Source organism: Schistocerca americana, chromosome 3 (assembly GCF_021461395.2).
Source record: "Schistocerca americana isolate TAMUIC-IGC-003095 chromosome 3, iqSchAmer2.1, whole genome shotgun sequence".
NCBI classification, from domain to species: Eukaryota; Metazoa; Arthropoda; class Insecta; order Orthoptera; family Acrididae; genus Schistocerca; species Schistocerca americana.
The window spans coordinates 916,732,019-916,804,107 of NC_060121.1; the positions used below are offsets into that span (position 1 = coordinate 916,732,019).

General features: G+C 37.9%; 2 protein-coding genes across 2 annotated transcripts; both read left to right on the top strand.

Annotated features, from left to right (window-relative positions):
- The first annotated feature begins 6,700 nt into the window (after positions 1-6,700).
- LOC124607428 (longitudinals lacking protein, isoforms N/O/W/X/Y-like) lies at positions 6,701-24,676 on the top strand. Its single transcript, XM_047139754.1, has 2 exons — positions 6,701-7,016; positions 23,844-24,676. The coding sequence occupies exons 1-2, from the start codon at positions 6,968-6,970 to the stop codon at positions 24,131-24,133; spliced, it is 339 nt and encodes a 112-aa protein (XP_046995710.1). The 5' UTR covers positions 6,701-6,967; the 3' UTR covers positions 24,134-24,676.
- Positions 24,677-31,505: 6,829 nt separating this feature from the next.
- Positions 31,506-47,305, top strand: LOC124606526 (zinc finger protein 64-like). The gene is made up of 4 exons (XM_047138511.1): positions 31,506-31,922; positions 34,192-34,460; positions 40,053-40,333; positions 46,867-47,305. The coding sequence occupies exons 3-4, from the start codon at positions 40,076-40,078 to the stop codon at positions 47,206-47,208; spliced, it is 600 nt and encodes a 199-aa protein (XP_046994467.1). The 5' UTR covers positions 31,506-31,922; positions 34,192-34,460; positions 40,053-40,075; the 3' UTR covers positions 47,209-47,305.
- Positions 47,306-72,089: the final 24,784 nt, after the last annotated feature.

A 72,089-nucleotide genomic window follows, 5' to 3' on the forward strand; every position in this document is an offset into this window, starting at 1 on the left:
GAATCCAGCTTCTATGTGTGTAGTTAAGCTGAGCACTTGGTCTGTGCAGCTTCTGTTAGGTCTGAATCCTGCCTGTTCAATGGGAATAACTTCATGGATCTTTGGACCGCTTTGGATGAGGACAACTCTTTCCAAAAGCTTGTAGGAGCAGCTCGGGAGGGCTATTGACCAATAGCTAGCAGCTTTGTTCTCTGGTTTACCTGGCTTCAACATAACTATGATTTTTGTTCTTTTGAAGGCTTTTGGAATATTCCCTGATAGCAGAATATTGGTGAAAAAACTTGCAAGCCATTTACGAGTCCTGTTTCCACACTTGATGAGGAACTCTGGGTGTATCCCATCAAATCCTGTAGCTTTGCCTTTTTTTCATTTCTTTGATTGCTGCAGTGATCTCCTCTACAATGAAGTCTCTGGAGTACTCTGATTTGTTGGGTGCCTTCTGCTTCCGGTTTCTAAGCTTTTTCTTAACCATTCTTGTGTGTGGCTTATGTGGGGGTACTTTTATTCTATTTTAAATCTGGTCTGGTGTTACTTCAGAATCTTTTTGGGTGGGTGGTCGACTTCCTCCCAGTTTTCTCAAGAGGCTCAACGCCTCTCTGCTTGACCTCTTAAAATCCAGACTTTCTGTTTTTTGCTCCCAGCACCATTTAGGAGCTTTATCAAGTTATTTTAGGAGTTCCATAGCAGTTCCACTGTCGTTGGTTGTTAAATAGGACTGATACAGTTCTTTGCAGTCATTACTCAAGCCTGGGATATATTCTCTCCAGAATCCTCTAGGCATGCTTTTTGTTAAAACTGCTCCAACGAATCTTTCATAATTTTCACTTAATGGGGGATCCATCTGATCACTTTATCAAGTTCTTTGGAAAATTTAGTCCAGTCTGCTTTTCTGAAGTTCCATCTTGCCCTAGGCATTGATCTGATCACAGGAATTTGAATTCCTACATCTAGAATTACTGGCCAGTGTTGGCTTTTTGGGAAACCTCCAAGGACTGTCCTCACTGTATGTAAAGGATGTCCCTGGGAGTCCTGTGTTACAAAACATAAGTCAGCATTGGAATCCTTGTTCCAGGCTGCAGATTTAAATGTTCCCTTGTCCTTTGAGTCAAAAACTAAGCTAAGATTGTTATGTTCAGCCTAGTTTGCAAGGTCCTCACTATTTTCATCTGTTATGTTCAGCCTAGTTTGCAAGGTCCTCGCTATTTTCATCAGTATCGCTGTATTTCCAGTTGCTGTGATGGCTGTTGAAGTCACCAGTTTATGTACTTGAATGCAAGGAAATAGGAAGAACATGAGCTGGCCAGTTATCTGCTGGAGGCTTGTAGACTTTTGTTAAAGCAACATCTTCAATTTTAACAGTGACAGTCTCAATATTTTGCATGAGTTTGCAGATATCAGATGTGCATTTTCATTGCTACTGCATATAGGTAGCACAGCAGCAGATCTGGTGGTATGTAGCTCCCAGGACTTCATAGCTACACGTCCTCTTGAATACAGTCTTTGCTCGTTATCTCTATGAGTTTTTTGAATGACTGCCACAGCTACATTGTTTTCAAGTAGCATACAAGAGAAATGATGTGATTTAGATCAGCTGAGCCCTTCAACACTGAGCTGTATAATTCGAATGTTATGGCTCAGATGTCTGGTTGGTTCGTTCTGAGATGAACCATTGTGAAGTAGTTTCACGTTCATGTTTAAGCCAGGAGATCTGTCGTAGATAAGTCTGGCTGCCAGCTCTGATACTCATTTAGCAGCACCCAGGGCATATGTGCAGTTTAGATTACAAAAGATGAACAATTGCTAATAGCTCTTAAGGTATGCACTTTAGAGCCCATTTTCACTAGACCTTTTTGCTTCTGATAATCTGTCCTATCATATCCATGAATAATGTCTATCCCTCCTGGAATACCTTGTATTGAACTAATATAAATATTTGAAATCAGTACAATGAAAGACCAGTCAAAGCTACAAATTTCACTTTCTTTATTCACTCAGTGACTAGTTTCAGGCCAAGACCTATTTTCAAACCATCATAATCAAAATGGTATTTAAAAAATGGAAAAACCATGTCACAAATGTGCAGACAAACAGTTACAGCACATGCAGATAAGCTGCAGGAAGTTCATGATAATGGAAATGAGGGGAAGACAACCACTTACCTGTTGAGGACTCATGTGTGGCACTCAGAAACACAACTGAAAACAGTTAACACTTACTTTTGAGCTCTTGCTCTATTTCTAGGAAGAGCACACACATTCAGTCACACAGTTTCTGGTAAGTTTTTCTGTGCACCAAGGTAAGTGGTTGCCTTTCTCTTATCTTACATAATTTGAAATTATGGTCACTGTTGAAATTTTATTACATTCAATTGATTATAATATTCATTTTCATTAAAATTACACAAATTATGAAAAGTCAAAGATATAGTCTGTGATTGCACTATAGCAATGTATCAGCAAAATTATTGATTTTTGTGCATATAATAGAAAAGAATAAATTTGCTGTTTCCCTAAAAAACCTGGCACACATTTATATTTTAAAAGCTCTTACAGTGTTTCACATGTCCAGCATTAAATTATATACCTGCAAGGTTAATTGCTCGCTGAATATAGTTTGTATTGTCTTGTGACAGATATTTGTCACTCACATGAGCATGACATTTACTGCAGTACACGTATCCAGATTCTCTGTCACAAGCAGATCTGACTGCAGCACTTGACATATTTTCTTTTAGAATCAGAGTTATATTTGTAAACAATTGGAATGGTCACATTGTGTTTTAATGCAATAAAAATATTTTACTCCCTTGTTCTTTGTCATTAGGTACCTATGGTTCAGAAACTTACTTAGATCAACCAATTAGCATTAGCATTCTGCCAGGTATAGATACTTTTGAGAAGTGACTGTTTTGTACTTAGTGTTGTTCATAATTCCTGATTTTTGTGTTGTCTTCATATTTATGCAGCGTTATATGATGATTTTCTCACAGTATTTCGTGAATGGAACAGGGAAGGGGGGATCAGATAGTGGTACAATAAGTACCCTCCGCCACACACCGTAAGGTGGCTCGCGGAGTATAGATGTAGATAAAATGGGATCCAAATTTTTTCAACTTTGTCTGTTGTTAAGGAACATCCATATAATCTCAGAATGGGGTGGTGTGTTATGTTACATGCCTAGCAGCAACAAATGATTATATTCAAGAGACCATTTAAGAAATAAACTATTAGATGGAACCAAACACTATAAACTGTTGTAATACACTGTGCGAAGTGTTCACTAACCGGAATAACATTCATTGTAGCATTGTTGAAATTACAGAGAGATTGAAGGAATCTCAGTATTTACCTTCAGAAGTTGAAATTGCTAGCATCATTGATAAAAATACTAAAGTAGTAAATAGTAATCCTAGCTTTGGGAACTATATGTCCCCAGTCATCCCTGAAGAACGAACCTATATTGCAGAAACAAGGATTACTACTTTTCACTTAAGCTGTTTATGTCTGCAGTACTAGGAGCTGTACATCCTGAAGGTAAGAATGGCCAGCCTTTTTGGTTCTATGTAATTTTAACAATTTGCTCAGTTGAACTGTCCATTTGGTAAATTGCTTATATCATATGAGCGAAATACTTTTCTGAATGTGCATTCCAATTTGATAGTGGTTTAATGTCTTAATTTTCACCACTTTTTCAAACAGATTACTTAGGTGGTGTTCATTTTATATAAGAGCATGTAAATTTCAGAAGAAAATAAGTATATATGTGTACTGATCCTTGATGTGTACATAGCTGTCAGTCACTAACAAGCATGGAAACCTGGTTAAAAAAAATAAAAAAAATGTGAACTTGTTTTGGAATATGTGTGTGTGTATTATTTTTTGGTATCTGATTGCTCCAGGTTTTATCAATATTTCTAGAGCAGAACAAAGATCTTTTGTTATTTTACACAGAAATTTAAATAAATAAATAAATAAATGTATTGTCTTGTAAGAGAGAAAATATCAGTGGTGCCCTTGTATTCACTTATTGTTTTTGCACTGTCTTCTTGCTGTTCTTCTGTAAAATACACTTAACCTAGTTTAGCTGTGAAAACGTTTCTCCAGGAATAATACGGAGTGAAATGTACCAGCATTTTTGTGTTCTTATTCATATATCAAGCAACTGTTCCTCAAGTCAAGAAACTAAACAGAATTTTTTAATACTTTATCAATATGGTAGCCTTTATTATTACCTGAAGGTTAATGTAGCAAGTTATTAATGGTACCTTTTATCAGTTATCAATCTTGTAGTGTACACAGTCATATGTATGTTCATAAGAATGATTGTTACTATATTTGTATTCATAAGAATGATTTTCACCAACTACTCAACCTGTGACACCTATTTATTTAATAGCTTTAATAAGCCATTATTAATTTTCACTTTATACTTGTGTGAACATTACTAGCTGTTACTGAGGTAAAACTGGCAAGGGGAGATCCCCAGAGGTGACACTGAATTCTCAAAACTACCATATATTACTGTAGGTGGACCCTCATTTAAGAGTTATCAGTGGGAAAAAATCATAATTTTGCATGATGTTCTAGGAACTTAAAATTGACCTCATTAAATTTATAAGCACATTAGCATAGTGGTTAGCATATGAGCTTGATGCGCAGACATTTGTGGGTTCGAATCTCATTAGGTGCTGAAAAATTCTTTATTTTTAAATAATTTAAAAATGACTTTGATCATTTTTTTATTCAATTAATTGGTTTAAATGTAATTTTTTTCAAAATTTCTAATCCTTTATCAAATAATTTTAATCATTGTATTGACTTTTTCATTTGGTCTTACTTTTTTCTAGTTACCATTCTCTTTTCATTTGGAATAATTGTGCATGTGATTTTAACTATTTTTATTATATCTAAAAACAAAGATGATGTGACTTACCAAACGAAAGCGTTGGCACGTCGATAGACACACAAACAAACACAAACATACACACAAAATTCAAGCTTTCGCAACAAACTGTTGCCTCATCAGGAAAGAGGGAAGGAGAGGGAAAGACGAAAGGATGTGGGTTTTAAGGGAGAGGGTAAGGAGTCATTCCAATCCCGGGAGCGGAAAGACTTACCTTAGGGGGAAAAAAGGACGGGTATACACTCGCACACACACACACACATATCCATCCACACATATACAGACACAAGCAGACATATTTAAAGACAAAGAGTTTGGGCAGAGATGTCAGTCGAGGCGGACGTGCAGAGGCAAAGATGTTGTTGAATGACAGGTGAGGTGTGAGTGGCGGCAACTTGAAATTAGCGGAGATTGAGGCCTGGTTGATAACGGGAAGAGAGGATATATTGAAGAGCAAGTTCCCATCGCCAGAGTTCGGATAGGTTGGTGTTAGTGGGAAGTATCCAGATAACCCGGACAGTGTAACACTGTGCCAAGATGTGCTGGCCGTGCACCAAGGCATGTTTAGCCACAGGGTGATCCTCATTACCAACAAACACTGTCTGCCTGTGTCCATTCATGCGAGTGGACAGTTTGTTGCTGGTCATTTCCACATAGAATGCGTCACAGTGTAGGCAGGTCAGTTGGTAAATCACGTGGGTGCTTTCACACGTGGCTCTGCCTTTGATCGTGTACACCTTCCGGGTTACAGGACTGGAGTAGGTGGTGGTGGGAGGGTGCATGGGACAGGTTTTACACCGGGGGCGGTTGCAAGGGTAGGAGCCAGAGGATAGGGAAGGTGGTTTGGGGATTTCATAGGGATGAACTAAGAGGTTACGAAGGTTAGGTGGATGGCGGAAAGACACTCTTGGTGGAGTGGGGAGGATTTCATGAAGGATGGATCTCATTTCAGGGCAGGATTTGAGGAAGTTGTATCCCTGCTGGAGAGCCACATTCAGAGTCTGATCCAGTCCCGGAAAGTATCCTGTCACAAGTGGGGCACTTTTGTGTTTCTTCTGTGGGGGGTTCTGGGTTTGAGGGGATGAGGAAGTGGCTCTGGTTATTTGCTTCTGTACCAGGAAGGGAGGGTAGTTGCGGGATGCGAAAGCTGTTGTCAGGTTGTTGGTGTAATGGTTCAGGGATTCCGGACTGGAGCAGATTCGTTTGCCACGAAGACCTAGGCTGTAGGGAAGGGACCGTTTGATGTGGAATGGTCTTCATGATCTGGACTCACAGTGAAGAAGAACTCCAGAATTTCCTCTCCAACCTCAACTCCTTTGGTTCCATCAGATTCACCTGGTCCTACTCCAAATCCCATGCCACTTTCCTTGATGTTGACCTCCACCTGTCCAATGGCCAGCTTCACACGTCCGTCCACATCAAACCCACCAACAAGCAACTGTACCTCCATTATGACAGCTGCCACCCATTCCACATCAAACGGTCTCTTCCCTTTCTGTTTTAACTCCACCTGCAGGCACCTGTGAAGGACACCCTGACTATAATCTGGAAATCTGTAATTTTAAACTCACTTAGGAAATCAGAAAGGAGGAAAACCTATATAGATTTTGAAATAATAAGTGGCCCATACCACTACCACCCCCAGATTCGGTAACTAAGAGCCAGCTAGATCCAATTTCATAGTGGAATCTGTGACTGCATAGCTCATTTGGAAAAGGTTTATATCACGAAAGACAAGGAACTGGGATGGAGCTCTGTTACTGTGCACTGTTTTAATTTGTCAAGAGCCCACATTCCTGCAAACTGAAAAATTAGCTATGGGCACTCCATCCTGCACTATTGTAAATTTGTTTGGCTTAAGAAGCAAATACTTTCTCACAACTCACCAAACAGTTGCATGTGGAACATCTAGTTCAAAGTATGGATTGTGGCTCAATTTTGCAAGAGTGTTAATAAATGTTCTCTCTGTCTTTCACTCACAGGCAGCTTGAAGATTAGTTAAGAACTACTGAATAGCCAATCTGAACATACATTGACCACAGTAGCATGTTATTTTACCTTTGGAATGCAATACAGCAGTGATTATGGCAAGGCATGGATTCAACAAGTCCTTGGTAGGTTTCCAGACATATGCGGCATGTGATATCTATGCACATCACATGCAATTCCTATAAATTAGGGGCTGGTAGTTTGTGGGTGCTCAATAGTGTCTCACTTGTATTCCACTGGGTTCAGATCAGGTGGATTTGATGGAACTTGATTTCGTTATCATGTCCTTCAAACCACCGTAGCACAATTCTAACGTTGCGTTATGGACAGTTACCTTATCGGTTGATGCTATCATTCTGAATTACATGTTACCATATGCTGAGCCATAACAATCTGCATTTTGATAAGAGCCTAGCTGCCCATGTTTCTCAGACACATTTGTCATTGAAATTCCAAGAGTAGATGTTTCAGTAATGGGCAGGCATCATATTACTTCTTCCCACACAATCTCACAGAATTTCAAGACAAGACAGAGGTTTACCAGCAGTCGTTCTTCTTGTGCACCATTCATGAATCAAACAGGGACAAGGGAAATTATAATGGTACCAAAACTAACCTCAACTACACAGTGTGAGGTGGATTGTGTAGCATAGATGGTATATTTGGTAAATAAGCAGGAAAAACCAGACAGACTCACAGGTCAGGGAAAGGCCCATTATTTTACAAGACATATTTACAGTTGAGCAATCACAGTGATCACATTCATTTGCTTCTTCTGTGGTTCTTTATATAAAAATATTTATTTATCTGTTGTTCACTTTATGAATGAAATGCAGAATGGAAGTAATAGTATATATGGAAACAAATAAATTTTAAGCATGTATAAATTCAGTGAAAATCATACATTCTAATCCTTCTACTCATCTCATCACTTGTATCCACATTCATTTAAAAGCAATGACATCACCTTTCTCACACCACTTCACACACTAAAGTCCACTTATACAGTGATTACTCTTTTTCACCAGGGTCACTTCAACAAGTTGCTGAGCTCCCAACTATACAGAAAAATTAAAGCAGCAACACAGCAGCATAAATCTTCTGTATATGAAGGACATAGTAAATACAGCACACACATTCTTGAACTAAATGTCAGAATTACCTCAATATGATCAGTTTATACATTACTCAATACTGTAAAAACTATTAGCTATTAGGATTTTTAATTAATTTTTGCACCATATTAATATACTTTCATGAACTATTTTAGCAGTCTGGGTGACTTCATTTTGTTACTTTCCTGTTTAATTACTGAGTCACTTACAGCCATTCTTTTTTTCATTGCTACTATAACTTTCCTTTATACATTTCTGCAGTTCATTGATATGGTTTCAAAGCTTCATTTTGGTTTTTGCTTTATTAAGTGCACAAAAATGATTAGATAATTTCCTTGTGCCCTTGTTTATCTATGTCTTTGAATTTAAAGTAATTTTTATTTTCTGGGAATGCAGCATCAGAGGGGTGTTTATGATGAAGTGTCAAAATTTTGTTCACCTTATCTTGGGACTGTTTCCCAAGCCACTTTTTTAGCATGCATTTGAAGATCCTGATGATGTCTTCATTAACTACTCATCTTGGTCTGGTTGTCATTTATCCTCCAAGTAATATTAAGAATTCTTCAAGTGTAAATGTGATTACTTTAGGATCTAAAAAATCTCTGTCATACTCATATATTTGTTTGCAATAAACATCTGGTCAGTTGCACAGAGGAATGGTATGATGAACCAAGTCTTATATCCTGAAATGTATTTATTGTGATTTATGATTGGGAATATCAGAAATCACATAAGTTGAAAATAGTCATAAACAATGACTGTGATTTTTATTTTCCTGCACTGATTGTACATTTAACTCTTCAGAAGTTTCTTCTATTGTTGTGAGTACATATAAGAACAAAGTGTTGTTCATCACAGAAGAATGGTTATTACAATTCTAAAGCTATGGTAATAAATTACCACAGTTTTTATTTATTTGTTTATTTTTTCCAGCCATCACATCAGCTGGTATGTGTATGCATCAATTGATCTTCACTGACTGATCCATTATGGGGGAAAGTAAACTGTCACCCATTAATTGCTCAATTTACCCCCCCCCCCCCCCCCCCCAACAATCCCTCCATAAACATTCTTTTCAGGCCACCTTGCAATACCCTGTTTTATGCACATGTCCAGTTGTCTGATTCTTGAATTGCTCTCAAAAATACATTGTGTCAGTTTCTTGTATCCATTGTGTTGTAAAAATCATTTCTCATTAATGTGCTAAATGATTAATGATGTTGATGCTTCATTTTGCTACTCCATTCTTCTTCTTCAGTTTTATTTATGTATTTATATCACTGTGTAGTTGTGAATAATGGAAGGAGTATAGACATGTTACTCAAAGTACAATTAATGTTCTGTGAAAATGTAACTTAGCTTTCTTTAGCACTAAGAGAAACACACAAATACACAAGCTGAGCTATACTGTTTTGGCAGTGCAACCTTCATTGTAAGTCACTGGAAACTTCATGGCAGGGTCACTGCCGTCACATTCCTATGCTATTGCCTTGCTGCCTCTCCCTCCAAATGCCAGCCTCCTTTCTGTCTGCACGAGTGTGTGTGTGTGTGTGTGTGTGTGTGTGTGTGTGTGTGTTAGCTCCAAAGAATAACATTGCCCAAATGTCAGCAACATTTAGAGTCTTGCTTACTTGCATTTTGACTATTCAACTCTGTAACTATACAGTGTGTAATTACCTTTACTCCTTGTATTATTTGTATTCTACCTGTGACTTTTCTATCATTTTTTGAATTATGTGTTTATAAACGACTGGAATCACCGATTATAATTGTCTTGCTCCTGATTCATTGGTGTGAATAGTTACCACCCCCATACCCATAGGCGTCTGCAAGGGGTTCAAGAGGTGGCACTTGTCCCCCACTTTACCCAGGAATCAGAGTATAGAGTTTTTATTGATTGCAGTACTCTCATAGATGCGTAGGAGTGACTGGATATGATCATTTCTCTGGTGTAATAAGTTTTTTGTGCTGCTATAAAATTGAGAGCTTGTAGAATTAAACATCTTGAAACTGATCAACTCATTTATATAAAAACTGGCAATTTTGAGGACATGTGTGTGTATTTGTTTTGGTCTAAATCTGATGAAGGACTTAGCCTGATAGCTAACAACTCCTAGCAGTATTTTTACAATGCACTGTCTACCACTCTATGTCTCCTCTATCTGGTGAGTACCAATCTATATTTTTATACACTGAAGAGCAAAGAAATTGCTACATCTGCCTAGTATCGTGTAGGGACCCCGCAACCACGCAGAAGTGCCTCAACATGACGTGACATGGACTCGACTAATGTCCGAAATAGTGCTGGAGGGAACCGACACCATGAATCTTGCAGAGGTGTCCATAAATCTGTAAGAGTACAAGGAAGTGGAGATCTCTTCTGAACAGCATGTTGCAAGGCATCCCAGATATGCTCAGTAATGTTCATGTCTGTAAAGTTTGGTGGCCAGTGGAAGTGTTTAAACTCAGAAGACCCACTGTAGCAATTCTGGACGTGTGGGGGTGTCACATTGTCCTGCTGGAATTGCCCAAGTCCATCGAAATCCGCGATGGACATGAATGGGTTCAGGCGATGAGACAGGATGCTTACATATGTGTCATCTGTCAGTGTCATATGTAGATTATAAGAGTTCACATATCACTCCAACTGCACCCCCCCCCCCCCCCCCCCCACACACACACACACACACACACACACCATTACAGAGCCTCCACCAGCTTGAACAGTCCCCTGCTGACATGCAGGGTCCATGATTTGATGAGATTGTCTCCATACTCGTACTCATCCATCCACTCGATGTAATTTTAAAAGAGAGTCTTCTGACCAGGCAACATTTTTCCAGTCACCAACAGTCCATTGTCAGTGTTGATGGGCTTAGGGGAGGCATAAAGCTTTGTGTCATACAGTCATGAAGGCAACACAAGTGAGCCTTTGGCTTAGAAAGCCCATATTGATGATGTTTTATTGAATGGTTCACGTGTTGACACTTGTTGATGGTGCAGCATTGAAATCTGCAGCAATTTTCAAAAGGGTTACACTTCTGTCAGTGAACGATTCTCTTCAGTTGTCATTGGTCCCATTCTTTCAGGATCCCTTTCTGGCCACAGCAATGTCAGAGATTTGATGTTTTACTGGATTCCTGATATTCACAGTTCCCTCGTAAAATGACCATGTGGGAAAATCGTCACTTCATGCTACCTTAGAGATTTTTCATAAAATTATGTGAAAATTAGTGGCTTGCTATATTGAGACACTACTGTCACTCAAGTATGCTGTCCCAAAGCATATTTGTTAGACTAACATTATTTAATGTGTTTTTTAAGGTAGAAAGAATGGCGTGAGTTTAGGTTTTCACAATGTGTGATGAATTTGAATTATTTTTGGGTATTCAGCCAGCATTATCTAGGTTGTACAGTATTTCAACAAGCTGACTTGTTGCCCTTTTCAGGGGATCGTGATGATGGACTGTTTTCTTCTGGCTACTCTCTGCTGGTGAGATGGAGGGGGGAAGTGTGCTATCTGGAAGCAAGCCATGATCTGCAGTATCCGTGCCACCACCACTTGGTTCAGGACCCTACTGATATGGAGAATAAGTGGTGTGGTCTTCTGCTCTTCAGTTGGAAGGCATGAGCAGATCTTCCCCAGACAGCCAATGTGCTGGAGCATGCTGAGGGCTAGGTCACAAGTCTTATTTTATTGGGAACCACTCTCTTTATTTAAGACATCCATTGCTTAGCTGGATCTCTGCATGCTCTATTGAGATTCTGTTCCAGAGTGTGTCAGCTTGTTGTAGCAACTTGGTGCCATCATAATTATTATATCCTTTATGAATTAGGTGCCCTTCAACACTTGACTTCATTGATTGATTTTATCTGTTTGCTAAATATGCATCATGCATTTTTCATTGACTGTCCAGGTAGTCTGGCCTATGTACATTTTGCCTCCCAAGGTGTGGTACACCCTTGGTTTTGGAAGGCCTGGTTTTCCTTAACATACCCTAACAAGACTTTTGTGTCTTGATGTGAGGGATCAACAGTTTCTCTTCCTTCTCTGCATGCTGTGATCAAGACATCGTTGGCTTTATGGTGTACTGGATCAGTTGATTGTTGTATGTGGTCAGATGGAAAACTTAACTGTCTCTACTAATGCTGCTGAACTCTCTTGGTCCGATATGTCACAATATCTGTATAGTAGTGACTTTAGGACTACCCTCACTGTGAGGGAGCATGAAAACTGGAGACATGCAAGTGTAAATCTATTTGTCGGTTTACAGTAAATACTGTGTCCTAATGTATCATCTGGCCTTCACTTGACATGCAGAAAAGGAGAATAGATAGTGATCCAACCATCCAAGTGAAAAGAAATATTATTGTATTTATCTGGAGCATGTTATCAGGGTGGGAAAGGGGGATGGGGGAGTACAATGTAATGACCATGTTCATGAGCAGATTTATTCGCTAGATTTTACGGATTATCTAAAGCCCATAAAGAAAGAATGGCATTCCATCAAATTGTAAGCAATATTAGCACATAACATCAGTGTACTTGCATATTAGCTAGCAAAACTGCTGAAAGTGATGCTCAGCCCCATTGTTGGAAAATGCGAGGATCACATAAAACATTTGGCATATTTCGCTAAGCACCTTCAAAACTTCTGGCTACACCATAAACACCTCACAGTGAGCTTTACCATGTTTTCCTCCTTTATTAGGATACCTCAAAGAGACACTCTAAATCTCATAACAGACAAGCTGACACTGTTGCTAACAAGACTCATTTAATACATGTTCGTGTTTGCATGACCCTGTCCCATTTGACAGAAATTACTACGAATACACTGAGTGAGTAACAATGGGCTGCCCACTGTCACCACTGGTGGCCAACACATTTGTTGAGACACTTGAACTCCTCGCGTTTCCTCCAATACATAGGTGATACATTTGTAATCTGGCCCCATGTATGACAGTTATCAATACTCTTTAGAACATCTGAATTTGCTGCAAAAAAAGATCTGATTCACAATGGAAACAGATGAAAATAACCAACTTACATTTCTGAATGTGCTTGTCAAACGAAAGCCAGACAATACTTTAGGACACAGAATTTACCGTTATCCAAGGCATACAGATTTACACTCACATGCTTCCAGCTTTCATGCCCTGTTACAATGAGGTGTGCTATGAACACTAGTGCACAGGTCTCATGAAATCTCTGACCAAGAGATTTTAGCAGTGAAATTTATAACATCCCTACTGTTATACTCCTGTTGCTTGGCATCTTGTAGATCTCTTCTTTCTCTCTTGTCCTGTTGTGGGATATTGTATGAATTAGAAAATTGAATTTAATTGTCATACATTAAGTTTGTGACTGATAATAAGAATTTATTATTACTGTTCTATCTGATTACTAAATTCATTAAACCTCGAACATTTGTGTGACCAACTTTCTTATCATCCTCAGACAAATCGCCTGACCCATACAGTTATTCATACAAAAGCTCCCCAGTGACTCTGTCAGCCAACTCCTCCATCCCATCCCATTGCATGAAACATGGGGCAAACCAGCTTGCCATTGTGGGCAGAGGTGCAGTTTTACTTATTCTAACAATCACCGATGCTGTTGCTCACTAGGCTCATACCGTGTACATTGATATTCGGACGAGCTGTGAGGACAGTAAACTTACAAGTTGCAGCAGCACCTTCAGACTGTTACCATAAAAACTGTTAGAACAACAGCCAGACCCAGTGAGCAATAAAGACAAAGAAGCCTTGGGCATAGCATGGAGAAGGGGGAAGAGAAACTGTTGTAACGCATCAGTTAAATTTGGAGGAATACTCCAGAAATATGACATGAAGTGCATATTTTGCACACCACCCAAGACAAATACCTTGTTGAAGTCTGCTAAATTAATTTTATTGATCCATATTAATTTAATGTCCAAAATTATAAAAATAAAGTATGTCATTGGTGCACATTTCACCAAGTTACCTTCCATTACAAATGCACGACTGAGATATGATTTTCAAACGACAGAGCACAGCAATCAGCCTTCTTTTTCTTTCAGGTTTTATTAGGCAAATCTAGATTGTGGCTAGTGCTGAGCCATTATCAATACTTTTTCACAGTATCAATGCATGTCCTAGTACATCAGTCCCCTGTTGTTCGGGCTTCTGTCACAGTTCGTTCAAGACTGTTGAAATCGTGAACAAACTGTGACAGAAGCACGAACAACAGGGGACTTATGTAGTAGAACATGCATTAATACTATAAAATATTGCATTGATAATGGCTAGGCACTAACCAAAATCTAGATTTGCCTAATAAAACCTGAAAGAAAAGGGTGATTGATTGCTGTGCATTATCATTTGAAAGGACTACATTTGTTTAATTAGGACACTTGTAGCATTACGAAAATGATTTATTGATGCTATGAATTACATCATGAAATCAGTTTCTGAACATCAGTCACTTCTTTTAAATGAATTGTCATGAAGGCGAGCCCATTCAGATGTTGCTCTCTAGTTGTTGTATTCCTTAGGTATGTCTTGATGCTCTTAAGAGTGGAGAAACTGCGCTCATTTGTGGCTGTAGAAACTTAAACACATTGAGATATATCTGACAGTTGCAGGCAGAAAAAGTTTCCTTTGCATTCCCTGAAACAACTACTTCAGTCACCTCACATGTTGATGAAAGTGTGTCAACTCAGCCATTGCCATTGTTAAATCGGTGACTAATGGACCTGAAGCATAAAATGAATGTGGTTTTGTAACTCCATCAATGATCCCTGTATCTTTAGTTTTTCATGGTAAAAGACTATTAAAATTGTTAAAAAGCTCAAAATGTGTCAAGAACCAATCCTGCAGTGAACTAATGAAGGCATCCAGACAGGGTATGAACACACACACATCGTATTAACCCACATCATCATCACTGGTATCCTGATTTGCACTGTGTGCTTGATTGGCAGAATTGTATGGTTGCTTGATTTTAACTGCATTGTCTGAAGCTGATCCATGGTAATGTTGATTAACTCTGTGAACTCTATATCTTGGCACTGAAGTTGATGACAGATGGACTCACTGAGTGCAACCAGTTTAGAAAGTATAACTGTGCAGATGACAAAATCTCCCTTGGTGATGGCTGTCAACAAAATAATGGCATTGTGGGATGTGGTCTTCCCCAGAGCTGAAACAACACAGCCATACATTTCCTTGAAGTCTTGTGTGATGCAAAGATGCTCAATCCAGCTAGTGAGCATGGTATGTTTCAGACTCCTGACTTGAACATTGATTAATGATTCAAGGGCATCATTTAATACTTGCTTATGATTTGACTCTCCAAAGAAATTATGTACCATTTCCAGCATTCCTAGTGAGTTCCCCATAATCAGAATCTTGCATGTATTGATGACTACCAAATTGAAACTATGAGCTGCACAATGAGAACATGCACCTAAAGGGCAGCCCTGTTGTATGAATCCATGAGCTCCGTGAGCTTTTCCCAACATGGCTGCAGTACTGACAATAGCCGTTGTAAAAATCACATGTCAAAACAAAATTTTACCGAGTTTTCAGGTACAGATCCAGCCAACTCTTTGCCAGTCACATGAAACACTGGACCAAATTGCAAGAAATATTAATGAATCTTGAGATTGGGTAAATATTATGATGATGAGCACAAAGAGAGAGTTGCTCTATTCCTGCAACATCAGCAGGTTCATCCACAAGAACCATGAAACCTTTGACATTATTAAAATGCTGAACAATCCTTTGCAGGAGTTGGTTATTGATGCAACTGGTGGTCTGATTTTGGATTGGGGTGCTAATGTACTAGTTACATTTACCAGTTTTTTCCAAACTTGCTCAAAGGCTTTTGTCAGGCACAAAGTTACCATGTTTTTATCATCTTATTTGTCAACTTAAAGAGGCCCAATCCTGACTATGCATTTTCTATTTTTTTCCCTGCTGCTCCATCAAGCCTTGGTCCAGACAATGTTTTATATCTTGTGTCTAGTTCGTCAGTATATGAACAAAATTATCACCATCGATTGTAGTACCCTTATGGTAAAAGTTGCTTGCATGGATGCTGAAGCATTCAAAACCTTGCTTCCACTTCAAAAACCTGAGGGTTACCAGGTGTCCAACATTTTGATGACTACCTTTACCCGAACTTGTCTTAGTGAAAAATGCACAGTACCTACACGAGGCACCATCATCTTTGGGTGAATATACTAACGAAAAATATTTCCGCATAACCTAGGTTGAACTTACAATATTGGCCACTTTGCAAAGTGAGGGGGAATTTGTAAGTTGCATTGGGCAAAAAAGGGTTTTAGAAATGTTTTAGCTTCATGCCATGACTAACTTTTTCGTTATTTGACAGCAAATAAACACTTACGCCATACTTACCGCCTGGTGATGAAATGTCAGAGCCTAATGTGTCAATGAAAGATGTTGATTTTGCTTCAGGACCTGACAGATGTGATTATGAACTAGCAGTAATGCTTCCATTGTTTGAAAACAGCAGTGACGGTAGTTTTGGTCAATCATTCATTTTCCCAACCTAAGAGAGCAGAGTTACTTCTAGTTGTGGTGTTTTGCAGAAGTAGTTCAAAATGTTTCCACATTTTGTTTTGCAATGCATTGTGTTAACTCTCAAAATTTAGATTTCACTATACATGCTTCAGTAACACTGGTTTTTGCAACACTAACATAACAACAATTTATCAGCTGCTAATGCAGAGAATCATGTACAAAACAAACTAGAACATTTCCTAGTCAGCACATGGTCTGACAGTATGTCCACCACATCTGTACTGTGCTTTGTTTCTATATTCATTAAGATTCATTTACAGATACTGTAACATACTGAGACTGATCTCATAAACTTTGTATTTAATTCACCTTTGATATGAAATTGATATGTTTTTAAAACAAAACTGAAAACACATAATGTTACTATAGAATGGAGAAATACTGAAAGCAGAGGTGTTGTTAACCCTGTTAATAGCATTATGATATTGAGTGCATGTGTGTAAGAAAAACATGTGTCTAATATCACATTTTGAGGGGTGGGGGGTTAAGCCTAGAAGCTCCCCCATGCCACCAAATAAATATGCCACTGCTGATAAGGATGACAAGGGATGCAGAAATCTGGAGTCTACAGCATCTTGTACCAGTGCAGAAAGTGTATGTGGGTTAGTCTCACTAGACAGTACAGGGAAGGTGTGTGGAGTATAAGCATCCCATGGCTGAAGGACAATGAACAAATGACCGAGCGAGGTGGCGAAGTGGTTAGACACTGGACTCGCATTCGGGAGGACGACGGTTCAATCCCGCGTCCGGCCATCCTGATTTAGGTTTTCCGTGATTTCCCTAAATCACTCCAGGCAAATGCCGGGATGGTTCCTCTGAAAGGGCACGGCCGACTTCCTTCTCCATCCTTCCCTAATCCGATGAGACCGATGACCATGCTGTCTGGTCTCCTTCCCCAAAACCAACCAACCAACCAACAATGAACAAATAAACCATTGTGAAGAACTGCATCTCTGAAGGACATGTCATGAACTATGAAGACACCTAGCTGTTACAAAAGGCAACACATTTTGAGTTTGCGTATTAAAAAGAATCTATAGAGATCCAGCTACACAAAGAACTTTTAATTAAAGGCAGTGGTTTCTAACTTAAGCAAATAAGTCTTGGGGCCCTACCGTCTCAAAACACAACAGTAGTCTCTGGGACAACAAGTTCATGCTACCATAAGTGGAGAGCTTGGATTACACCATGTAGGTGCACATTCTCCACTTCAGCAGTTTCTCTAGGGCAGTGGCAGTGTCATAGACACTGAGGACCATGGTTTGTGTTGGGGCCATGCTCTTCCTCACCATCTCATCAGCAGAGGCACTGTGAACCTTTGGTTGAAAGTGATGAGGGAAGGGGTGAAGTAGAAATAAAGACAGCACCTAGTAGGGGACAATAATCATATGAACTTATAATATCAGTAAGTCACATTGACAAATATGACACGAACTGGATGTTGCCTCCCAAGTTAATACCTGGCAACAAAATTCAAGAAAAAATTACTGTTCAAGTTATTTGTATTCATTGCACTGGTGTATATAGCAAGTGTTTAATGTGCAGCTGACGAGTAAATCCCTGGAATTATTCAGTAAAATTTTGCACTTGCACTGTACCAGCTCTAGCTAAATTTTATGGCTATTATTTGTTTAAATTGAGCAACAGTGTTTTTAAAAATGAAATGACTGCTTCACTGCCATAACAGATGCTATTTCACTGCATAAAAGATGCTTTTGGTCACTATTTAATGACGTGGTAAATGGAAGAAATAGATTTTCGTGCCTTCTCTTTACTGCTATCTTTATTCTGTTAGAGATGTGCTTTTCGTTTTTCTTCCTCATACTTTTTGAGCTGTTTGCCTAAATACTATTGTTCAATAAGAGTGTATTTCATCTGCCCCTATATTACATCCATTTTCTAAAATGGTGAACTTGTTTCTCAATTTAACCTGGTATACCTCCAATTTTTAAATACATTTTCTTAATCTAGATTTCCTTTACTGCCTGGTAAATTTCTTTCTAGCTTCATATATATTCTTTTCTTGTACATCATATGGGTATATGACCACTTGGAATTCTGAAGTAGTCCAGGATTGCCATAACATATAGAATATCCTTTGCTGGATAAAATAAAGTCAGTTCTATTTTTATAAGGTTTGTAATTTGTAATGGCAACCAGCCACAAGCATAAGTTACAAACCTTATAATTATAACACAGCAATGTGGTTCTCATAAGGTCTAACCTGGTTTTTAGTTTCATTTGGTCCTTGCCAAGACCATTAGTTTTCTCTTGAGAGCATGTGTTGAGGACAAACATATTGTTGTTGGTAATTCTACTAACATATGACCTCTTGTCATTTCTTGCATCACACCCTAGTTTCCCAGTGAAAAATCATTCTTTAGGTTTTGTCTGCACTTATGTTACAATCACCTCTTACAACCTTGTCGTAAAAGTTGCTGTCATTTGTCAGTTTTAAAAATTCTTCATAGAGATCTTTCCCTTTTTCACAAAAACATAAGCACATTGAAGCATAGATTTGGTTGATTTTCATGAAATATCTTTAGTTCATTTTTAAAAGATTCCACAATTTTTTGTCCAAAATGTAGAACATAATTGTTCAGTATCCACAACTATAAAAATTACTTGGGAAAAAACAGTACTCACAGCAATTTTATTTTTAAAAAACCACGACTTCTTTCAGCCGTGAAGGCCATTTTTTGGTGGTTATCTTAGCACTAAATCAGACCTATGTCACTATTGGTTCATCTTTGTCATACCGTTGATGGACACAGAACACTGTGATTAACAATGCAGATAACTAAACAATGGAAAATCCAGGATGGAATGTAACCATATTATGAAAAGCATTGTTGCTACCCACCATATAGTGGAAATACTGACTCACAGATGGACATCACAAAAAGGCTGTCAGAAAGTGTGCATTTCACCAACAAGGTCTTTGTGTAAAACAGACAACATATACAACACACTCAAGCAAACGAATTCACACTCACATGTCCACAGTCTCAGGCTGCGGCTTTGACAGCCAGAGACTGTGGTCATATGTGTGTGTGTGTGTGTGTGTGTGTGTGTGTGTGTGTTTTTTTGACGAAGACCTTGTTGGTCAAAAGCTCACTTTCTGACAGTCCTTTCGTTGTGCCTGACTGCGACTCAGTGTCTCTGCTATATGGTAAGTAGCAACTATCCTTTTCCTAATATTGTTACAATGCAGATTAACTTTCATATAATTTACAAGTAGATAGTTATACATAATTTTTGCCATGCCCCAGCATTTACTTCATGTGGACTGATAATCTGGTTTTCTGTCCTTTCATAAATTTTGTACTCTTTGTGGTTCTACAATCCTGTAATCAGTATTAGTCTCAATTTCCACATGTTGTTGTTGTGGTGGTCTTCAGTCCTGAGAGTGGTTTGATGCAGCTCTCCATGCTACTCTATCCTGTGCAAGCTTCTTCATCTCCCAGTACCTACTGCAACCTACATCCTTCTGAATCTGCTTAGTGTATTCATCTTTTGGTCTCCCTCTACAATTTTTACCCTCCACGCTGCCCTCCATTGCTAAATTTGTGATCCCTTGATGCCTCAGAACATGTTCTACCAACCGGTCCCTTCTTCTTGTCAAGTTGTGCCACAAACTCCTCTTCTCCCCAATTCTATTCAGTACCTCCTCATTAGTTATGTGCTCTACCCATCTAATCTTCAGCATTCTTCTGTAGCACCACATTTTGAAAGCTTCTATTCTCTTCTTGTCCAAACTATTTATCGTCCATGTTTCACTTCCATACATGGCTACACTCCATACAAATACTTTCAGAAACGTCTTCCTGACACTTAAATCTATACTTGATGTTAACAAATTTCTCTTCTCCAGAAACGCTTTCCTTACCATTGCCAGTCTACATTTTATATCCCCTCTACTTCAACCATCATCAGTTATTTTGCTCCCCAAATAGCACTTCTCCTTTACTACTTGAAGTGTCTCTTTTCCTAATCTAATTCCCTCAGCATCGCCCGATTTAATTTGACTACATTCCATTATCCTCGTTTTGCTTTTGTTGATATTCATCTTATCTCCTCCTTTCAAGACACTGTCCATTCCGTTCAACTGCTCTTCCAAGTCCTTTGCTGTCTCTGACAGAATTACAATGTTATCGGCGAACCTCAAAGTTTTTATTTCTTCTCCATGGATTTTAATACCTACTCCGAATTTTTCTTTTGTTTCCTTTACTGCTTGCTCAATATACAGATTGAATAACATCGGGGAGAGGTTGCAACCCTGTTTCACTCCCTTCCCAACCACTGCTTTCCTTTCATGCCCCTCTACTGCCATCTGGTTTCTGTACAAATTGTAAATAGCCTTTCGCTCCCTGTATTTTACCCCTGCCACCTTTTGAATTTGAAAGAGAGTATTCCAGTCAACATTGTCAAAAGCTTTCTCTAAGTCTACGGATGCTAGAAACATAGGTTTGCTTTCCTTAACCTATTTTCTAAGATAAGTTGTAGGGTCAGTATTGCCTAATGTGTTTCAACATTTCTACAGAATCTAAACTGATCTTCCTGGAGGTCAGCTTCTACCAGTTTTTCCATTCGTCTGTAAAGAACTCGTGGTAGTAATTTGCAGACTTGACTTATTAAACTGATAGTTCGGTAATTTTAACATCTGTCAACACCTGCTTTCTTTGGGATTGGAATTATTATACTCTTCTTGAAGTCTGAGGGTATTTTGCCTGTCTCATACATCTTGCTCACCAGATGGTAGAATGTTGCTCTCCCAAGGCCGTCAGTAGTTCTAAAGGAATGTTGTCTACTCCCGGGGCCTTGTTTTGACTCAGGTCTTTCAGTGCTCTGTCAAACTCTTCACGCAGTATCGTATCTCCCATTTCATCTTCATTTACATCCTCTTCCATTTCCATAATATTGTCCTCAAGTACATTGCCCTTATATAGACCCTCTCTATACTCCTTCCACCTTTCTGCTTTCCCTTCTTTGCTTAGAACTAGGTTTCCATCTGAGCGCTTGATATTCATACAAGTGGTTCTCTTTTCTCCAAAGGTCTCTTTAATTTTCCTGTAGGCAGTATCTATCTTACCCTTCATGAGATAAGCCTCTACATCCTTACATTTGTCCTCTAGCCATCTCTGCTTATCCATTTTGCACTTCCTGACGATCTCATTTTTGAGACATTTTTATTTCTTTTTGCCTGCTTCATTTACTGCATTTTTATATTTTCTCCTTTCATCAATTAAATTCAATATTTCTTCTGTTACCCAAGGATTTCTACTATCCCTCGTCTTTTTACCTACTTGATCCTCTGCTGCCTTCACTACTTCATCCCTCAAAGCTACCCATTCTTCTTCTACTGTATTTCTTTCCCCCATTCCTGTCAATTGTTCCCTTATGCTCTCCCTGAAACTCTGTACAACCTCTGGTTTAGTCAGTTTCCACATATATTTAGTCAGTTTCCACATATATTAAGGATTTTACATTTAATGGCATACATTCTCTCTAATAGATGAAATTCTGAAATTGAAGTTAATGTTGCCTACAAGAATGTATAATCAGAAATTTGCTAATGAACAGAGCTGTGAATTACTGGCAGTTGCAGAACAAGCAAAAACTGTGTGTGACTGTGTATTTATAACAGCAAGAAATTTCAACTACGGTACATCATTAATGGCAGTGCTCTGTGTCCAACGACGGAAGGACAAAGTGGAACCAATAGCTATGTGTAGCTAAAGAAGTGTGAAGATAACGACTTTAAAATGGCTTTGGTTACTGGAACTGGTCAGGCTGTATGAAAATAAAATTGCAGATGTTGCTGTTATTTGTTTCCAAGATTCCTTAATAATCTTCGCAAGCTTCCTTCAATGCCTGTAGTATTGCTTTCAATTTTCTCATTTACAATGAAGAGTAAACCTGACTTCTTACCATGCTCTATTTTGCTGGAATAAAATGGGTAACTCTCCTTGATTTTTCTCTGTGCTTCTGACAACCACACTATGTTCCATTTGTTGTATAACTCTTACTTAAAATCGACTAACCTATCTTAGGATCATAAAGTTCTTCTATCTATTATTTCCGAATACAAAGTGGTAGAAGCAGGTGGATTTTGGAGGTCTTTTTAAAGCAAACGGAATAAGATATCCTTGTTGGGAAGATATGACACCTCACGAATTAAGATGACAAATGGCACAGTAACAAAGAGAAAATTCTACAAGTTCCCTCAAAAGTGGACATCAACTTCTCTAGGTGTCCTTAATAAGGACACCAGTCAGAAAATCAATATTAAAAATTCTACAACCATGTATCTCCAGTTATTTCTTCTCAACCTTGTTAATTCTGTAGCTCATTGATAAAATAAAATATTTTCAATTAGTGACATCCTTTACCATCTCTGCTGCAAGCTTGTGTGGTTCCAAACTTGCATTCTGCATATAATTCAATTATCCGCTCAGCACAATCACACACACACACACACACACACACATATATATATATATATATATATGTTCAGTTGTCTCTGCTTTTGACCCACATATGCTGTATGCCCCTTTCTCACCCTCTTTCTGCCCTCATTATTTCCTACTTTTAAAATATAATGAATTTTGCCTGTACCCATCAGTATGTATCTTTTCAGTTTCCACGATTCTGACACTATCCTGACATTCCATTTCTTCTCACAATTTTATTTTGGTATTATAAATGCACCTTTTATTTCTTGATACAGGATGCCATTTTTTTTTTCATTCTTACTGATAGCTGCATATGAAGAATTACTGCTATACAGTATTACTGCTATACAGTATCGAAATAAGCTCAGAAGGTGTAGAAGTTTGTGTACTGTAAAATCTTTAAAAGCCTGTCAAATCTGTCCCAGATGTGCCAGAAAAGCAGGGCTGAGTAAGCAGTACATAGATATTCTGCTGGTAACATACTGTGTCATCAAGTAGGTTTCCCCTTTGATAAGAACTTACACTACAGCCGTAACACTTGAATGACAAACAACATTTTCTCGAAGCATATTTATTCGATAATGAATTTTAGCTATAGCATAGTAGTAATAATAGTAATAGTAAGTAAAACCGTTTTAGATCAATACAGAAGAGAGTATGAAAATAGATGTAATTTTCCTGCAAGATGTAATGTGTCATGACTATTTAAGACATTTTTCTCTTTGTTTTTTCTTGCTTGTGCAGGTACCCTACATAAATTACATTGTGCACTTCTATCTCATTCCAGAATACTGGCCTCATGAAACTCTAAATTCATGCAGTGAGAATATTGTGTTTGACCATCCCTTTGGGATAAATGTGATACTTCCTGATAATCGGAAAACAGATTACCTTTATACATGTGCCAAGTGCTGTAAGACGTACAAGTTTCAGCGATCTTTGAATAGGCATCTTACATATGAATGTGGGAAACTACCTCAGTTTCAGTGTCCATACTGCAATGAAAAGAGACATCTTAAATGTAATTTGGATAAACACATTATGCGTAAACATAAAAAAATTCCAATGTGTATTTAGTTCCACCATATAGTAGATGTTGTCATGAGATACAAATAAATGTGCTGTTAAAAGATATCATTTATTTTCTTTTAGATTAGTTATATGTTGTATACAGGGTTATTTTGTAAGTATTTCTAGGGTTTTAGAAGACAGCTGCATAAAAACTACAAGACGAACAGAAAAATTACACATTTCAATGCCTTAGCATAGTTGCGGACTGCACCACTATGGGCAGTCACACCAGAACGTGAAGACAAGCCATCAGTTCATTATTGTTGCCTTTGGGTAGGCAACCCAGTGTACAGCTTTTCAAAGCATGCTGGTGTCGTTACGCATTCCTGAACACCATCGTCAGTGACTTCAATTAATTGTGCGCGTGTATTGACATTTTCCACATCACAAATGATGCCTTTATTGAGCACCTATATGACAGGTTACAACTTGGAGAGATACTCTGTCCGCTGATAGTGTCTACTTTCTGTAAGTCATTTAGTTCTGAAACATCACCTTCTGAAAACCAGAGGTACTTATAAATAATCCTGTACTTTCCAGTGCATATTTCTGAAAGACAATTTCAAGCACAACTTGTGAAGGATTGATGTTGATTACTTCTAGTGCACAATTTTATTATAATCATTTTTTCCTTCCTTTATGCACTTCATATATAATGTTATATGTTTCCACATTGCCCATGCAGCATAGTAATCACAGATTTGCTTTACATCCTATCATGACTGTGAATGTGTGTCACTGATTTTCAGTTCCATAATTTTAAAACACTAAAAGAAGATGACATTTTATGACTTAATTAATTACCCTTTGCTCTTCAGGGCAACATACAAAGTACTGCAAAAGTTTCAGTGAAACCTCCCCTGTTTAAGAGTCTTATATACAGAATTAATTCATCAAATTATGCACTAATTGGTTATTTCTCAGGTATTACTGACAGGATTACTTTGATTTTGTGACTTTTATATGAACTGTTAATCTTAAGACAATTTCTCAAGTTTTTAGGCCAACATATATTTTCAGTTACCTAAATTCCTCTGGCCTTGCCAAATGGAATATTAGAAACAGATTTTGGCTTACAAGCTCCAAACATTTTCTTCTTTATGACAGATCATTAGACGTGAAATTTGTCTTATTTTAAGGTGTCATTGACCAACAAGTAGTATGAATATATTTTATGCAAAAATCAGTCATATTGTATATTAAGCAGTTGGAATATACAACTGTATATTTATACCACATGACATTTCTTTGCCATAGTAGTCAGAATGTCTAAAATGTGACAGAAGAATGCAATAGTAACTGATGGTATACAGTGTTTGTAAAGCAACTTTAAAAGAAACAACAACTCTTGCATAATAGGTGCTCCAATTTTGCCATTGAGTTAGTCCTTTTTTAAAACCAGAATATACCAAAGATCCATCGAACAAAATACTTTCCCCAGTAACTGAAAGAAAGCACACATCACATTCATCTTCAAGAAGGTTAGCAGAAGTGATCTACAAAACTACTGCCAAAAATCGTTGACATTCATCCGTTGTAGAATCTTGGAATATACTCTAAGCTTATATGTAATGACATATCTTGAACAGAATGACCTCCATGTTAACCAGCATGGATTCAAATATATCGGTGATGTGAGACCCAACTTAGTTTTCTCACACAACATCATGAAAGCCATGGATCAAGGTTGTCAGTTGATATAGTATTTCTCAACTTCTGAAAAATATTTGCTTCTATATGACACCAAGACTTCTTGGTAGAGAACATGCAGTGTGGGTTCTTGATGGAGAGATACTGATTGATATAAAAATAACTTATCATTTTATTTCAAAGAAAGTAATCAATTTTTGAAAATATTACATACCACTGCATAGATAGAAAATCTACTCACCAAGTAGCAGCAGGGGAAAACACGTATACAAGTCAAGGAAACATGCCAGAAGAAGGAGCCACTGGCTCCAGAAGCTTGCCTATTTCTTTAACTTTGATATATGTTTTCTTTTGCTGCCACTTGGTGAGTAGATTTTTTTATCCATCCAATTATATTATTATTTTATTTGTATTGTGATTTATTTCAGACTTACTTTCAGACTCCTCTGTTATGTTTCTCCAGTCATTACATATTTTTGTCTACACTAGAGACAAACAGCACATCATCATCATCATCACCATCATCAAAACACGATGTGTTCTATTAATGTGTGTCCCTTTCATTTCCAAGTTAAAGGATCAAATAATTCTTCTTACGACTGCTGAGAATAGGTTGGGTTGCATTGAATTTCTTTTTCTGTTATGGAAACTGTAGCACCAACATGTATATTTTTCTGTTTACTAACATAGGTTGAACAAACTTTTTCCCCAGGGACATTGGTACATATTTGGTTGGAACAGTTGAGAAGCATCCTGAATATCTATGAATCCCAGACAAAATGATAGTCCACATTCATTACCATATTCAGTAATTTTGTTCACCATTTTGCTGTATCCACTTCTGATCCTAGCTTGTTATTTTCCTTGGTTAATATCCAGTGTCATTTTGGAGAGGAAGTGGATAGGTGTTTAAATTTAATGTTAGTTATCTGTTTGATTATTTATTTGTCATTCACTGAACTAAATAGTTCATTTATCTTGTAATTGATCTATTAGGAAACTTCTTGTTGTTATTGACATTTGCACTAATATGTATTGTATCCATCTTGGATTATTATATTGTAGTTAATAACATTTTTCATGTTGAAGTTTATATTGTTATTGTTGTTATTATTATTATGTTAACACTGATGACACCAGTTGCATGTAAATATGCCCAATGGTGGAATAAAACATTTGTAAACATTTGTAATGCTTAGTTTCTCTTATTTTTTTGTGAAAATTATCATAACTTTCATACACATTTAGGGACTTGTCTTAGACCACAGACTATCCCTAAAAAGGTAGGAAGTTATTTTTTTATTACATAGTCACCAGATTTCCATTTCTATTGAAACACCATCTCCTGGTGCCATTCCTTTCTTCATATCTATAATGGGTTTATACACTTCATGTTGGATTGCTTCTAGAATACAATTATTTAAAAAATTCTTGGATATTATAGAATCTTTTACCCTTTTGTGTTAGTTACTGTGCCATTGTCATCTTAAGGGATGAATCGTGTCATTCCACCCAAATTAAGTATCTGTTTGTTGTCTTCATGTTCTTATTGTCTGCAACTGTTATTTTATGGAATTTTCATTATATCTTCTCACATTCACTTGAAAACCTTTGTAAGGAGTTTTGTGTAATTCGATACATTCTTTAACTGGGCTGGCTACGTTGTGCCAAATTGCACATGAGCCAGATGTGTGGGTCATGTGCAATCAGAGGTTCGTCTTAGCTGTGCTTGGTTCTTTTCAAAAGTACCGGGTACAGTGCGACATTTCATTTGGTATTGTGGTATGGCATTTTTGGGTTGGCACAAATCTCTTCAGTTTGGCAGAATCGTGGTGTCAGCGCTGTTGTACTTCACTATTTGTTTGTGGTATGGAGGACACTCACAGGTCCAGTGGCTGTTTACACAAAAAGAGCGAGTCTAGTGATGTATTGTCACAATCCTTTAAAAATGAAAGGAAATGTCAGAAGAGTAGGATGATAATTCTCAGTATCTGATATGCACTCCCATAATCAATGGGTACTGCAAATTTATCATGAAACGACATAACAATACCATGCAGAAAAAATTTAAGGATTTACACTCCTGGAAATGGAAAAAAGAACACATTGACACCGGTGTGTCAGACCCACCATACTTGCTCCGGACACTGCGAGAGGGCTGTACAAGCAATGATCACACGCACGGCACAGCGGACACACCAGGAACCGCGGTGTTGGCCGTCGAATGGCGCTAGCTGCGCAGCATTTGTGCACCGCCGCCGTCAGTGTCAGCCAGTTTGCCGTGGCATACGGAGCTCCATCGCAGTCTTTAACACTGGTAGCATGCCGCGACAGCATGGACGTGAATCGTATGTGCAGTTGACGGACTTTGAGCGAGGGCGTATAGTGGGCATGCGGGAGGCCGGGTGGATATACCGCCGAATTGATCAACACGTGGGGCGTGAGGTCTCCACAGTACATCGATGTTGTCGCCAGTGGTCGGCGGAAGGTGCACGTGCCCGTCGACCTGGGACCGGACCGCAGCGACGCACGGATGCACGCCAAGTCCGTAGGATCCTATGCAGTGCCGTAGGGGACCGCACCGCCACTTCCCAGCAAATTAGGGACACTGTTGCTCCTGGGGTATGGGCGAGGACCATTCGCAACCGTCTCCATGAAGCTGGGCTACGGTCCCGCACACCGTTAGGCCGTCTTCCGCTCACGCCCCAACATCGTGCAGCCCGCCTCCAGTGGTGTCGCGACAGGCGTGAATGGAGGGACGAATGGAGACGTGTCGTCTTCAGCAATGAGAGTCGCTTCTGCCTTGGTGCCAATGCAGGCGCCGTGCAGGTGAGCGCCACAATCAGGACTGCATACGACCGAGGCACACAGGGCCAACACCCGGCATCATGGTGTGGGGAGCGATCTCCTACACTGGCCGTACACCACTGGTGATCGTCGAGGGGACACTGAATAGTGCACGGTACGTCCAAACCGTCATCGAACCCATCATTCTACCATTCCTAGACCGGCAAGGGAACTTGCTGTTCCAACAGGACAATGCACGTCCGCATGTATCCCGTGCCACCCAACGTGCTCTAGAAGGTGTAAGTCAACTACCCTGGCCAGCAAGATCTCCGGATCTGTCCCCCATTGAGCATGTTTGGGACTGGATGAAGCGTCGTCTCACGCGGTCTGCACGTCCAGCACGAACGCTGGTCCAACTGAGGCGCCAGGTGGAAATGGCATAGCAAGCCGTTCCACAGGACTACATCCAGCATCTCTACGATTGTCTCCATGGGAGAATAGCAGCCTGCATTGCTGCGAAAGGTGGATATACACTGTACTAGTGCCGACATTGTGCATGCTCTGTTGCCTGTGTCTATGTGCCTGTGGTTCTGTCAGTGTGATCATGTGATGTATCTGACCCCAGGAATGTGTCAGTAAAGTTTCCCCTTCCTGGGACAATGAATTCACGGTGTTCTTATTTCAATTTCCAGGAGTGTAGTTCCCAATGGAAGAGCAAAAAATTACAATGATGGGATGCATTGTTCTGTACATCAAGAAGCATATTATGCTAAATTTGCAGGCGTAGAGCATGTGAAGAAATGGGTGACACAAATAGTAATAATTCTGATGTCACAGACATTATTCCACTGCCAACCACAACAGTTTTCGATGGTACTGAAAAAGTGTATGGAGACACTATATATTACTGTTAAGTACATTGGTTAAGTCTAGGGGAATGCCTCAAGTGGTTTTTCAATTTAAAACCCATTCTTATTGAATTTATTAATGAAAAAGAAGTGTAGGGACAAAAATTGGAACATCTAGAATGGATTGCAAACTTTGCTTTTTAATTGCACTTGACTGAATGCTGCCCATGGTAAGATACTGCAGGGTGAGAAACAACTTATTTTTGATCTGATGGGAATGCATTTAAAAATAAAATCTCTTTGTGGAAGGGACAAATTCTGACCAAAAAAGCACCTTCCATTTCCATGAGCTCATTGGCTTTAGTGAAAACATGAGGCTAGAAGAATTCATTGTGATCTTGAAAGAATTACAAGGATAGTTTTCTAAATGTTTTAAGGACACTGCCAATCTTAGATCTGTTTTTGACACTGTTTGCAGCTTCAGTTGAAAGCACCCTGTGCGTGAGCAGATATAACTGAGTCATCTGCAGTGTAAATCCTGTTTTAAAGACAGAACTATTCAGAATATCTACATCGTTTTCCTGAGGTAGAGTTTTCCCATCTTAATAATGGTGTTGCAAAAGTACCACAATATTTTGATCAATATATTCTGATTATGAAACTAGATAAGGCAAGATTTTGTGGCAACCTGAGTGTGAAAATCAGAGAATTTGTCTGTGCCTGTCCATATGCCAGTAGTTTGTACAAGATAAAAATTCTGTAATGTCTTCAGCCCACCAAAAATAATAAAATGATACTGAAAATTTGTTTTGTTTGAGATCTGCAATTTGTCAAACCTGTGTACTGGAGTGTGTGAGGAAAAGTTAGTATTCACTTTTGACAGGCTGGCCATAAAGTGAAAAAGCCTCTCTTGAAGATGTGTTTTTGTACTGGGAACCTGTAGCAAAGTGGATAAGCACTCATGGAACAATTTATTTTCATATTAATTGCAGAGAAGCATTAAAAAAGTTGGAACTACTAACATCATGTGATCAATATCCTTAGTTCAATTAAAACAAATGATGGATAATTGAAACACACTGTAGAAAATATTCAGCACATTAAAGTTACAGATGAGGCAGGGACTCTCATAGGAGGATCCAGCAATGATGAAAATTTCAACTTGATGACATTTCTAAAGCACCTGCCTGGCTAGACATGTATGTTGGCATGCTACTTCCAGGGTTTGAGGAGACAGTCCAGCCCTAGATCGAATCTGTCTATTAGGTTAACTATGAGGTCTGGTGTGCCAGACAATGTGGATGTGGTATTTAGGGGGTTCGCCACATCTGACAGGTACCCATGTCCTGCCTCAGTTACATGATTCACAAACATTTCAACAGTTTTATCACACTTTCATATGAATAACAGTAAATGCAAACAGACGAGGTACAGAATTTCTGTCCCAGGGAGGAAGTGGTGTTGTCAGGAAGGACATCCAGCCCCCTTTACCATTAACATTGCCAAATCCAGATAAACATGCCAACCACATGAAGATATGGGATAAGGCCAATAAAAAGAAGAAGATGATGATTATTTTAAAGACTCAAGCAGAAGGTGAGGCAGAACTAAAATCTTGGTTACAAAGAGATGGTTACAAGTGCTTTCACCACAATAACCAAAAAGGAATTCTCTAGCTGGTAGCAGCTACAGTGTTGTCAGGAATTATGAAAAAATAAAAACTGCTGAGTATTTTTTCAGTTTTGTTTGATGAAGCTTGTGATATGTCCCAGACAGAGCAAGTATCAATTTAACTTAGAATGTTTCTGAAGATTTTACAGTGAATAAATATTTCATCTGATTTTATTCTATAATTAGTACTTCAGCATAAACCATGTGTGATTTCTTGGAGGACATTTTAGTCCTGCCCAACTTACTGCCCTCAAAACTCAGAAGCCAGGGTTAAGACAGGGCATCACAAATATCTGGTATAGTATCAGAAGTGCAGTCGTGAATACACAAAGAAGATGCTTGAGTGCTGTTTGTACATTATTTCAGAAGTAAGAAAATTTTTTCTATTAATGAAAAATTTAATAAACTTTGTACAGGACTCATTGAAGTGCCGCACTCAGTTCAGAGAGCTGCAGATTGCAGCTAAGAAAGAAACTGCAAAAGTTTACCTCCTCTATCAGGCTACTGTCCAAAAAGGTATATGTTATCATAAAAAATTTTATCAAATTTTGGTGGATATTTTATGTTTATTATATATTTTTGTTTTTCAGATGATTAGTACAAATAAAATCACTTAAGTCTACAATGGAAGATTATAACCAACTGATGCAGCTGCAGCTTTCATTCAGTGTGAAAGTTGCATTCTGGCCACAGTGGCAGGAAGTAGCGGTAATGTGTGAGTGAGGTGTGCCTGCTTATGTGAATGTGTGTTTTCTTTTTTGAAGAAGGCTTTGGCTGAAAGCTCAATGTGCAACAGTCTTTTCGTTGTGCCTGTCTGCAACTCAAATGTTGTCTTTATGGTGAGTAGCAATCTATCCATTTCATGATGATATTGATATTTCAACCTTGGACTTTCCATTGTTTGATGCAGTTTTTGTATGACCATTTTATTGAAAGAGGATTTATGATATGGTACTGGTCAAAGCATCAGACTTCTATAGTTATTTGCAAAGGTTAAAGTGCTATTTTAACTTAACAATACTTATTGAAGTTTTTCATTGAGTAGAAATTTTAAATGCAAAATTACTGTAGTCTACTCTATGCGTCATCAGATTGTGATAAAAAAAATAGGAGCAGTCACAAGTTTTAAGTGTTTCTTATGATTTTAAATTTGAGGAAATTTAGTGTGAAAGTGTTCAGGCTGTTGTTAACCTTGATGAATTAAACTTCTGCATCAGCATAAAACTTAAAAAGTCTCAGTCAAGGTAATAATGAAAATATCAAATTCAAAATCCCTCAAGGATTTTTCAGAAATTCATATTTTGAAGTTTTCAACCAACCAAGTGCGTCACTCAGGAATAGATTTGACAGTGATTCCATAAGATTTTTGAGCCACTGGAAATATTTATTCTTGGGCAACTTACAGATGTTGATGAAATTGAAAAATTTTACAAAAATGATTCTGATGGAGAGAGACTGATAAACCATAGAGACATGTTTTTGCAAGTTTTGACAAGACAAAATGAGCAGACAAAAAACTTGTGGGAAGCTGCGGAACTTTTATAAAAATATGAATGGCAAAAGGATTAAATCCAGGGATTGTTTGCTTTGCTCACATGCATATAATGAGTCTTGGACAATCATGTCCTAAGTTTTTTTTCTGTTTTTCATTGATTCAAAACTAATTAACAGCAACAATGTTTCTGTATTGACTCAAACATATCACTGTTTTGCCTGCTTAATGAGACTATCAATAAATCAGATTTAGAAGATTCATTAAATACTTTTATTCCACAATATACAAGGTGCAGCACAGCTTTTGCATTGTCAAAATGGACTTTTTTGTGTTGTTGATTGAATAGCATTTAAAACGTGCAGCACAGTTTTTGTATTGTGCTAGTGGTCTTTTTTTGTATTGAATAGCATTTAATTAAACAAACAGTATTTTGAATCTTTCCTTAGTTTTTTATCCTTAAAATATACCTTTTTATGATTTTTTTTGTCAGTTTACAATTTTAAGAAAGCACTTGGCCGGGAAAGGCAAAGGTCCTGAGTTCAAGTCTTGGTCTGGCACACAGTTTCAATCTGCCAGGAAGTTTCGTATCAGCACACACTCCGCTGCAGAGTGAAAATGTCATTCTGGAAACATCCCTCAGGCTGCAGCTAAGCCATGTCTCTGTAATATCCTTTCTTTCAGGAATGCTAGTTCTGCAAGGTTCGCAGGAGACCTTCTGTAAAGTTTGGAAGGTAGGAGATGAGGTACTGGCAGAAGTAAAGCTGTGAGGACAAAGTGTGAGTCGTGCTTGGGTAGCTCAAATGGTAGAGCACTTGCCCGCGAAAGGTAAAGGTCCCGAGTTCGAGTCTCGGTCTGGCACACAGTTTTAATCTGCCAGGAAGTTTCATATCAGCGCACACTCCGCTGCAGAGTGAAAATCTCATTCTGGAAACATCCCCCAGGCTGTGGCTAAGCCATGTCTCCGCAATATCCTTTCTTTCAGGAGTGCTAGTTCTGCAAGGTTCGCAGGAGAGCTTCTGTAAAGTTTGGAAGGTAGGAGACGAGGTACTGGCAGAAGTAAGGCAGTGAGTACCGGACGTGAGTCGTGCTTCGGTAGCTCAGATGGTAGAGCACTTGCCCGCGAAAGGTAAAGGTCCCGAGTTCGAGTCTCGGTCTGGCACACAGTTTTAATCTGCCAGGAAGTTTCAAATCTATATTGATTTAATACTTCATATGGTTACAGCACTTAATTTGCTTTTGATTCTACATTTCTAACAATAACACCAACTTCAGGAGAAAATGGTAGAAATGTAGCATTTTTATTTTCTTGATAAACAGTTTCAAATTATTAAATCATGTGCAGGTCTTTTTTTCCTTTCCTTTGTAAGATGAATAAAAGTCCGAGATCTTCAGTATCTTTTCTTTGATGTTAATCTTCCCCATGAAAAAATGTAATTACATCGTAGCATTTCTAAAAAAATTTACTGCACAAAAAACTACTTTTAAAAATTATAGATAATTCTTGATAATGTATCAAGGTACAAATTGTAATATGAACAGAGTTTTTCCATCGTCTTTTGATGCTGTAGTCTTTTTATGCATTAACTGGATTTTCAATTTCTATCTCATTTCAGTGTACTGGCCTGATGAAACAAAAATGTCATCCACTGAAGAAAATATATTTGATGAAACATTTGACATAAACTGCATAGATAACAACCAGAGAACAGATTATCTGTACAAATGTAACACTTGTTGTAAGCTGTACAAATCTCAAAGAAGTTTGGTGAGACATATCAGATATGAGTGTGGACAACCACCTCAATTCCATTGTCCTTACTGCACTGAAAAAAGTCATCGCAAGTATAATTTAGAAGTCCACATTAAACGTAAACATAAGCAGGTACAAGAGCTGCATGAACTAATGTGATATTAAATGATCATAATAAACATTGTTATTTTTTAATTTAAAACTTTATATTCTGTAATTGATGTCCAAAAGTAATTAGTCAGTGGCCAGTTGAGAAGCGTTATTTAAAATCACTTGCTATATGGCAAGTTATAGGTTTTCCATGTGAAGTATATGCATCTGTTATAGATGTATAATAGTAATAAAGTCTCCTTTTACTTATTATACAGTATGTTGCCCATATTAAAAGGTCCCTTATATATGTTTGAATAGTTAATAATCATATGTTATGACGCGTCAGGGTTTAGACTACTTTGCTTAAAAGCATTCTGAGATCAGGCCTTGTCCACGTGTTTCATTAATATTTCAGGTTTCCTTACCACCACATTCTGTAACAGTCCACAAAATAAACATTTCATGCATCACATTCCAAGACAATTTCTAACAAATTGCCTTGTTAAGGGCATTTAAAAAGTAACTTACATTTTATTATACTAGAGCGTGACACTGTTACTGACAAGCGATACACCATCAACCATATTATTTTTGGACTTGAGCAGTCAGTACATATAAACAAGCATATGAGCTTCTGACAATTTTTTCAATGCCTATAAACACTTGTACATATAGAAATTATGAATTGAGGAATGTTATTGTGTATATGTCATTGTCAAAGTCTTGAAGAAGTGATCAATCATACACCAGACACATTCGCATTCCTGTTTATAATCTCTAAAAAAATTTTCTCATATACCTTGGAAAGCAATGGAACAGAATGAATTGAAAGGAAAAAATTCATCTGTTTGACATCCAGATTTTTTAAAACCTGTTTTAGGACCCATAGGTGAAAGAGGCTTTTGCTATCATAATGTATGTAATTTGAATGACCAATTATGTATCAACAGTGAACAGATACAAGCAGAACTCTTCTAGTAGCTCCAAGAATAAGAAGAAGAAGAAGAAGGATGCTTTACTTTTTCCAAAGAGTTGATACTATAGTGATTACATACAGACATGTATATGCAGAGGCTTTAAATAATGTTGGATATCTTCATCATACTGAATTATTGTGAGATTTTCTCTGAAAACAATTAAATGAAGATTTTTATTTTCAAAAACTGTTGTGCCCACTGTTACATAGCTGCTTCGGAAATACTGACTGAATCTTCACAAGCAATAATTTCTTTTTAATTTTCTTTTTGTACTATTGTACATAGGCAGAACTTAATATTGCAAAATCTGGAAAACAATACAGTTAATAAGTCTTCCTGCATGCCTAGTTTGAGAAGAATCAGAAGTAGACCTAAGTTAGAACATTGTTGCTATTGTAGCTAATGACGAGATGAATATCTTTCTCCTCCCCTCCCTTATCGTTTCGGCCTGCAATGGACCACGAAGATTTTTATCTCTTCCCTGATTTTGTTTTCCTGTTTTGCCAGTACTTTTTCATTTTCGCTGACTGTGCCTCTTTTCTCTGTTTTGACCATTTGCCGGCAGGACGTGGAAGTGGCGTAATAAGCGAAATAAGCTTTTTAGTAATTTTGACTTTTTCTCTGAAAACTCGAACCTGAATGTCATCAAATGAAATTTCAGCTTCCTGTAAATCCTTTTTAACTTGGCTTTCCCATTTTGAATACCATTTTGTTTTTGAAATTGGTGAATGTATGCGATGAGTAAGTCTTTGCAGGTTCATTCTTTCCAGATGGCCAAAAACATCATTCTCTGCTTCCTCATGCTGGTAACAATGTCTTCTGTATGTTCATATAATTCACAGTTGTGTCTTTGGCAGAATTCTCCACTTTCTTTGATAGGACTAAGGATTTTCCTCAAAATTTTCTGGTCTTTTATTTCAAGTTTCATAGTGGCCATTTCTTCGTCATGTTTAAACATTCTGATGCATACAAAGCTGACGGTCTAATTATGACGTTATAATGACAAAGTTTTAGCTTTAAAGACAGGCTTTTGCTTTTGTATAAGTCTTTGCACAGATGAAAAGCACCTTCTAGTTTAGAACACCTGCTTTCTACAGCTACATTTTCTGAACCGTCAGGTGTAATTATTGCTCCAAGATATCAAAATTTCTTCAACTGCTTGATTTTCTCTTGCTGTATTTCAATATGAGGAGGAGCATGTTTGATGTTTGTGATGAATTCAGTTTTGTTAAATGCTATTTTTAGGCCAGCCTTAGCAGCGATTGTAGGCTGGACACTTGAACCTTGGCTTCATCAATATTATTTGCAGTGAGTGCCAGATCATCAGCAAAAACCAAACAGTTTCCACTCAGTTTCCACTGAGGCCATTTCTTTTGTGTCCAATTTGAATCCCATAACCTGGCGGTACGGTTGTTTCCCACTCTCTGACTATGTTTACCAGGACACAGTTGAAAAGCAATGGAGAGAGCAGGTCACCTTGTCTCACCCCTGTACATATTTCAAGTGGTTCTGATAGTTCGCCTCTGAACTTGACCTTTGACACTGTGTTATTTAAAGTGGTGCTTATCAGATTGATTGTTTTACTATCCAGACGAAATTCAGCAAGGGTTTTCTTTATTGTTTTTCGATCAGTTGAGTCATACGCTTTTGAAAGTCGACAGAGGTCACAACAGACATTCTTGATCTTGATTTGGCATATAATATAACAGATTTCAGGTTATGGACCTGCTTTGCACAGGATCTTGATGTCCTGAAACCAGCTTGATATTCGCCCAATTGTTGATCTAAGACTGAGTCAGCTCTGTTTGTTTAACAACAGTCTGGAAAAGATCTTGTACGTCGTTGGTAGCAAAGAGATTCCTCGGCAATTATTCAGATCACTGTTATCACCTTTTATGAAGTGGGTGAATAATTGATATGGTCCAATCTGGAGGTAGAGTTTCAGTTTCCCAAATCTTCACGATGATATCATGGAGATGTTTTATTGTATCATGATCTGCGTATTTCCACATTTCAGCCAAGATGCGATCCTAACTTCCAAATTCGTTATTTTTCAAGCCTTGTATAGTTTTCATCATTTTTGGAGGTTTTCTTGCTGTTTCATTTTATCCAAGCCTGTCTTCGCTTTTCAATTGCTTCATTACAATCTTCGTTCCACCACGGGTGTTTATATTTTTTATTGGTCAGTATAGTTTCAGTGGCTGATTGTACCATGGCTTCTTTAATTCTGTTCCAGTCTGTTTTTTTTTGTTTGCTGTGTAGAGTTTATGTAAATTTGTTGTTGACATCTTTCAGTTTACTTATATCAAATTTTGGAGGTCTGTTTTTTCTTGGAATATTGGAAAGGTTCTTTCGGCTGTCTGTAATGATATTCATTTTTACCAGAGACAAGTAATGATCAGAATTAATGTTGGCATTCCTCAAAATTTTAACTTTGAAAATTTCCCTGGTGGATCTTTTAGAAATAGCTACATGGTCCAGCTGGAATTTTCCAAACATTGCGTTAGGGTGTTCCTAAGTTTTGGCTTTTCGAGGAAGACACTTGAAGGCTGTGGATTTTAAAAGAAGATCACAGTTCTTACAAATATCAATTATTCACTCACCATTTCTATTTGTTCTTTTATGTGCAGGGTAGTCACCAACAATTTGTTGATACTTTTTTTCTCTACCAATTTGTGCATTAAAATCGCCCATCAAAATTATGGAATGGTGTTTTGGAACTTTGTCAATTGTTTCATCAAGTTTTTCCCAAATTTTGTCGATTGATTGTGATTCTTTTTTTGTTTGATTCATTTGTGGGAGCATGGAAATTTACTATGGTATAAGCTTTATTCATAGATTTGAAAGACAGTGAATTGATCATTTTCTTGTTGACACTAAAGCAAGTGCCTAGATGTGGTATATTTTTTGTGACTCTTTTGCCAGGTTTTCCTTTGAATATTCTAAAGCCTTCTGATTTGAAACAACATTCAGACAAGATGAATATAGTGAATGTTTGTGTATTCCCCAGTCTCATGTCTTAGATTTTAGGTCCTTTTATGCTGAAATTATCATTGTTATCAAAACTTTTTACAACTAGGTTGTAACTTTATTTTATTGTTTCTGTGTTGTGTGTGTGTGTGTGTGTGTGTGTGTGTGTGTGTGTGTTTGAGGGTTCGGTTATATTTTAACTCTAGTAGAAACTTTTAACTTTTTATTGTTAGTTTTAGAATGTTGCTGTTGTTTGCCTAAGTACAAATATCATCATTATCTGCATCATAATTAGTTACTTTCTTTTCTGTTATCATTTATGAAGTGATTAGATTTTAGGAGAGATTCTAATTTATATTGAATGATAATTCTGTTGATTATGAATCAAATCTCGTTTTAACTTTATTGCAGAAATGACTCACATATAGAACACTCAGGTAACTTTGTTTTCTACACAGTAGTAAAAGTTTGTATTTGTAGTTCCATAAGTGTCATCAAGCTAGGAAATTACCAAAGAAAATTATATTAATTTATTAGGTCCTACTGGAAAGGAATTTCTCTGAATTTTTCATGTATAAACCCTTGAAGCTTTTTAAATAAACAAACTTTATTAACTTTCTGCATCTTTATTCTCCATGTCAACATCTTTCTTTCTCAATGTAGTCACCGTGGCAATGAACACATTTCTCCCAACAAGAGACCAGTTTGTTGATACCATCACTGTAAAATGTTTGACTTTGTTTACAGAGCCACAACCTGACTCCTGTTTACACACACCATGACTATCAAAATGAAGTCCTCGAAGATGTTCTTCAAGTTTTGGAAACAGATGAAAATCAGATGGGACCGAATTCGGTTATATCACTGTTTCCTTCATTACAAGCACGAACAACCCAACACTGTACATTACTAATGTTCATACAATCATCACCTACACAGATTTCATTCTTCTATGGATTTCAATTGGAGTCATGTTTTCTGTGGTTAGAAATTTAATTACAGGATGGTGTCTCTCACGTGCCAAAATACTTTCATTACAAACTGCCATGTAATACATTACAATTCGGAGTCCTCTAGTGGCAAAGGCTTGCAACTTGCATCAGTGAAGCAGGAAAGTCGGCAGAGTAATATGCATGACATGTAGACCCTCACCCAATATTGAGAACAGACTAAAAAATTAAAAGGCATTAGTTTTCAGCATGCCCTCATAATAATTTTGTGTCAAAGTAGCATAATTATTTTTGTATTCTGTGTTTCTAATACACACCACCAATCAAACAGAAAATATGAGGGAAGTACAGCATTTTTTGTTTTTTGTAAATATTTTCAAATTTTTGGTTAATGTGCAGGTTTCTTTTCTATTCTTGTGCAATTAAAGATGGGTAAAAGATCAAGATTTTCAACACTTTTTCCATAATGAATATTTCACAGGTTCAGTATTTGTTTATTTTCTATCAAAGATTTGCATTATTTTGTTTCTTATATATAAGTCACTTATTTCCATGAAAAACAGTAATTACATTGTGGCTTTGTTGGAGAACAATTTTATCACAAAAACATTCACATAAAAATTGCAGACAAGTTTGGTTTATGTATTAAGATAGAATCTGTAACAACAGACATTTTCCATGATATTATGAAGATGCAGTGGTGTTCTGAGTTAATTATTTCTGTTTGATTTCAGTGTACTGGCGTGATGAAACACAGATGTCATCTACTGAAGTAATTGCATTTGACCAAAGATTTGGCATAAACTCTATAGATAACAACCAGAGGACAGATCTTTACAAATGCCATATGTGTTGCAAAACCTACAAATTGCAGAGTTCTTTGGTGAGGCATATTAAATATGAGTGTGGAAAACCACCTCAGTTTCACTGTCCTTACTGCACTGAAAAAAGTCATCACAAATATAATTTAGAAGTGCATATTAAACGGAAACATAAACAGGTACAAGAGTCACTGGTACTGATGTGAAATGAACTGGTCATAATAGACATTGTTATGTTTGAATTTTCAAGTGTAGAATTCATTATTGGTGCTCCAAAGTAATTAGTCATTGAACAGTTGAGAAGCATTATTTAATATCACTTGCTATATGACTGGTGAGAGGTTTTGCACTTTGTAAATTGTATGCATTCTTTTAAGGATGTATAATGGTACAAAAAGTTTCCAGATTCTTTATGTATGTTGTCTGCAATAAAATTTTCCTGAAGGATGTTTGAATGATTAATAATCATGTACACATAGCCTCCTGTATTTATCTGGCACTTCTTTCAGGGGTTTCAATCAGAGTTGCACTGCTTTATTTCTTCTTCTATATTGTGGCGGTGCGTAATTTGTTCTTACCACAAATCTCATGGACATCTCAGGGTGCAAAGCATGTGTTATTAGCACAGCAGTACAACAAGAAATAAAGATTTCCATTTTTAAGTATTTTTATTGCACTGGTGTTATACAGAAAGTTATAGCATCCTACAAATTATGCAAGTTTGGAAAAGCTTATGAATTTTCAATAAAATAAACAAAATTGTTTATAAATGTATCAAGACTTAATACTATTTCAAGAGAAAAATGGAATTATGACTCTCTATTCACTGTTTTCAGGTGCACTTGCTGCATATGACAGAAGAAACAACTACTGTTGTAAATTATTCATCTCCGCTAGCCAGACAGATACAGATTTCTGACTATAATTTCTTTATGTTTGGTGATAACTGGCCATAAAATGACGTTAAAGTGGTTCTTACTTGTTGTCTAAATTCTAGAATTTGACATTCATGCTCAGGAAGTCGATGAAAACATGTATGATTTTGAATCTTTTTGTTTCTTAACAACAGTATGGAAAGCATAGATTGCTATTCACCATATAAAGGAAATGATGAGTTCAGACAGGCACAGTGAAAACAATTGACACTTTAAGTTTTGTGTTCATCCTAATATGAGCTGATATGTTATCATTTTTTTGTTTCTTAGTTTTTCATGCCATGATGGATGTCTTATTCTTTCATAATCTTGAATGGGTCAGCAATCAAATTATATTTAGCATTTCTGAGCTAAGTGTTTTAGATTTGTTGTGGAGATGAATTCTGTCTGTTAATTCTATTTATTCAATATAAATATTTGAGGCAGACACAACAAATGAGCACCATGGATATTCACTGCATTTATAGAAACAAATGGGTTAAAAAAGAATATGATGCTTTACAAATGTGTTTCCAGAAGCTTTCAGCATGGTACTAAACCAGAAATCAAACAAACTCTTGAAAACAACATATTCTGCTTAACTAGTGTTTAAATCCTCACAATGGCACGTCAAATACTAGATATTCATGTGAGCCAATTTCACTGATACATATGCAAATTATTTCAACTTATTTCTTTATAACACTTCCAACACCTGCAGGGATCATGAAGAGACATTAAGATAAATCAGGTAATGAATGGCACCATATAACTACTTCTGCTTGGATAATGTATAATGTTCCTTGTAATATGAGCTGATTAGTCATGATTTTTGATGGTTATTATTAAGTATGTTGTTTGGTTGAGAAGCAGGGGAATGTGGCATAAATGAATTGAAACATCCAAGAATGTAATGAATTAAAAATAGAATGTGAAAGCCAGTAATTAAAAGAATATTAATATGCTACTTGCTTGAATAGTTCTCGGGCATATTTCAGATTGTATTATCTAAACCACTTAGTATTTCCAAGAGGCACCATCTGCGACCATGGCCAACTGTTTTGGCATGTGAAGTCCATGCCTTAATTCTCAGCCATGGAGTCTGTAGGTCAACATCCCCAGTGATGATGTTATAGCTCCTCCACTTGAACCCTATGTATTTCTGGAGGACCAGTATATAAATAGGCAAACCGCAACATCTGGTCACAGTCACACCTTAAGATAATGAGCAGCTGTCTCTTGGATATAATCAACATTTTAGGCAGTAGATCCAGTGCATTGTCCAATAACTTTTCAAGTAGTTGTTGCTTAGAGAGAGTCCAAACAGCATAATATGCAGCTTGTTTTATAAAATTTTTCCAACTGTGTTACATAATTTCTCTTAGGCATCATTTGACTCCATAAGACATTTTTTTATCCAGAATGAGATTTTCACTCTGCAGCGGAGTGTGTGCTGATATGAAACTTCCTGGCAGATTAAAACTGTGTGCCCGACTGAGACTCGAACTCGGTCGGGCACACAGTTTTAATCTGCCAGGAAGTTTCACATTTTTTATCATCTGTGTATCTACATCTACATGGTTACTCCACAATTCACACTTAAGTGTCTGGCAGAGGGTTCATCGAACCGTTTTCATACTAATTCTCTATCATTCCACTCTCGAATGGCGCATGGGGAAAAGTAACAACTAAATCTTTCTGTTCGAGCTCTGCTTTCTCTTATTTTATTATGATGATCATTTCTCCCTACATAGATGGGTGTCAACAAAATATTTTCGTGTTCGGAAGAGAAAGTTGGTGATTTAAATTTCGTAAATAGATCTCACTGCAAAGAAATCCGCCTTTGTTTCAGTGACTGCCACCCCAAGTCACGTATCACATTAGTGACATTCTCACCCCTATTGGACGATAACACGAAACGAGTTGCCCTTCTTTGCACTTTTTTGATGTCCTCCATCAATCCTATCTGGTAAGGAACCCACACCACTCAGCAATATTCCAGTAGAGAATGGACAAGTGTAATGTAGGCTGTCTCTTTAGTGGGTTTGTCGCATCTTCTAAGTGTTCTGCCAACATAGCGCAGTCTTTGTTTTACCTTCCCCACAATATTATCTATGTGGTCTTTCCAATTTTAGTTGTTCATAATTGTAATTCCTAGGTATTTAGTCGAATTGACAGCCCTTAGATTTGTGCGATTTATCGTATACCCAAAATTTGTCGGATTTTTTGTGCACCCATGTGGATGACCTCTCACTTTTCTTTGTTTAGTGTCAATTGCCACTATTCCCACCATACGGAAATTCTCTCTAGATCATTTTGTAAATGGAATTGATAGTCTGATGATTTTACTAGATGGTAAATTAGAGCATCATCTGCAAACAATCTAAGGGGGCTGCTCAGATTATCACCTAGATCATTTATGTAAATCAGGAACAGCAGAGGGCCTATGACTACCTTGTGGAACGCCAGATATCACTTCTGTTCTACTCATTGATTTACTGTCTATCACTACAAACTGTGACCTCTCTGAGAGAAAATCATGAATCCAGTCACACAACTGATACTATACTTCATATGCATGCAATTTGATTAATAGTCGCTTGTGAGGAACAGTATCAAGCCTTCTGGAAATCTAGGAATATGGACTCGATCTGAGATCACTTGTCAGCAGCACTCATTACATCATGGGATGATATTTTCTGAATCCGTGTTGGTTATGTATCAATAAGTCATTTTTTTCAAGGTGATTCATAATGTTAGAGTACAGTATATGCTCCAAAATCCTACTGCAAATTGAGGTCGTTGATATGGGTCTGTAATTCAATGGGTTACTCCTATTTCCTTTCAGTGCTACTTTCCAATCTTTAGAAACAGACCTTTCATCAAGTGAGCAAGTGTATGTGATTGCTAAGAAAGGCGCTGTTGTATCTACATACTCTGAAAGGAACCTGATTGGTATACCATCTGGACCAGAAGACTTGCCTTTCTTAAGTGATTCGAGTTGTTTTGCAACAACTAAGATATCTACTTTTATGTCTCTCATGCTAACAGCTGTTCTGGTTTTGAATACCAGTGGACCTATGCTTGTGTCAAAATTGAGGGTATGCTCTCTCCTACCACTTGCTATCCAAACTGCATTTTTTGTAAAACCTACTTCATCAAATAGTAACATCTGTGAGCCAAAATTTATCTTCAGTATCCTGTGCCATCTGTTATACATTACATAAATACATAATGGATATAGCAGCATGTGCTCTGTGGCACCTTAACCACACCTTTTAGGCCTGTTTCATTATGTGGGTCTTTTTTTATTTTTTCTCTCTGTAGCAGTGGTTTCATACTTCACAGATTGGAACTTGCTCCACAATATGCATTTGGTTCCCACTATTCTTTAGCAATGATGAATTAAACAAACTCCATTAACTAAATTTAATTACCTACTAATAGCATAATTATTTTCCTTTTGTACTCCACTTAGAAGTTGGTTTCCTTGAAAAATTCCATTTCAGAAATGGTTTTCTTTTAACATGTGATTTATGTGTTCATTTTCACTTGTTTTGTTTTACTTACAGTACATCAGTCATTTCATTCCCATTGCTTCTGCAGCTGTATCTCTCTGTTTCCAACATCTCCCATGAGATTTGTTATAGATTTAGTACTTTACTGTGTAAATGTTTCTTGGAATATAATATTTTACACCACAATTTCACTTTACTAAATCTTCTGTGGTGATGATAAGTGATAACCTTATGCTGATGACACTAGCAAAGTAATACCCTAGAAAGGGATGTAAAATTTTATGGGTGAATCCAGAAAGTCTTATTTTAATCAGTGCTCAAGTCTACTTTTGGTGTAACATTTCATATGATAAAGGTTTGAGTACTATTCTAAAACATCATTTCATTATTAGATTCACTATATTTGCAATGTTAATTAAAATGAACTCATTGATATGTATATTTGTTAATCTATAATAGCTGTTATTTATAAAACTTGGCAGTGGTTTCATCTTTTGTATGATGTTTTTCACAAGACTTTCATAGACTCAGTTTATGGTCATGTATGTTTTTTAGAAACCAAATCAGTGAAGGATGTTAGGAGATATTATTATCAGTTGTGGTATAGCATGTTAATTTTCATAAGAACAGATGAATTTTTGTTTAACTCATCCTTCATTTATTGCATAATTTAAGCCATTTTTGGAAGCAGCCAAATGTTAATATGACATTGTGAATATCTTGGATAAGAGAATTAACCCCCATTAAGAGACTGCATACGTCATTTTGGAGCACATATTATTGTAAGCTATAAGATGTACATGAGCACTTTGTTGGAGGTTTGTTGCAGCATAGACCAAAAATGAAGGAGTGTAATTAAATGTCTCATGTGTTTGTCAGAAGTTCTCAGATTGTGAGAATTCCCAACTGTCGTTATACACCTTTTTATTCTTCTTTTCCATTTCTCACTCCTCCTCTGTGATCAAACAGTAATGATGAAAAATTTGGGAAAATAAAGAGTTGTACTACTGATTGTTGCTATGTTAGTGAATAAAAAATGAAATGACAATAAATTGTATGTTGGTTTAAAGCTCAGAACATGTAAAAGTCATTCAGAATCTTAGCATCTCTATTGACACTGGTGTGTTACTATACACAGTAGTTAAGGACTGTAACTGTCTCATAGTTGGTGACTGTAATATTAGATACGTATAAATAATTGAAGGTGTAAGGGTAATTGTGTTCTCTATTAAATAGTTTAAGAACATCCGAATTTTGAAATTACTATTTTACAAGACTTAAATTCATCTTGTTTTACGAGTCTTAACTTAGTTTTGCAGTGGCCATGGGAGAGCATGCATTGAGGTGTCTGTATGTTGTGTGTGTGAATGTGTGTAGCGTTGCTAGAAAAAGAGCTAGTGCTCAAAAACTGTTGCGAATTCTCTTTGCTGTTCTGTGTTTTTATGTTCCACGCATCGATCTGCTAGAGGTGAGTGGTTGTCTTTCCTTTATTTTACATTAAGACTTAAGCTGGAATGGAATGAAACTGAATGTGTTATTAGTATTTAAAAATGGAAAATTCAGGATGGAATGTAACAATATTGTTAAAAGGAAAGTTACTACTCACCATATAATGGAGATGTTGAGTTGCAGATAGGCACAATGAGAAGACTGTCACAAATATAGCTTTCAGCCAGTAAGGCCTTCATCAAAATTAGATGACAAACACACAAATACACATACGCAAATGCAACTCTCACACACGGCTGCAGTCTCAGGCAACTGATGCCATAGTTGCCTGAGAGTGCGGTCATGTGTATGTGAGTTGCTTTTGTGTGAGTGTGTATGTGTGTTTTTGTCGTCTAATTTTGTTGAAGGCTGTACTGGTTGAAAGCTATATTTGCGACAGTCTTTTTGTTGTGCCTATTTGTGATTCAGCATCTCTGCTATATGGTTATTAGAATTTAGGAAGAAATGATGGAGTGCATTCCATGTAACTGAATTTACTACTACTTTTTAATGTATTCTTGCTGTGTACAGTTCATGTTCTACAATTCCAGAGATAGCCCAATTTGTCATAAAGATTTTGGAACACAAATCAGTAAACATGATTTCTCATCATTATCATGAACTCCATTGTTGAATACATGTTTTCCTCTCTGAAATTGCTAATGCTACAGGGAATGTAATTTATCTCTCTAGTTTCTGACGGATACTTCACCTGGAAACACTTAACAGCAGTGACTCTATTATGTGTGTAAAATTCTATAAAAACAAACCAACCTGCATGTTAATAGTGTTTGAAGTTCAGTACAGATTTACTTTTTCTTTATTGCAGTTGTTAATGCCTCATGGACTGAAAATGCCCTGCCATCTCAGTTGAGAACTACAAATCTTGGAGCAGCAGGGATGCAGACCATGTTACATGACTTTGATAGGAATGATAAGTTTCACAGAATGGAGCCATTTGTTTGCAGCACATGTGGTAGACAGTACTCAAGAAAAGACTCACTACAGCGACATGTTAAATATGAATGTGGAGTAGAACCTCAGTTCTACTGTCCATATTGCCCTGAAAGGAGTCGTCATAAAAGCAATCTTCGTCGGCACATAATACTACGTCATCACTCTAATGTGCCATGGTGTGACATTGTTTAGGATACTTTGCTTGAGAGGATTCTGTTTTCCAATCATATCCATGTTTGTGTTAGACAAATTAACTTATGAATGGTTATTTGAAAAGTACACTTGATTGTACAAGAGGAAGATCTTTTATTGATAAAAAATTTACCTAAGCCATGTTGCTTTTTCGATTTTGGCAAGCAGTCCAATGAGGAAGCATATAAATGTCTAAAAAAATTTTCAGTACTTATAAAGACTTTATGTTTATAGCCTATTAATTGAGGAATGTGTGCATGTGTATGTCTTTGTTTAGGTATGAACATAATAGAGGGAAACATTCCAAGTGGGAAAAATATATCTAAAAACAAAGATGATGTGACTTACCACACGAAAGCGCTGGCAGGTTGACAGACACACAAACAAACACAAACATACACACAACATTCAAGCTTTCGCAACCAACGGTTGCTTCATCAGGAAAGAGGAAAAGAGAGTGAAAGACGAAAGGATGTGGGTTTTAAGGAAGAGGGTAAGGAGTCATTCCAATCCCAGGAGCAGAAAGACTTACCTTAGGGGGAAAAAAGGACAGGTATACACTCGCACACACACACACACATATCCATCCGCACATACACAGACACAAGCAGACATTTGTAGAGGCAAAGAGTTTGGGCAGAGATACCAGTCGAGGCGGAAGTACAGAGATGTTGTTGAATGACAGGTGAGGTATGAGCGGCGGCAACTTGAAATTAGCAGAGGTTGAGGCCTGGTGGGTAACGAGAACAGAGGATATACTGATGGGCAAGTTCCCATCTCCATAGGTCTGACAGGTTGGTGTTAGTGGGAAGTATCCAGATAACCCGGGTGGTGTAACACTGCCAAGATGTGCTGGCCGTGCACCAAGGCATGTTTAGCCACAGGGTGATCCTCATTACCAACAAACACTGTCTGCCTGTGTCCATTCATGCGAATGGACAGTTTGTTGCTGGTCATTCCCACATAGAATGCATCACAGTGTAGGCAGGTTAGTTGGTAAATCATGTGGGTGCTCTCACACGTGGCTCTGCCTTTGATCTTATACGTCTTTCGGGTGACAGGACTGGAGTAGGTGGTGGTGGGAGGTTGCATGGGACAGGTTTTACCCCGGGGGCAGTTACAAGGGTAGGAGCCAGAGGGTAGGGAAGGTGGTTTGGGGATTTCATAGGGATGAACTAAGAGGTTACTAAGGTTAGGTGGACGGCGGAAAGACACTCTTGGTGGAGTGGGGAGGATTTCATGAAGGATGGATCTCATTTCAGGGCAGGATTTGAGGAAGTGGTATCCCTGCTGGAGAGCCACATTCAGTGTCTGATCCAGTCCCGGAAGGTATCCTGTCACAAGTGGGGCACTTTTGGGGTTCTTCTGTGGGAGGTTCTGGGTTTGAGGGGATGAGGAAGTGGCTCTGGTTATTTGCTTCTGTACCAGGTCAGGAGGGTAGTTGCGAGATGCGAAAGCTGTTTTCAGGTTGTTGGTGTAATGGTTCAGTGATTCCGGACTGGAGCAGATTCGTTTGCCACGAAGACCGAGGCTGTAGGGGAGGGACCGTTTGATGTGGAATGGGTGGCAGCTGTCATAATGGAGGTACTGTTGCTTGTTGGTGGGTTTGATGTGGACAGACGTGTGAAGCTGGCCATTGGACAGATGGAGGTCAGCGTCAAGGAAAGTGGCATGGGATCTGGAGTAGGACCAGGTGAATCTGATGGAGCCAAAGGAGTTGAGGTTGGAGAGGAAATTCTGGGGTTCTTCTTCACTGTGAGTCCAGATCATGAAGATGTCATCAATAAATCTGTACCAAACTTTGGGTTGGCAGGCCTGGGTGACCAAGAAGGCTTCCTCTAAGCGACCCATAAATAGGTTGATGTACGAGGGGGCCATCCTGGTACCCATAGCTGTTCCCTTTAATTGTTGGTATGTCTGGCCTTCGAAAGTGAAGAAGTTGTGGGTCAGGATGAAGCTGGCTAAGGTAATGAGGAAAGAGGTTTTAGGTAGGGTGGCAGATGATCGGTGTGAAAGGAAGTGCTCCATCGCAGTGAGGCCCTGGACATGCGGAATATTTGTGTATAAGGAAGTGGCATCAATGGTGACAAGGATGGTTTCCAGGGGTAACAGATTGGGTAAGGATTCCAGGCGTTCGAGAAAGTGGTTGGTGTCTTTGATGAAGTATGGGAGACTGCATGTAATGGGTTGAAGCTGTTGATCTACGTAGGCAGAGATACGTTCTGTGGGGGCTTGGTAACCAGCTACAATGGGGCGGCCGGGATGATTGGGTTTGTGAATTTTAGGAAGAAGGTAGAAGGTAGGGGTGCGGGGTGTCGGTGGGGTCAGGAGGTTGAGGGAGTCAGGTGAAAGGTTTTGTAGGGGGCCTAAGGTTCTAAGGATTCCTTGAAGCTCCGCCTGGACATCAGGAATGGGATTACCTTGTCAAACTTTGTGTGTGGTGTTGTCTGAAAGCTGACGCAGTCCATCAGCCACATACTCCCGACGATCAAGTACCACGGTCGTGGAACCCTTGTCCGCTGGAAGAATGACGATGGATCGGTCAGCCTTCAGATCACGGATAGCCTGGGCTTCAGCAGTGGTGATGTTGGGAGTAGGATTAAGGTTTTTTTAAGAAGGATTGAGAGTTGTAGAAATGATCAACCATACATCAAACACATCCACATCTCCAGTCAAAATATGTAATAATTTGTCATACATACCATGGAAGAAAGTGGAACATAACGACTGCAAAGAAAAAAATATCATCTTTTTAACATAAAATTTATTCAACCAGATTTGGAATCATACATATAAGTGGCTTAGCTTTATTGACAGCGAAGAGTGTACCATAGAGACAGTTCCAATTAGTGTCCAAAGAATATTTCTCATTCGTGGCCTAAGTCCTTATACAATACTGAATCACACAGCGAGCTGGCTAACCAGACAACGAATGATGGCACTGACGACTGCAATGAGCTGTCAGCAAGACCCCCTGACTCGGGGCCAGCGCTCCTGTTATATCGTGTAGCCAGAGGGCACTGTAGACCCCAGATCGACAAGGGCGCGACGTCTTTGGTCGGCAGCAACGCCATGCGCCACCGTGGTCACGACGGGAAACTGCGGCAAGCGATGCGACGGCAGGGCGCACGTGCTATTTGGTTGTGTCTGCAGATACAACAAGGAAATGTAAATTATTTATTATTTTTTACCTCAAAATATTGTCTTTGAAATGGTAATCAATTGCCGTGAAGAGGCCCATTTGAATCACTGAACTGGTGGTGCATAAATTTCCATAAATACCACAGATGCCTTAAAGTTACTAAATATTCATATAGGCCTCTCAAAGAGAACTTGTTCTTACACTCTCAGGCGATTTTGCATGAGAGAAGTTGTGGAAATAGTAAAAGAAATGTTACAGCCAGTAATGATGGCCAACACTGACTTTTATTGATGCAGTCATTCCATGCTACTGCAGTCACTGAATATTAGAAAAGTTACTACTTCCTTCATGGGAAAGAACTGTTTACTTAAATGAAACAGTAATAACTCATTGTATAATATATTTCAACAATTATTAAATTAATACAGACTTACAGTGTTCAATAGCTGACCGTTGCATGCATTCCAGAACAAGAGAAACCTAATAGTGGATTTTTTGTCTTTGTACAATGATTAACAAATAAAACCATTTCATTCTAATAACACATAACAAAGGGGTTCTTTATTATTATGCAGTTTATACGCTGAGCGTATCAACATTATTCTTAAATTAATTAAACTTCTTTTTTCCTGTACACATGGCTTTTTCAAAGTCTTTGTGTATAGTCAAAAATATTTCAGCACATAAAAATGTTCACTTTCTTTAATGTCATCAACAGCTATTGGTTCACATAAATGTAAAATTTATCTAAGTAGTTGCATCAGCAACCCATTTTGACTGCTCAGAACCACATGTGAGAATACCGTTACTGTGTTTGCAAGCATATCAATGTTTTAACAGATATATATTTGAGGTACGGGGGGGAGGGGGGGGGGGGAATGGTGTTGTCATGATTTTAACTAGAGGAATATTATAGAACATGTAATTACATAAAAATTCTTATTACAGTACTAATAGTGTAGAGCAGGGTATGTAAAATGTAACAATTTAAAATAGTAAAGTTATGAAGTGGAGCAATGGGGATCAAGGGTATGGAAAAAAAGGCAAGAGACGAGGGGAGCAGTGATAGTGGCAGGGATGTTATGGGCTTAACAAGAGAGGATGTTATACTAAATTTGCAAAAAGTCAGTTATGTGAAAAAAACCTTCTGCTAAAATACCAGAATGAATGTGTAAAACTGTAACATGAGGCAATAAAATAATTGTAAAAAGTGGAAATATAGTAGCAAAAACTGAATTAGTATCTTAATTTATTAAAGCATTAATCTTTGAATGTATAAAACCATAAGATTTTACTCTGAAAGTATAAAAAACGCAAATTTTATAATTTTTTTATTAAAACATTACAAGTAATGGCCTGGAACAGTTGATGTATAAATAGTGAAAAACATAAAAATCATAAAATTACAGAAGTGGAAATATGTAGAGGACCGAGAACTGCTTGAAGTGTCATAAAATAAAATATTTTTTTAAAAAGATATTGAAAGTATAAAACTGTAAAAAGTATATAAGAATAAATAATAAATGTGAAACTATGTGCAGCAAGTGGAGTTACAGGGAACAGTATGTGGCAGTTACAATTAATTGCATGTGCTTCCGCTTGAAGGTATTGTATGGTGCACAGATTTGCAGAATGTACAGAACCCAGTCTGTATTCCGGCCTGCTGCTAGGATGGTGTGAGAGTCGATGCACTGCTGCTGTCTCTTTTTCCTGGAGAGTGGTGCTCTTGATGGTGCAAGAGCTGCAGTGAGGTGGACAATTGGAAGAGACTTTCAAATTTTCTTCAAAATGCACACTTAATAAAATTGTTCTTGCATATGGTGTGTAATAATCTTTGTTTCTTCCAACATTGTCCAAAGGTGTTCCCTTAGATTCATTATGCAGCACTTCCAAATACATATCAATAGCTCCAGCAGCATACTTTAATTTTAGAAGATGCTCACCAAATGCTATTTTGTTTTGAAGTGTGTTCTTTGAAGCATATTTCAAACATGTTGCCTGACTTACGTAAACGTTTGGGTAGTTTCCACACTTCAGTTTATATAGACCTACTGCTGTGAATTACGAGGCTTTTTGATTCACATTGTGTAGCAAATAGTGTCATTGCGAATTTGGCTACCAATAATTTCTGAAGCACATCCTTTATAATTCATTGATAAGTACATGACTTTCTTGTCTTCCCGTTCACCTGTTAACATGCTGCCATTCATTTAAACTATCTTTGTCCTTTAATTTTCTGTAGTAACCTAGTTACTGTAGAGTGTGAATAACCATTGCTCACTGCAACTTGCTTTATAATAGTGATTTCTTTATTCCCGTAAGGCTTCCTTAATGGCAGTTTTAATAACCTATTAATAATGGATTGAAGATATGCTCTCTTGATGCTTTCAGGGTGCCACCATGTAAGAGTCGATAGTTATGTCTGCAATATTGATTTTCTGACCTTGTGGTAAAATGATGTTTGCCCTCTTCTCTTGTAATCAAAATGTCGAGATAGTTGATGGCTCCTTTATTTTTGTGCTCAACAGTAAATGAGTTTTTGGTTGAATATCATTCATTCCCTTCACTATGTCATTAACATCACTTTGATTTCCTTTAACTGACAAAGTACCATCATCCACATATTGTTAATAGTAGAGAACTTTGCTGGCTACTGCAGGGTTGTTAGTAAAAAATTGGTTTTCTAATTGATTAAGGAAAATCTCAGCCATAATGCCAGCCAGGAAATTTCTGGTTTATGGCGTATCTTACCGTTAAACATGAAATGCCTATAGGATAATGTCATTTATAGAAGCCCCTTTATCCAAAGATCTCTCCTATAGCCTTTTTTGTGTTTTATAAGGTTGTTCCTAATTATTTCTGATGTGCAGACAGGCACATTAGTATACAAATTCACCACACCTAGGGATGTGAAGATGGAATCAGCTGTTGTGATTGTATGCTTAACTTTGTGCACAAACTCATACTTATTTCTTAAACTATACTGCTCATAAAATGTGTACAGCATTTTCAACCATTGTGCTAGCATTGTATTTATCAGGGCATTAGGACTCTTTTATGTTGGATATGAGCCTGATGGATTTGTCCTTTTTTGATGCTTTAACTCTGTGCACACATCTGGCATTTGGGGTTCATGACTACATATATGCTTTCTTTCCATCAGAAAACAGAAAACCAGAATTTTTAATTTTGTGTTTTAACTGTGCATCTAACTTTTTGTAGGATCTCTAGTCATATTGTTAATCCCATTTTCAGAGGAAAATATTTCAGTTTTATTTACATAATCTTCATCACCCATAATGACCTCAGTCCATATGTCTCTTTAACTTCTTATTTAAATTATCTGTAATCCTACTCTCATTATTACTGTGTTTTTAACATGTTGGTGACTTTGACTGCTAAATCATTCTGTTTATGAGTGGGAAGCTTTGCTACATCACTAGTGCATTTGACTTATGTTTGAATTCTCTTTATGTCTTTATGTTAGTTAGGGATTATAGTTTAAACCTTGTAATAGAAGCTATACCTCTTCAACTATAGAGGAATATCAATAAGATTAACAAGCCTGTTGCCACGCGGGATTAGCCGAGTGGTCTAAGATGCTGCAGTCATGGACTGTGCGGCTGTTCCCGTCGGAGGTTCGAGTCCTCCCTCGGGCATGGGCGTGTGTGTTTGTCCTTGGGATAATTTAGGTTAAGTAGTGTGTAATCTTAGGGACTAATGAACTTAGCAGTTAAGTCCCATAAGATTTCACACACATTTGAATGTTTTTGAACAAGCCTGTTGAAAAATCATGTTCCTCCTGCCACCAAACTTCACCCACTAAACCTAACTTCAACTTATCTATTCCCATTTTTAAATTTTCATCAAGTAACCTTCCATTAGGAATGCGAGTGCACTCAATGACCATTATAAGAAATTCAAGTGATCGAGCACAGAAATCAGTCATCCCTTTCTTTCAGGGTTTATTAGGCACATCTAGTTTTTGGCTAGTGCCTAGTTATTATCAATGCACTATTTCATAGGATCAATGCATGTTCTACTACGTCAGTCCCCTATTGTTGAGGTTTCTGTCACAGTTCATTCAAGTCTTGAACAAACTGTGATGGAAACCTGACCACAGGACTGATGTACTAGGACACGCATTGATACTATGAAACAGTGCATTGCTAAATGATAAGCACCAGCCAAAATCTATATTTGCCTAATGAAACCTGAAAGAAAAAGATGACTGATTGCTGTGCTTTTTAAATTTTCTAACCTATCTGCCCAATGACATATTCCTAAGTAGTCCCCGAACAGAGATCCAAGTAGAGGACTATTTTACCTCAGGAATAATTTACGTGAGATGATTATCATTTAACCTTCAGGTCAGCCGAAGGCCCGGGAAAAAATTACAGCTTTAGTTTCTCCTAGCTTTTAGCCATTCACAATACCATCACCACAAGACCATGTAGGCTGATGTTACAAGGCCAGATAAGTCAATCATCCAAATTGTACCTCCTACAACTACTGAAGAGGTTGCTGCCCTTATTCACGAACCACACATTTGTCTGGCCATTGAGGTTGCATCAACGGTACGGATATCTGTGTGGCTAAGGCACACGAGCCACCCCACCACATCATGATCCATAGTTGGAAGTAATGCTGCAAAATCAGGGAACACAATACAGTTAATAACCAGGCTTTGTATGGTACCATTCTCACAAAAGGGCAGAAGTTAACTTAAATGAAAACCTGCATGCTACTTCAGCTAATGGAAAGATGAGTGTAGTGAACATTTAAAAGTTTATGTATTCTACAACTGTTATAGTTCAGAGACTTTTATGCTGAAATTATTGATTCTATCTATTTTTGTTTTAAACTGATGATAACTTTATTTTTTGTGTATTTGGTGAGGGGCACTCACTCTGGTAGATGTGGTAGATTGTGTGTGTGATTTTTAGGGAAATATTATATTTAACTCTGACAGGAACTTCCTAGCTTTATATTATTTTTATCTACTGCACACCTAAGATCTCACTATTGTGCACTTAAACATGATCATCATCATTTACCTCCATCTCATCATCATCATAATTGACTACTTTTGTACCAGAACAGGTTTTGGGAGAAATTTTTGTTTATATAAAAGGATAATTCTGTTGATTGTGAATCAGATCTCATTCTTAGTTCTGTTGCAGAAATGATATTTAGATAGAACATGCAGATGACTTTATTTGCTGCATAGCAGTAAGAAGTTTGTATTTATTGTTAAAAAATCATATTGATGTAATAATTTATGTGGTATCACAATTTTATTAGCTTTTGATGCTAGATTACTACCACATAGTATCAATCAAAGAAAATAAGGGAACCGCAACATTTTATATGCTTGGTGAATGGTTTCAAATGACTGGATCATATGAAGGGTTTTTCCTTTCTTTTTCAATTTAAGGTGAATAGAAGTCCAAGATTTTCATTACCTTTTCCATAATGAATGTTTCATAAGTTCACCATTGGTTTCTTCTTTATCAAATTTGCTATTATTTTGTTTGTTTGTGTGTGCTACTTTTTTCCATGAAAAACCTAAATTGAAGACCTTGGCTACAAACAGTGGTAAGGGTTAGTCAGTGAGAAACATATTTACTGCATGTAAAACATGGTATGTGGAGTGCTTTCTTGGTATTAGTTGATAGTTCCATGATAAACCAAGAAATGGAAGCTCTATCTCTAATTTTAGAGTTTCACTAATCACAAATTTGTAATGATGTGTGAAGGTAAATGGTAGTAAGTACCAAAAATATGGCATCTAGTAGTAGTAACATGTGTGGTGTTTGTGACAGAAAAATGATTTTCAGGGATGATTTGTACAAATCCATGATGTGGATAACTATGGCTCAGTTAAAGATCCTGAATGTGTTCCTGAATGCAAATGTGCTTTGAAGGTTTTTGCTAATCAGATAAATAAGAATAATTATTTAAGCAAGTAAACAATGTTAAACTGTGTCTCTTACCATAATTTAAGAGAATTTGGATGACAGTGTAATGGAAAATATGTTAAGGGACATCCTTAGTATCATACATTACTTTTTGATGTTGTTATACTTCTTCTTCTTCTTCTTCTTTTGAATGGGCCAGCTAAGGACCACAAAATTCGGCTTCTCAGCATGGAGAGGGACTTGATGTTTTCCCAGTAATCCCGCATTCTCTGGCTATGTTTCTCCTTTCTCTCCTTTGTCCAAAAGGCGCTGGTCTTTTTACGGGAAGATCTGTCCTGAAACCTCTTTTCTTTTAGTATCCTTCTGAGAAGTGGTGTCATGATCTTCCTGCTCTTCCAATAGTTGAGAAGATGGTTGGTTAGTCTTGTTTGGTCCAGCCTTGTGAAATGTCCGTAGAAAGTGAGATGTCTCTTCTTGGCTACATCTGCGATTTTCTCAGTATGATTGTATAGCTCCTGGTTTGATTGTCTTCTGTACTCACCACCTGTTTTGACTGGTCCCAGAATTTTTCTCAGGGTCTCCCTCTCCTGAATCTCTAGTTTATCTGTCAAACAATGGAAAATCCAGGATGAAATGTAACAATACCAGAGAAGGAAAGTTGCTACTCACCATATAGTGGAGATGCTGAGTCATGATAGGCACAACAAAAAGATTCACACAATTATGGTGGGAGTGGTGGACAGTGAAGTGTTGCAGTTAAGATGGAGGGCAGGAGAGAAGGTGTGGAGGGGGAGGGGGTAAGTAGCGGAAAGGAGAGAAATAAAAAGAAAATAAATTAAAAGACTTGGTGTGACGGTAAAATGATGGCTGTGTAGTGCTGGAATGGGAACAGGAATGGTCCTGGATGGGTGAGGACAGTGACTGATGAAGGTTGAGGCCAGGAGGGTTACGGGATCGTAGGATGTATTGTAGGGAAAGTTCCCACCTGCGTAATTCAGAAAAGCTGGTGTTGGTGGGAAGGATCCATATTGCCCAGGTTGTGAAGCAGTCATTGAGATGAGGGATATCATGTTTGGCAGCGTCTTCAGCAACAAGGTGGTCCACTTGTTATTTGCCCACAGTTTGTCGGTGACTGTTCATGCGGACAGTCAGTTTGTTGGTTGTCATGCCTACATAGAATGCAGCACAGTGGTTGCAGCTTAGCTTGTAAATCACATGACTGGTTTCACAGGTAGCCCTGCCTTTGATGGGATAGGTGATTTTTGTGACCATATTGGAGTAGTTGGTGGTGGGAGGATGTATGGGACAGGTCTTGCATCTAGGTCTATTACAGGGGTATGAGCCATAAGGTAAAGGATTGGGAGTAGGTGTTGTGTAAGGATGGATGAGTAGTATGGAATGGGTGGCAGCTATCGAAGTGGAGGTATTGCTGGTAGTTAATAGGTTTGATATGGACAGAGGTGCTGATGTAGCCATCTCTGAGGTGAAGGTCAGTATCTAGGAAGGTGGCTCTACCCAACAAGCCAATTATTTGAAATCACTTCTATGCAACTGATTAGTGGTTTTCTATTTTGAGAACATCATGTGTCTTTTCAGGAATGTATAAGTGAAGTAAATGTGTTCTTTTGCTTAACGTAATATGTTGTCTGTGTTTAGATTTTCCTTAGGGAGATCTCTTTGAATAGTTAAAAGTAATATGTACAGTGCTTTTATAAAGGTATGAAGACTTATTACAATTCCATTAGAGAAATTGGTTTATTATGCACCTCTTTTGCATCATTAGAAAAAACACAGAGACTCTTGTTATAAAGTGCTATTGGGTGTGAGACAGTATTTTCATGTTCCTTCACTGCATATGACACTAGGAAAGCCACTGCTGTAAATTTTTTTATCACAATTAGTGAGAAGAGATACAAATTTCTTGGTATAATTTCTGTATCTTTGGTGATTACTGAGTAGTTACTCATTTTATCCTAAAGTAAGGAGTGTTAATAAATGGTAATGATGCAAGATGCTTTATTTTTAATGGTCATGTAAGAGATCAATATCGAATGACAGCAACTTGAAAAATTGAGAATAATCTAAAAACACAAAGTCTTGCACATCATCTCTCAACTTCTGCATTCACGTCGACTCCTTAACTGTCGATATGTGCAATCAAACTTTGAATATCTGTGGAAGTGAGGCAACAATTGGTTATTGTGGACTGAAGATTTAATTGCAAAATTTGGGGGCAGTGGGAATAGATGGGAGTTTTGAGTGTATCTCCCATCCTGCTTGAGTGAACATACCTCCAGAAGATATTGATGCCATATGTGGATCGCCGTTGTGATGGCTGAAGCTCATCTACTTGTGTCCATCAGATGTATGTCTGTGCCGGGTGAAGGAATGGTTGGTATATTTAATTTTCCAACATGCTGGAGTAATAAAACCCGGTGGGGATGGAGCTTCAAATTTCAGTGATTCGCATCTCTCAGGTATTCGGATGGAATTGTGTCATTGATAGCTTGATCTGGTGAAGTTGTAGTGATGTTCTTCTCTGAGGATTGTTTGTCTGGTGGGGCTGGCCTTGGAAAACTTGCACATGTCGTCTTGGGAGACTCTTCCTCTGTGAGGTCAGCAGGCTTTATTCTCTCAACACATATTGTTATGGTCTTCCCATCTTGCAGTATTACAACAGTGTGCAAACCATGTTGTAAAACTGGATATGTGCCCATGTAGGGGACACGAAGGTGGCTTAACTGCATCAGCTTGTAACCACATGTGTAAGCATTTTTGGAGGTTCTTGTGAAAAAATGTTTGCTTGATGCTATGATGGGTTGATGCTGCCAGAATGTGGCCAGAGGGTTGTAACCTTCTGGCTCTCTATGAGATCTGATGGAACATGAATTTGCTGTCCATCAACTAACTGAGTCAGAGCCAAATCGATGTCTTTGTTAGTAGGTGTTCTCAAACCGAGCAGTATGACAGGTAATGCATCACTCCAGGTACTGCCATGGCACACAAGTGTTGCTTTGAGGTTCTAATGCAGCTAGGAATCAGCTAGTCCACCATTCCATTACTTACGGGATAGTTTCGTAAAAGGGAGTGATCAAATTGACGATGGTGATCTGTGGTCACTATAGCCAGAATTCCAAATCTAGCAGGTCACAAGCAAACAAACTCTTTAGCTCCAGTTTCTGCTGACAGTAATTAGTGTAGCTTCTGGTCAGTCAGTAAAATGGTCTATTATTGTGAGCAAGTACTAATATTCATTGGACTAAGGGAGTGATCGAACAATGTCCAAGTGCACATGTGTTAATCTTATTGCTGGGGTGACTGTATCTCCAACAGGTGTTAAGGTGTGCGAACCAACTTTGTTTGTTGGCAGTGTAAACATGCTGTTGCTAATGGGTGACACTGTAAAACATTGAGTCACTGTCTGTGTGGAAACATGAATGGCATTAACTAAATTACTACAATTAAACAATAATGAGGATCAGTGTTTTGTGTTTTTGTTACAATGAGAAGTGGCTGCCTCTTAAACACTGTGTTTCAAAATATCCTCTTCCTATGGAGTAAAAGTATTTTCTCTTTCCAATCATTTTTTATATTCTAGTATTCAACTTTTTTTTCAGTGTATCAGTCATGTTATCCTCTTTGTTTGTACAGTTGTATCTCTTTCCTTCCAACATCTCCCATGAGTTGTATTATAGATTTAGTACTTTAGTGTTAATGTTTCTTTGAATATAATATTGTGTACCAGGATTTTACTTTACTAAATCTTCTGAGGAGACTGATTAGTGTCAACTTCATACTGATGCCACTAGCAAAGTAATATTGTAGGAGGGTGTGTATAATTTTGTTTTATTGTAATCAATGCTGCAGTCTACTTTTTATCTACTCACCAAGCAGCAGCAGAATACACCCATAAAAGTATATTGTAATCGGCAAGCTTTTGGAGCCAGTGGCTCCTTCTTCACGCAGAAGGGTGGAAGAGGAAGGAAGAGGGGCGAAGCAAAAGAACTGGAGAGATCTAGGAAAAGTCACCCAGAATCACGAGTAAGGGGAGACTTACAGCATAGAATGAGAATCCCTTCTCATCCTGTGCAATAAGTCTCATCTGACCCATGGTTCTGGTTGATGACTTTCCCAAAATCTACCCCTTTTATTAGACTTCTCCAATCATTTTCTTCACCCCTCTTCCTTCCCCTTCAATTCTTCTGCATAAAGAAGGAGCCTGTGGCTCCAAAAGCTTGCCAATTACAACCTTCTGTTATGTGTTCTGCTACTGCTTGGTGAGTAGATTTTTTTATTTATCTAATTAATTTATACCATAAAAAATTGATTGTTTTCATTGTTATATTAGTCTACTTTTGAGGTACCATTTTAGATGATAACAATTTTAGTAGTGTTCTAAATCAACATTTCATTATTAGATTCCTTATATTTGGTATCCTAATTTAAATAAACTTGACCTGTGTATTTGTTATTTGTGACACTTGGCTGTGGTTTCATGTGTTTATATGACACATTTCACAAGTCTCAGTATATGGACATATGACATGTATATTTTTAGAAACCATACCAGTGAAGGTGGTATAATTGCTAGCAGTTTTGGTATAGTGCGTTAGTTTTCATAAGAATAGATAAATTTTCTTATAACTCATCCTTCATTTATTGTATAACTTGAACTTGAACCATTCTTGAAAGCAGTCCAGTGTTAATATGATGGTACGAATATCTTGGATGATAGAATTAACACCATTAAGAGACTGCATATGTCATTTTGTAACACATATTATTGTAAGCTAGAGCTGTGCAGGAGTACTTTGTTGGAAGTTTGTTGCAACATAGACCAAAAATGAATGAATGAATGTCATTAAATGTCTCATGTGTTTGTCAGAAGTTATAAGATCATGAGAATTCCCAACTGTTGTTATACACGTTTATTGCCATGTTAGTGAATAAACAAATGAAACAATAACAAACTATATGTTGGCTTAAATCTCATTGCATCGAAAAGTCATTCACAATCTTAGTATCTCTACTGACAGTAGTACATAATATGTTTGTTATTATATAAAGTATTTAATGACTGTAATTGTCTCATAATCTTTGAGTGTGATATTATTTACACATAGATAAAAGAAGGAATAAAGGTAACTTGGCTCAACGTTAAGCTGAACATCCTAGTATCCAGATTCTTGTTTTATAAGACTTGAGTTGATAAAGAATAAAATTGAAAAAGTTATTAGTAGTCTGGAGAAATTTTGTATTGCATTCCATGTAAAATGAAGTCACTGTTGTTGTTGTTGTTGTTGTTGTTGTTGTTGTTGTCTTCAGTCCAGTGACTGGTTTGATGCAGCTATCCATGCTACTTTATCCTGTGCAAGCTTCTTCATCTCCAAGTAATTACTGCACCCTACATCCTCCTGAAGCTGCATAGTGTATTCATCTCTTGGTCTCCCTCTATGATTTTTGCCCTCCACATTGCCCTCCAATACTAAATTGGTGATCTCTTGATGCCTTAGAACATCTCCTACCAACCGATCCCTTCTTCTAGTCATGTTGTGCCACAAATTCCTCTTCTCCCCAATTCTATTCAGTACCTCCTCATTAGTTATGTGATCTACTCATCTAATCTTCAACATTCTTCTGTTTCACCACATTTGGAAAGCTTCTATTCTCTTCTTGTCTAAACTATTTATCGTCCATATTTCACATCTGTATATGGCTACACTCCATACAAATACTTTTCTAAAAGACTTCCTGACACTTACGTGTTAATAAATTTCTCTTTATAAGTTTTTTATCTTGCCATTGCCAGTCTACATTTTATATTCTTTCTACTTCGACCAACATCAGTTATTTTGCTCCCTAGATAGCAAAACTCATCTACTACTTTAAGTATCTCATTTCCTAATCTAATTCCCTCAGCATCACCCTATTTAATTAGACTACATTCCATTATCCTCATTTTGCTTTTGTTGATGTTCATCTTATATCCTCCTTTCAAGACACTGTCCATTCCATTCAACTGCTCTTCCAGTTCCTTTGCTGTCTCTGAGAGAATTACAATGTCATCGGCAAACCTCAAAGTTTTTATTTCTTCTCCATTGATTTTCATTCATACTCCAAATTTTTCTTTTATTTCCTTTAGTGCTTCCTCAATATACAGATTGAATAACATCAGGGATGGGATACAACCCTGTCTCACTCCATTCCCAACCACTGCTTCCCTTTCATGCCCCTCAACTCTTATAACTGCCATCTGGTTTCTGTACAAATTGTAAATAGCATTTTTCTCCCTGTATTTGAGTCCGGCCACCTTCAGAATTTGAAAGAGAGTAGTCCAGTCAATGTTGTCAAAAGCTTTCTCTAAGTCTACAAATGCTAGAAATGTAAGTTTGCCTTTCCTTAATCTATCTTCTAAGATAAGTTGTAGGGTCAGTATTGCCTCATGTGTTCCAGCATTTCTGCGTAATTCAAAATGATCTTCGCCGAGGTCAGCTATTCTTATTTTATTCTTAATTTATTCTTGGGGTATACAGATCATATACCAAAATACCAGACACAGCCTAAGTTATCATATCACTTTCCTTGTCATGATCTCGACTGCTGTTGAACACCTTTTTTCCACTTTGCAACTGCCAATGCCCTAGGGAAGGTAATTTAACTTTCTAATTTCTAACGGATACCTTTACAGAAAACACTTAACAGCTGTAAAAGTATTATGTTTGTAAAAGAACGAAAAACAAAACAAACTGTGATATTTAGAATTTGCAGTTCAGTATAAATTTGCCTTTTTTCTTGATTGCAGTATGGACTGAAAATGCCATGCCATCTCAGTTGACAACTACAAATCTTGGAACAGCAGGGATGCAGACCATGCTATATGACTTTGACAAGAACGATAACTTTCAGAGAATGGAACCATTTGTTTGCAGTACATGCAGTAAACAGTACTCAAGAAAAGGCTCTCTACAGCGACATGTTAAATATGAATGTGGTGTGGAACCTCAGTTCTACTGTCCATACTGCCCTGAAAGAAGTCACCGCAAAAGCAATCTTCATCGACACATAATATGTCATCACTCCAATGTATCATTGTGTGATGGTGTTTAGCCTATTTTGGTGAAAAGAATTCCGTGGTCAGACCACATCCATGTGTTGTGTTAAGTTAATTTTTCAACACTTTTCTTACCATGGTTTGCAATAATCTACACATAACACATTCCAATATAAATGCTGGCAGATTACCTTATGATGTAATATTTGGAAAGTAACTATCACTTGATTATCATTGAACAAGAAACTTCTGCTGATAAAATATTTGCCATAACCATATTACTTTTTGGACTTGAGGAAGTGGAAAATATAAAGAAGCATATTAATGTATGGTGATTTTTTCAATACCAGTAAAGACTTACATTTTTGGCACTTATTAATTGAGGAATTTTTGCATGTATGTATCATTGTCAAAGTATTGTAGAGATGATTAATTGTATGATTAAAACATCCACATTTCCAGTTAAAATCTCTAATGATATGTCCCATGTACTTTGGAAGACAATGGAACATAATGAGTGGGGTGGAAAAAACATGTACTTAACAGTCAGGTTTTTCAACATGGGATTGACCCTTACATAATAGAGACTACTGCTTTTTTAGTGCATGGCATCTGGTTAACCCATGATTTTCAAGGACTAGCAATTATAAGCAGAACTCCTTTAGTGTTTTCAAGTTCAAGATTTCTTTACTGTCTCCATAGTGTTGAGAAGATAGTAATGCATGGAGACATGTCTCTGCTGATAATATAAATAGTTTGACATATTTACATTGTACTGTATTATCATGTGCTATTATCTAAAAGCATTTAAATGAAGCCTTTTTCCTTAACTGTTGTGCCCATTGCTAGCTAGCCCCTATTGAAATACTAACAGAAAATTAACAAGCAACACTTTTTTAATTTTCTTTTTTTCTCATCATACATGGTCAGAAAGTAATGCTGCAAAAGCTGGAAAAATAATACAGTTGACGATCAAGTCTCCCTGTGTTTTTATTTTGACAAGAGGTCAGAAGTAAACATAGTGTGAACCTGCCTGATATTTTAGTTATTGACAAGGTGAGTGTATTAAAACATTTAATAGTCTGTGTATTCTTCAGCTCCAACCCATTGATTTCAAGCCCTTTTGTGCTGGAATTTTCATTTTTATCAAATATATTTATTACTGACAGACAACATTATTTTATTGTGCAATTCGATGTGGAACTAATGCAGGCATTCAGGTTGGGGGAAGGGGTGGTTTGGAAAGTGTTATATTTTAACTCTAGTAGAAACTTTTAACTTTTTATTGCTTTTAAACATACTCCTGGAACTTCACATTTGTGTATCCAAACACAAATAATACAAATATCTTGACTGTAAATGATTGCTTTTCCTTCTAATATAATTTGTGAAATGAACAGATTTTTGGAGAAATTTTAATGTATGTCAAAGGATAATTCTGTTAATTGTGAATCAAATCTCATGTCTGCATTTAGCTGTTACAATGTAAGATCAGTATGGGAGTTGTCTGTGTACCCACTTGGAAGGCTCTATTATAGTGCTTTTATACTGTGTGGAGCGCTGGCAAAAAAAATCACTCACATGAAACTTCATATGTTGAGATAGTATTTCAGTGATTATTAAATTTTGGCAAATTTACAAAGAACTTGGTGGTATGAGACCACTTATCAGTGTGACGTTCCACTCCATGTCACCTACATTATTGCATTGATGCTGATGGGAATTACTGTCATAAAGCTGTTTTATAGCTGACGGATTCTCACCTAAGGCAATCTGATCCACAACTATTGTAACTAGTCTTTGATATCTTGGGTACTGGCACTGGGATGGAGATGCAATCCAAGATTGTCCCACTCATATTCTGTCTGGGACAGATGGTCATGGGAGTACCTCAACATCATGCAGACAGCTCATATAGACATGTGCCATGTGTGACCTAGGATTGCCCAGTTGGAAAATGGCCCTGTGATACTGTTGCATGGGAGATAACACATGAGGATGGAGGAAGTCTGTGATATGCCATTGTGCATTAGAATACCCACAATTACTACCATTCATGACCTGAAGTCATACCTGATGGCTCCATGACTGCCCATACCATAAAACTTCAAGTGACTTAGCTTTGCCTTTCCATAACATTGTAAGAATGGGTCCTATCTGTAGATCTCCACCATTCTCATCGAAGGTGGTCATCCAGGATAGCATTCATTGCTGAACACGTTGCGATGCCATTCGTAGGCAGTCCGTGCTTTCTGCTTGCGGCATCATTGCAAACACAGCCTTTGTGTTGTAGTGTTATCAGTAGTCCATGCATGGGATAGTACTTCACTAGTCTGGCTGCAGCTAGTCTCTGACCAAAAGTGTGAGATGACACAGAATGTCGCAGGTAGTCCATTACTTGTTCTTGGGTGGTAGCTGCTGAAGTGAAAGGCCTACAATGTCCTTAGTAAAAGATGTGGTTGACTGGAACCTTGACAGTGAGGCCCTCAAGTTCCCATGCAGTCCTTCATCAGGCCACAGTCACATCCGAATGCCCCACAAATCAGTATATCACATGATTTGACCAACCAGCCAAATGGGGACCCACAAAGAGACCCCATTTAAACTCTGTCAGGTGCTGATAATGCAGCCACACAACTTTGAGGCATCTTCATGTCCTTCACAGTGATCACTCAGTATCTGATGGTGTTTGTGCCCCTCATATATTGCACCAGGCCTGGTAACAATGCTAAACATGAATAACACTAATGCATTATGTTCGCCATTCTACCTGTCACAGAGAATGGCAACTTTAATCATTTACTTACCCACTGATGATGTGTTTTTTTATTTGAAGTGCATTGATATCCAACCGTGTCTTCTGGGTACTTCACTTTTTTGCCAGACAATGTATTAACTGTTAAAACTGCCAAATGTAAGTCAATCTTTACCAGTTTAAAGTAATAAATGCAGTGAATGAAACAAGTGAACTTGACTGTGTGTGATATTAAGTCATTATTTACTGTGAATGAATCTATTAATTATCTAAAGAAGATCTTTGAGGTGAACTTCAATTATACTGTGGATACAAAGTAACAGGTCTGTAACTCTTCAATTGCTCCATAACTGTTACACAGCAGGAGATGTACCACAGAAAACTATATTGATTTAGTAATGTATGTAGCAACAAAATGTCTTTAGTTTTCTGGTACCATGTTTGTACAACGTAACACAATTTGAAGAACAAAACACTAGGGAAATATGGCGTTTTATGTTCCTAGTAAACTGTTTCACATCACTGGGTTATGTGCAGTTTTTTTTCCCCCCTACAATTTAAGGTGAATAAAAGTTAATGATTTCAATACCTTTCCTGTAATAAACATTTCACAAGTTCAGTATCTGTTTTTCTATTATCAAATTTTGCATCGTGTTGTTTGTTATGAGTCTTATTTTCTCCACAGAAAACTATAATCTCATTGTGGCATTCCTAGAAAACTTTTTTTTAAAAAAACATTCACTTAAAAATTATAGATAATTCTGGTTTATGTGTGTAGGTATAAATTGCAACAACAACATAACTTTTCCATTATGATTTGTGAAGATGGAATAGGATTTTGCATTAATGCATTTTTGAATTTCTATCTGATTTCAGTGTACTGGTCCGATGAAACACCGATGTCATCCACAGAAGCAAATACATTTGATCAAAGATTTGGAATAAACTGTATAGATAACAACCAGATAACACATTATCTTTACAAATGCAGCATGTGTTGCAAGTCCTACAAATTTCGATGTTCTTTGACAAGGCATATTAAATATGAGTGTGGAAAACCACCTCAGTTTCAGTGTCCTTACTGCACAGAAAAAAGTCATCACAAGTGCAATTTAGAAAAGCACATTAGACGCAAACATAAACAGATACAAGATCCACAGGACCAAATGTGAAATTATGTGATCAACAGACATGATTAGATTTGTATTTTAAAAATTTAGTATGTGCTACTGACATTTAAAAGTAATTAATCAGTGGACAGTTGAGAAGCACTATTTTAAATCACTTTTTATATGACTGGCTTTTCATTTTCCATTTTGAAAAATACATGCACCTTTTAAGTATGTATAATGGGAGTAAAGTCCCCTTTTACATAATTATGTTGTTTGTGTCTATATTTTTCTCAGATCTGTGTGTAGAACTAATAATCATATACACAATGCCTTTTTTATTTATCTGGCAGGTCTTTCAAGGCTGTGAGCTGAGTTAACTTTTGCATTAAGACAGTGTATAATAAGTTCTTACAAGAAATTTTGAAGGGAATTTCTGGAGGTAAATCACATGGCCTCGATACGGCATTATAATAGGAAATCAAAATGTTCATTTTTAAGTATTTTATATTGCACTAATATTATGAAGAAAGTTGTAACATCCTGTAGACTATGAAGATTTAAAAAGACTTGGGAATTTTCAATGGAATGAATAATATTCTTTATTTAAGTATGGAATTATGTTTCTCTGTTCACGTCATTAAAAAGATATACAGGGATTAATGTTGTAATATGCTGCTGAGTATGAGCCAGTATCTTCATGTACTTTTGCCGCATATGACATAAGAAACAGTTTCTGTTGTAAATTTTTTATCTCAACTACAAAGAGCAAATACAAATTTATGGATGTAATTTCTTTATGTGTGTTGATAACAGTTCTGAGAATAGTTTTTAAGTGAACCTTCATGTTCTCTAACTTCTGAAATTGGAAGTTTTTATTCATCAAGTGAAAGAAAACATGTAAGATTATGAACATGATATTACTTTTTTTTATTTTTGTTTCTTAGTGTGTGTTTTTCTGTTTTCTTTCTTGATGAGTGACTTATTGTTTCATAATCTTGGATGGGCCAACGATCAAACGATGATTACTATTTCAAAGTTCAGTGTTTTAGTTTGGTTATGGAGAAGAATTCTCTATATTAGTTATATTTATTTAGCCGGCCGCGGTGGTCTCGCGGTTCTAGGCGCGCAGTCCGGAACCGTGCGCTGCTACGGTCGCAGGTTCGAATCCTGCCTCGGGCATGGATGTGTGTGATGTCCTTAGGTTAGTTAGGTTTCAGTAGTTCTAAGTTCTAGGGGACTGATGACCATAGTAGTTGAGTCCCATAGTGCTCAGAGCCATTTGAACCATTTTATATTTATTTATGAAAACATTTGAGATATTTTTGACAAAAGAGCATTATATATAAAAAAAAAACAAAGATGAGGTGACTTACCGAACAAAAGCGCTGGCAGGTCGATAGACACACAAACATACACACAAAATTCAAGCTTTCGCAACAAACTGTTGCCTCATCAGGAAAGAGGGAAGGAGAGGGGAAGACGAAAGGAAGTGGGTTTTAAGGGAGAGGGTAAGGAGTCATTCCAATCCCAGGAGCGGAAAGACTTACCTTAGGGGGAAAAAAGGACAGGTATACACTAGCACACACGCACATATCCACGCACATATCCATCCACACATACAGACACAAGCAGACATATTTAAAGACAAAGAGTTTGGGCAGAGATGTCAGTCGAGGCAGAAGTGTAGAGGCAAAGAAGTTGTTGAAAGACAGGTGAGGTATGAGTGGCGGCAACTTGAAATTAGCGGAGATTGAGGCCTGGCGGATGACGAGAAGAGAGGATATACTGAAGGGCAAGTTCCCATCTCCGGAGTTCGGATAGGTTGGTGTTGGTGGGAAGTATCCAGATAACCCGGACGGTGTAACACTGTGCCAAGATGTGCTGGCTGTGCACCAAGGCATGTTTAGCCACAGGGTGATCCTCATTACCAACAAACACTGTCTGCCTGTGTCCATTCATGCGAATGGACAGTTTGTTGCTGGTCATTCCCACATAGAATGCATCACAGTGTAGGCAGGTCAGTTGGTAAATCACGTGGGTGCTTTCACACGTGGCTCTGCCTCTGATCGTGTACACCTTCCGGGTTACAGGACTGGAGTAGGTGGTGGTGGGAGGGTGCATGGGACAGGTTTTGCATCGGGGGCGGTTACAAGGATAGGAGCCAGAGGGTAGGGAAGGTGGTTTGGGGATTTCATAGGGATGAACTAACAGGTTACGAAGGTTAGGTGGACGGCGGAAAGACACTCTTGGCGGAGTGGGGAGGATTTCATGAAGGATGGATCTCATTTCAGGGCAGGATTTGAGGAAGTCGTATCCCTGCTGGAGAGCCACATTCAGAGTCTGGTCCAGTCCCGGAAAGTATCCTGTCACAAATGGGGCACTTTTGTGGTTCTTCTGTGGGGGATTCTGGGTTTGAGGGGACGAGGAAGTGGCTCTGGTTATTTGCTTCTGTACCAGGTCGGGAGGGTAGTTGCGGGATGCGAAAGCTGTTTTCAGGTTGTTGGTGTAATGATTCAGGGATTCCGGACTGGAGCAGATTCGTTTGCCACGAAGACCTAGGCTGTAGGGAAGGGACCGTTTGATGTGGAATGGGTGGCAGCTGTCATAATGGAGGTACTGTTGCTTGTTGGTGGGTTTGATGTGGACGGACGTGTGAAGTTGGCCATTGGACAGGTGGAGGTCAACGTCAAGGAAAGTGGCTTGGGATTTGGAGTAGGACCAGGTGAAACTGATGGAACCAAAGGAGTTGAGGTTGGAGAGGAAATTCTGGAGTTCTTCTTCACTGTGAGTCCAGATCATGAAGATGTCATCAATAAATCTGTACCAAACTTTGGGTTGGCAGACTTGGGTAACCAAGAAGGCTTCCTCTAAGCGACCCATGAATAGGTTGGCGTACGAGGGGGCCATCCTGGTGCCCATGGCTGTTCCCTTTAATTGTTGGTATGTCTGGCCCTCAAAAGTGAAGAAGTTGTGGGTCAGGATGAAGCTGGCTAAGGTGATGAGGAAAGAGGTTTTAGGTAGGGTGGCAGGTGATCGGCATGAAAGGAAGTGCTCCATCGCAGCGAGGCCCTGGACGTGCGGAATATTTGTGTATAAGGACGTGGCATCAATGGTTACAAGGATGGTTTCCGGGGGTAACAGATTGGGTAAGGATTCCAGGCGTTCAAGGAAGTGGTTGGTGTCCTTGATGAAGGATGGGAGACTGCATGTAATGGGTTGAAGGTGTTGATCTACGTAGACAGAGATACGTTCTGTGGGGGCTTGGTAACCAGCTACAATGGGGCGGCCGGGATGATTGGGTTTGTGGATTTTAGGAAGAAGGTAGAAGGTAGGGGTGCGGGGTACTTCCTTTCGTCTTCCCCTCTCCTTCCCTCTTTCCTGATGAGGTAACAGTTTGTTGCGAAAGCTTGAATTTTGTGTGTATGTTTGTGTTTGTTTGTGTGTCTATCGACCTGCCAGCGCTTTTGTTCGGTAAGTCACCTCATCTTTGTTTTTATATATAATTTTTCCCACGTGGAATGTTTCCTTCCATTATATTGATATCATTAATTTGAATCCAACAATTACGTTTGTTATTGTCACTGTTGCATTTCGAAATCTTTTCTGTCGTCTTATTTTCCTCTTTCTGTTTTTGCCAGTAGTTTCACTTTGTATTCACCTTCTCCTTTTTACCGTAATCTGCTATACTATTTTATCCCGCCTATATATATACTCAATAATACGTAACCCACTTCCAAACCATAACCAAAAATTTTTTTTTGTTTTTTTTGCCGCTTTCAGCACTACCGCCGCTATAATATCCACCGTTTCTAGTTCACAAACAGCTCCTTTCACCTTTTAAACAACCATTTCGGCCAGTTCTAATAACTTTCGCTTTATTTCCATTTCCGTTTTTCCCACATCACTGATCATTTTTAGCCGCTTCCCACGGGTTTTAACGCCATTATTTCTTCGTCAGACAATTGTTAGCCTCATTTTCATAATCTGCCACCACAATACCACTCCTTTTAATATACTACACGCAGTTTTTTCGAAATTTTCCCAAATTTCTCCGTCCTTTAACGTGTTTTGGCGGCAACACAACCACCTAACCTTTGTGCACATCGTTGTCTACCAACCCAAGTCCAACATAGCCCAGCTGTAACCAACACCTTTTCGCCTTTTCTCATTCCAGATCTCCAGTTTCTTTCCGGTTCACCTTTATCTCTCCCCATATATTTTTATTTTCATTTTCATTTCACCTCATGTTACACTTTCCACCTTCTAATACCATGTCACCCTCACAACACCCCCACAGTGACCCCATTAAGTTTTATTTACATTCCCTCCGCAAACATGCCTTCGCCCTAGCCAGATTACGCTCGCATATTTTATTTTCTCAGGCTTGTCTGACATTTGGCATTACCCCCAAAGGCCTCACACTCAAAGTTCCCATCTCTGGCTGCAACCCTTCCTTCCATCAGTCCCTATACCAGTTCCAAACTGAACAATCCATTGCCCTCACCCACCTAATCCTTCACCTACACATCAACTCAGCCAATGAACACACCCGTCAACTCCTATCCTTAATAAAAGTCCTTAATCTTTCCTCTCCCACATCCACACCGGCTGTTCAGAGCATCCTCCTACAGGCCAACCGTAAATTAGAACAGCATGCCACCCTCCACCTCAAAAAACTATCCAATCTCCTGGTTTCCCACCTCCGGAAAGGCAACTCACTCACCCTTCACAACCTTTCCAGCAAACCTCAACCTCCTCTCATTGCACACAAACCCAGTCTCTCCCATCTACTCAATCTCCCACTTCCAGCTCCACTCCCTCCAAAACCTCAAAATTCCGATCAACACAATCTGGAACCACAACACCCTAATTCAGTAGTTAACCTTTCCTCCAAACCTCT

Excerpts from the sequence above, each read along its gene's own strand:
- LOC124606526 (XM_047138511.1), top strand. The coding sequence starts at position 40,076 with ATGTCATCTACTGAAGTAATTGCATTTGACCAAAGATTTGGCATAAAC. Across the intron at positions 40,334-46,866 it reads AACAGGTACAAGAGTCACTG|ATTTACTTTTTCTTTATTGC; the intron begins GTACTGATGTGA and ends AGTTCAGTACAG.
- LOC124607428 (XM_047139754.1), top strand. The coding sequence starts at position 6,968 with ATGCAATACAGCAGTGATTATGGCAAGGCATGGATTCAACAAGTCCTT. Across the intron at positions 7,017-23,843 it reads ATGGATTCAACAAGTCCTTG|AATACTGGCCTCATGAAACT; the intron begins GTAGGTTTCCAG and ends ATCTCATTCCAG.